The sequence below is a fragment of the Camelus dromedarius genome, chromosome 11 (genome assembly GCF_036321535.1).
Source record: "Camelus dromedarius isolate mCamDro1 chromosome 11, mCamDro1.pat, whole genome shotgun sequence".
Lineage (NCBI taxonomy): Eukaryota > Metazoa > Chordata > Mammalia > Artiodactyla > Camelidae > Camelus > Camelus dromedarius.
Genome location: NC_087446.1, coordinates 55,819,403 through 55,888,401, shown reverse-complemented (window position 1 = coordinate 55,888,401; position 68,999 = coordinate 55,819,403). Strand labels below are relative to the sequence as shown.

The following is a 68,999-nucleotide window of genomic DNA, read 5'->3' as shown; positions in this document are numbered from 1 at the left end:
CCCGGAGGCATCCAGGAAGTGACCATCAACCAGAATCTGCTGACTCCACTGAAGATTGAGATCGACCCCCAGTTCCAGGTGGTACGAACTCAGGAGACCCAGCAGATCAGAACCCTCAACAATCAGTTTGCTTCTTTCATTGACAAGGTGAGGGTCAACTCAGCTAAGCTTCTGTCTCTGCGCCTCCCTTGGAAGAGCTGTTCTCGATGGACTTGGGAATGGGGGAGTCTGATCTCCTACCACTTTTCTGATCACTTCTGCAGCAAGGAAGTCCCTCCTGTGGTCTAACTGGACTCCCTCTGGTTATGCCAAGGCCCTATTTAATTATTTTGAAATTCCTTTTTAAATTTATTTTTTATTTTTATTGATTTTTAATTGAAATAGAGTCAGTTTAGAATGTTGTGTCAATGTCTGGTGTGTAGCATAATGTTTCAATCATACCTGTAGCTACATATATTCGTTTTCATATTCTTTTTCATTGTAAGTTACTACAAGATATTGAATATAGTTCCCTGTGCTATTTGAAATTCCCTTTATACAAACGTTATTCTAATTCACTTAGTGTGGTTGCAAATATTTATTAAAGGCCTAAAAGGCTCCAGGCTGGCTGGAGGGTTGCTGAGGATTTGCTTCCCAGAGGCTGTGCCCAGGGAGCCCGGCGGGAACCTCAGGGCCCCTCTGTCTGTGCTGCAGGTGCGGTTCCTGGAGCAGCAGAACAAGGTCCTGGACACCAAGTGGCACTTGCTGCAGCAGCAGCGGGTGAGTGACAGCCCCCAGGGCCTGGAGTCTTTCTTCGAGGCCTATGTGGCCCGGCTCAGGAAGTGGCTGGAGCAGCTGCAGAGAGACCGAGAGGCTCTGGACGCCGAGCTGAAGTCCTGCCAGGACCAGGAGGAGGAGTATAAGGCCAAGTAGGCAAACCATCACGTCCCCGCGGGCCTGGGTGGGGTCCGGGAAGGCTTGGATCAGGCTGTCAGCCAGAGGGTCTCCCACTGCTTGGCTCCCAGAGACACAGGCCTGGCCTCCCTGCCAGCCCCTGTGCATCCCCTCTGAGTCTGGGCGCCCACCTGCTGCAGGTGAGACGCCCCGCAGGCCCTGGTTCCCGGCCAGAGAGCCTTGGTTCTAGCAGGCCCCAGCTGCGAGGGCCACAACTCTGGTCAAGGCTGGGAGGAGCTTACTGAAACAATGCCTCTGTGGGTTTTTTCTTGAGAAATTCCTGTTGAGCAGGCTGTGGGCTACAGTGACTCAGATATTCTCTGGTCAGAGGTGGAAGGGAATCCACTTAGTGGGACCATCCCCTGGTCTGTGGCGTGATTCACAGCTGGGCTGTGGTTCTGGGCTCCCCTTCCAGGTCACCTGGTGGTATAGAGAGAGCCCTGGACCAACAGGAGGGTTGGGTTTGGCGACCGTGAGCACAGAATAGCTGTGTGGCCTTGGGCAGGGATTTCTACCTTTCCCAGCTTCAGTTTCCATATCTGTAGACCAGGAAAATGTCACCTGCCTTTCTTACCTCCCAGAGCCATTGGGAGGATGCGATGTGAGGTGGAGCAGGCCCTCGGAAGAGCCCAGGATTGGGGCTGGGACACCTGGGTTTTAGATCTGCTTGGGCCACCTCGTTATCTATGACTTGGGCACATCATGTGATCTCTCTGATACAATCCAAAATACCTGCTTCAGATGATGATTGTGAGTGGGAAGTGAGAAGTGTTTGAATACGCCTTATAAATGTGACGTAGGGTGGCCTTATGTCATTAAGGGGACGTGGGCTGAAAGAGTAAGGGACATAAGACATGATAAAACTTCCAGATGGAAAAGAAGCAGGCTGGTCGTGTGTCCTGCCTTAGAGCATCTAAAGGCAGACTGGCATTTTCAGGGAGGTCATGCTTGGAGGAGGGGCACGGGCTCCGATCTCGGGACCTCAGGCAGGACTCTTCTATGCTTACTTGGCAGATATGAACGGGAGGCTCACAAGCACGCTATGGTGGAGAATGACTTTGTGGTCCTCAAAAAGGTGAGGGTGGGGTCAGCTACTCTGCCTGAATCCTGAGCATCCACAGTTCATGGAGCCGGTTCTGGGCTGGGAGGGCCGTGGGTGGGAATCCTCATGCACAACATGCTATTACACTGCCTTCAGGGACCCCCTGGGGAAATGGGACATCTGTGTAGACACAGAGACCCCAGGACAAGATCTGATTGAGGGGTTGTGTGACAAGCTCTGGATGTCATTGCGGTAGAGGGTGGGGAGGTAGTGGAAGAAGTAGAACTGGTTGGGATGAATCAGGGAAGGCTTCCTGAAGGTGGTGTGGGCCAGTGTCAGGCTAAAAAGGGGGCAGGGCAGGTCAGGGGTGGAGGAGGAAGAAATAGGTCTTCAGAGATGAGTGTGGGGGTGGATGTTGGGCGGTGTGTAAACTGAACTCCTGAACCAGAATAGGACCCTGAAAGAAGTAGGGGTATATGATTTCTGTCTTCTTGTCCCCAGGATGTGGACGAGGTTTTCCTGAGCAAGATGGAGTTGGAGGGCAAGCTGAAGGCTTTGAGCGAGTACATCTGCTTCTTGAGGCGTCTATATGAAGAAGTGAGCATTCTTCAAGGGCAGAAGTGATGGTCTGCCAAGAACTGGAGGGAGCGAGGGACAGGAACAGGGTGGGCAGGCTCCCGGTGGCTACAGTGGGAGTGGCCAAGAGGTGAAGCCCGGTTAATGTGACTTAGATCCCGGTCATTCAGTCATTTGACAAAGAATTACTGAGAATTTACCATGTGAATTGCTAGGTATTGGGATGTAGCAGCTAATAACCAGACAAAATTGTGAAGCTTGCTTTCTACTGGGAGACAGACAATAAAAAATAGACTTAGTGAATAAGTAAATTACATAGTATGTTAGAAGGTGACAAATGCAATGGAAAAGAGGAAAATTAGAACAGAAAATGAGGATTGGAAATGTAAGGGGTAGGGCAGGTGGCAATTTCAAGTAGGGTGGTCAGGGTGGTCTTATTTAGAAGATAAAATTTGAACAAAGATCTGAAGGAGGTGAGAAAGCCACACAGCAGGGAAATGGAGATTCCAGGTAAAGGGAGCCAGGAGCCTGCTGGTGTCTTTGAGAAAATGTAAGGAGGCCACTGTGGCTGGAGCAGTGGGAGTGAGAGGGAGGGGAGTGTGATCAGAGAGTGATGGGGACCAGGTGACTTTGGGCCCTGCAGGACATATTCCTTTATTGTCCGGGAGTCATTGGACAGTTCCTACTTTCAGATAAGGACACAGCCCTGCAGAGGGCAAGGCATGCTCAGTGCCACCCTGCGTGAGTGAGGGCTGCCCCCAGAGGAGGGGGCAGGATGTCAGGCACTCTGCCCACCTGCCTGGGGGAAAGGGGAAAGGAAGCGGTGGGGTGGCGGACACTGAGTCAGTCTTTCTGGCAGGAGCTAAGCCAGCTCCAGACCCAGGCTGGTGACCTGTCCGTGGTGCTGTCCATGGACAACAGTCGCTGCCTAGACTTCAGAGACATCATCGCCGAGGTCCGAGCCCGGTATGAGGAGATTGCCCAGACCAGCAAAGCCGAGGCCGAGATGCTGTACCAGACCAAGGTGCCAGGGCTATGGGCAAGCACCGTGCTGGGGAAGGCTGGGTCTCCCTCCCGTCCGCAGGGTGGTCATCCACCTCAGCCCCACTGGGCTGTTCTGATAACCTCCCTGCAGCTCCAGGGCTGGGTGGGCACTATGCTTCCCTTCTCCAGGAGGGAGGCAATGCAGGGAAACCACAGGCGACAAGCCCGGACTTCCTCAAGCATATCCCACCATGTTCTGGTCTCAGCATTTAACCCACAGCCCAAATGTGAGGAGGCTGAGAACTGGGGCCATGTTGTTTCTTATTGTCTTGGGGTCAAAGGTGAGGGTCCTCCCCAGTGATGGTATCACCTCTGTCCCCCCTCAGTACCAGGAGCTTCAGGCGTCTGCCCAGCTTCACGGGGACAACATGAAGGAAATCAAAGCCCAGATCACTCAGCTACAGCAGACGATTCAGAAGCTGCAGAGTCAGATTGAGAACCTCAAGAAGCAGGTGAGGGTCCCAGAGCCCCCAAGGCCTCCGTCTCACTGCTTCATGCCAGGGTCACTGCTGGGTTTGTGTGAAACCTTGATAACTGGCTGGAACTTTGGCTAATTTGGTGGGGAGAGAACGTCAAGCCCCACTTAAGAGGAGTCCAGCCCTCCTCCTGTGGACTCCAGCTGCACTGGCTCCGCACCGCCAGCCCCGGCCCCAGCCCTCATGCCGCATTCTGTGTACATGTGTCCTGGTGTGCTTCTTGCTTTCGGCAACTTGGGGAACAGTGTTAATTTCTCTCTTTTTTCATCTCTTCTTTTGACACTTACTCCTTAAGCCCAGCAGGGATTCTAAGGCTGTGTGCTGAAATTCCTGGTCCCCTGCTGGGGAGGGTGAGAGCCAGGACCTCAGGGAGCAGGAGACACGGGCAGTACGGTGGGGCACCGAGGCCCCCTTGGGTCGGGGTGGAGGTGATGCTGTGGTGCCTGCGTGGGAGGAGCAGGGAGAGGTGGAGGAAGAGGACGGCAAGGCAGCGAGGGGGTTTCCAGCTCCTCCTGGAGAACCTACTTTAGATGTGAAGATTATGATTTTTAAGTTTTCAAGTGCCTTTATGCTTACTTTCCCAAAAGCCAAAGAATCGTTTTTTTGGGATCAACAGAGGGTCGAGAGCTGAGACCACAGAGTCAGGTGGTTTCCTCAAGCACTTCGGCCTGACCCCCAAGCCACTCCCAAGCAGGGCCCCCCAGGGAAAGTTCTCGGAGCACAGAGAACTTTCATTCAAAGGCCAGACTCCGTCCCTGTCCAACCTGACCTGCTCTTCTTTGGAGTATGAGGCAGCACCTGAGATGAAGGTGACCAGGTCCTATTACTCAATTTGCTGCCACAGTGTTTTGCTCATAAATTTAGATTTTTTCCTTCGGAATTTTCTGGGGTGTCTGATAAGATGCAGATTCCTGGGTTTCCTGGCAGAAAGAGGGAATCTGTCTCTAAGTGTGGAGCCCAGAAACCTGTTCTCTCAACCAAGTTCATCCCGGTGATGGTGAAGAGTGTGGAGTCTCAGAGCCCAGCGGCCAGTACCTAGGAGAGTCGCTATGTCCCCACGACTGGGAACCACAGTCCCCCCACATAGCAGGGTGCCTTTCCTGGGAGAATCCCTCTTGGGGACCCAGCCCCGACCTACTCCTCCTTTTCGTGCTCAAGCCTGTTGAACTGGGGCTACGGTAAGAACGGTGGACTGGACGTCAGCTGCTCTGGGTTAAGGTCCCAGCTCTGTCACTTACCTCCTTTCTTAGTCACAGTTTCTTCATCTGTAGAATGGAGACCGTGTTCCCATTCATAGGGTGCTGGCATGGGAAGTGAGTAATGAGAGCTTATTTTTAAAAATTTTTATTTAAAAAATTTTAATTGAAATTTATACATATGTATGGCTGAATCACTACGCCGTACACCAGAAACTGACGCAACATTGTAAACCGACTACACCTCAGTGTGAGCCTTTAGGGGACGCCTTCTCTCCTGAACCCAACATGAGGCTGAATCAGCTCAGCGGCGGATTAGACAGGGATGTTGTCCTTCCTCTGGGAGTTTTCTATCAGATTGGAGACGTGCGCAGAGGATGGATTTTTCAAATCTAAAACTGAGGTCCACGGTTTGATAGACTCTGACAACAGCAGGACAAAGTATGTGATGAGGGGCTGTTCAACATCAAGGACCTCGTGGCCCTCGAGAGGAGACTTGTAGCTAATGACCCATACAGGACAGGAGGAGCTTCAAGAACCCTGGGAGAGAGAAGGTGCCTCAGGGAAGGTGCTGAGGTTGGGGATGGAAAGAAACAGGGACGATCACGGGAGGAAGTGGCAAAGGAGGTGGCCTCGTTTCCTGTGACTACTGTCACGAAGTACCATAAACGCGGCGGCTTGAAACGACAGAAATTATTCTCTCAGTTCTGGAGGCTAGAAGTCTGAACTCAGGTATAGGTGGGCCATGCTCGCTCTGAGGGAACTGGGGGGCTTTCTTCCGCGTATGGTCACTGTGTCACTCCAATCTCTGCCTCCATCTTTTTTTTTTTAATTGAAGTATAGTCAGTTTACAATGTTATGTCAGTTTCCGGTGCTCAGCATAATGTTTCAGTCATACATATACAAACATATGTTCTTTTTCATTTTTATTTTTCATTATAGGGTACTACAAGGTATTGAATATAGTTCCCTGTGCTATACTGTATCAACTTGCTGTTTATCGATTTTGTACATGGTAGCTAGTATCTGCAAATCTCCAGCTCCCAATTTATCCCTTCCCACCCCGTCTGCCTCCATCTTCATACAGCATCGTCTCTGTGTCTGTCTCTGCGTCCTCTCATCGTTTTCTGGGACACCAGTCACTGGATTGAGGGCTCACTGTGAATGCAGGATGGTATCATCTTGAGAGCTGTAACCAATTACGTCTGCAAAGACCCTCTTTCCAAATAAGATCAGGCGCTGAAGTTCTAGATGAACATGACAATTTTGGGGACACTATTCAACCCACTCCAGGCGTTTAGGAAGCAGGAGAGGCAGTATCTTCCCTCAGACCTAGAGGAGCTAGAGGTGGCCAGGAATAATTCTGAGCTCATGAGATTATGGTTCATCTCAGCCTTGGAGTTAGATCCACAGTAGGTGCTTTGGGAGGCTGCGCGGGCTTACAGCCGCTTTCAGCCTCGCTGCTACACCCCATCCAGAATGCCAACCTGGAGGCTGCCGTCGCCGATGCTGAGCAGCTTGGGGAGCTGGCCGTCAAGGATGCTCAGGCCAAGGTGGCCGAGATGGAGGCTGCTCTGAGAACCGCCAAGCAGGACATGGCGCGGCTGCTGCGCGAGTACCAGGAGCTGATGAGCTCGAAGCTGGCCCTGGACATCGAGATCGCCACCTACCGCAAGCTGCTGGAGGGCGAGGAGAGCCGGTGAGGGCCAGTCAGAGGGCCCCTGGGGATGTCACCGAGGTGGGGGAGGAGGATGCAAGGTCAACAAGCACTCTCCTTGCTGCAGGGGATGCTGAAAGATTTCCCGACGCTCGGAGCCCCTGAGGGGCACCTATTTTGTTCGGAGGGATTTTAAATTGGGGACTGGGGGTTTTATCTGCTCCGAGGGTAGTGAACTGCTCTAGAGGCTTAAAACAACTGGGGACGCATTCCCTGCAGCCCTTCTTAGTGTTTCTTCCTCTCGTTCTTTTTCTCCCAGGATGTCTGGGGAGTGCACCAGTCAGGTCATTATCTGTGAGTATCGGGGAACTTCAGGAGAGGGGTCCCCACAAGGAGTCGAGGACTCTGCTATGACTTTGGTGTCTTTCTTGGCAGCCATTGGAGGAGGCAGCACTGCTGTGTCTGGAGGAGCAGGTGGTGGCCTGGCGGGCACTTGTGGACTCGGAGGTGGGAAAGGCAGCTTTGGGTCCAGCTGCTCCAGTGTCGTGACCGGAGGCTCTAGCATCGTGACTGGAGGCTCCAGCATTGTGACTGGAGGCTCCAGCATCATGACTGGAGGCTCCAATGTTATCCTGGACTCTGGGCAGGGCCCTGTTTTTGGCTCCTGCTCTGTGTCTGGCTCTGGCTCCGGCTCCGGCTCCACCTGCCACACCATCCTGAAGAAGACGGTTGAGTCAAGTCTGAAGACATCCATCACCTACTGAGTGGCTCAGAGGTCCCTTGCTCCCCCTGGCCTCCCCCATCCTCATCAGCCCCATCCCTGCAGGGCTGGCTCTGTGTCCACTGCCCATAGCCCGAGCCAGCCCACAGGGGACTCTGCAGAAGTCAGCCGGGTTCCACCTGCCTGCTGTTCCAGCCTTGCTCTGCATACTGATTTGATAGCGCCCGGTCCTCCAGTCAGCCAGCCTCGTCCTCTCCTCTCTCCACAGCCTTCCACTGGGCTGGGAAAGCTCCTGGTTGGGTTGGTCAGACTGCATCCCCATCCCAAGGGAGAGGCCTGAGGCCCACTGACCAGAGCCTGGGGGCTGGAACCGAGGGGTACTGCCCTCATCCTCTTGACCTGCCTCTGAGCCTCCATTTATGTATTTCTGTCCATTTATTTCCTGTGAAATAAAAGCAGCATCCAGTTATCCCTGCACTGGGTCTTCCTTTCTCCTTGCCACCCCTCCTTCCCCTCCTGTAAATTTTACTGAGTGCAAACCATACCCCAGACACTGTGCCAGGACTGGGTCTACTCTGACAAACAAGACCAAACCCATCGTGCCCTCCTCCTGGGTTCGGTGCCTCGGTCACCCTTTCTGTTTCTTGTGTCTCTGGCGTAACCTCTTCCATGCATGAGAGCCAGCTCTTCCTTTCTGAAGCTCTTGGTTTCCAGGGCCAGAGGCTGGCCTCCTGCAGCTAATTCAGTCACCCTGGGTTGGGAGATGGGGATTTGTGGAGAGGTCCTTTTGTGCTCTGACCCTTCTTCCGATGATGCTCTGGCTCCAGCTCTACCCAGGGTGGTAAGCCTCCATCTCTCACTTCTGAGCTTTAAACTGGCCTTCTGCCGGGCAGGTTAATTATTCAGCACTGACGTTAAGCCGTAGCCTTAAATATGTGTTCAAAGGGCATTTAGAGGACAGGCTGAAGGGCAGAGACGAAGGTTCCCCATGACAACGTGCAGCTTCTCTGCCACTGCTTCTAGCAATTCAGCTCTGCCCAGGCTTGCATGGCTCACCCAGCAAAGCAAAAGCTGTGCAGCTGCCCAGCTCACTCTCCTCAGGAGGCCATCTGTGGAATATCTATGGCTGTTTGGGTACCTCCTGTGGGCATCTCACTCCTCACCCCAGTCAGCTCATCAAGGGATCCCCTTTGCCTTCCTCTATACTCCCTGGGATGCCCTCCAACTCCTCCAACCCCACCGAACTTCTAGTATCTCTCGTAGCTTCCTCCTGGTTAACTGCCCACAGCATGCTCTATTCTTGACCCAGGACAGCCTCCTCCATCCACTCTTCCTTCTTCCCAAGTCTGCACCAGATTTTCCTCTCCCTGGAAAACTTCCCCAATTCCCCGTGTCAGAAGGTACCAGAGCCTCCCCGTCCCTGGAACAGCCTGGCTGCACCTGTTGCTATCCCTGGCTCTGCTTCTGTCCGGTTCTGGTCTCGAACTCAACTTCCCTATTAGCCTGGGACCTCTGGGCAGGTTATTCTCCTGCATCCAGGATGGGGCTCAGCAGCTCAGCTTGTGCCCGGGGGCTCTGATGGGGACTTGGGATCGGAACTATGTCCCATCCCCCTGCCCCTTCGCTCTCATCCTATCACTGGTCCCGTCTGAACATGACCGTGGAAACTCCTCCTCCTTCTGTCTTCTGCAGGAAGCTCTACTGAAAGCCAGGACTGTGGGCTGGGTCACCTTCTCCCCCTCCCTCGCAGCAGCCCATCGGCTCCTGCACTGCTCCGTCCCTCTTCCCCTCTCCACCGGGTCCACCCCCAGCACCAGGACCTGAGCTGCAGGAGGTCACGCCATTGCCCCCTGCTTTAGGGGGAGGCCAGCCCTTTTCTCAGACCCATGGGTCTCTCCATCAAAAGTATCCAAGGAGAAGCTTTTCAGCCTTTGCCTTCTGTGAGGGAGACATAAGTGGGTCAGCACACGGCCCTGGAGTAGACTTCCTGGGCTTGAATTCCAGCTCTGCCATTTGCTGGTGGTGTGACTCTGACCGAGTACTTGACCTCTCCATGCTTCAGTTCTCTTGTCTGTGAAAAGATACTAATAATGATAACACCCACCTCACAGGGCCATGTGGGGGTGAGACCATTCAGGGTCCTGGAAGGAAACCAGTTCACCCAAGACAGTTCAGCTAGATGGACTTCAATGAAAGGACCCCTTACAGAGGTGTGGGTGTGTCTAAGGGACGGAACACAGGCCAGGGGCGGCCAGCAGTGGGAAGCCATGGCCACCCCAGAACCCGGGGCGGCCAACCTCCGTTTTATCCAGGGCTGAGGGTTTTTCCAGGGTGTGAGACTTTCAGGGCTAAAGTGGGACAGTCCTGGGAAAATCAGGACGAGGTAGTGGCTCTGTGTAGAGCTGAAGAGACAGAGGAAGAGTGGTGACTGACTAGGTGATAGAGGCGTGGGGACTGGAAGAAGCTGTAATCATGGAGGAAGGCTGCCACCCCTCGAGTAGGGAGGGCATAGAGGAGAAATGCCCCCCTCCAGATCTCCTGCTAGTGTCTCCCCCTTGGCCAAACTCACCCCATCTCTCCAGAAGCCAAAGAGCCAGGGAGCAGCCCACAGGGGTCAAGGAGGTCGGTGAATGGGTCTGGGGTGGGAAAGAGGCAAAAGGAGCACCCTTAGTGTGGAGACTGGTTGCAATATTTGCATGGAAAGCATCTGTCGTATAGTAAGTGCTTAATAAACGCCGACTCTAACAGTCATTCCTATTGGGTGAGAAAGCCCTGCACTGGGTGGTTCCTCAAGCGCATTGGCTGTTTTCTTCACCGCTGCATCTTTTCTGTCTTGGGCTCAGCACCCAGCCTGATCCGTACTGGGTGCTTGGTTGATGCCATCAGCCATCTCACCCCATCCCTTCTATAGCAGCAGCAACGCTCTATCCTCTCTGTCCTTGTGCCCTGTGCAGGGAGGGACCCTGGGCAGAGGAACGTCTGTCCAGAGATGGAGCCCTTGGTCCAGGCAGCAGCAGGGGAGGGAAGCGTGCCTGCTTGGCTATAGAAAGGTATGAGTTTGGGTGGCCGGTATGAAGGTGGATTAGAGAGTCGGGCCCGAGAAGGCACAGTGGCTCCTGCGCTGTCTGGGCTCGGGGGGGACAGAGGCTGTCTCTAAGCAGTAAACGTGAGAGCCGGTCCTGGGCTGCCTGCGCGGCTATCACCAGCTCCTGGCTCAAAGCCTGGCACAGAGCACCAGGTAAATACAGGAGGGTATCAGTCTCTGGGGAGGAGTGGAGTGTGTGTTTGCAGCCGACTCAACTCCCACCAAGCTGGCTATGCCTGACTCAGATGGCTGACATCACCCCCTTCCCCAGGGGGACCCCACTCACCACTGTCTCTCCCTCGCACGCCATGTGGGGAGAGATAAGGGAGGCTGAGAAAGTGATTACAGCCTCAGGGACCGGAGACAAAAGTCAGTGGGAAGTGACGGCTCAGTCCTGGGATCTTGGGCCAGTGTTTTTTGAAAGGGCTTCTCTGGATGGCCTTGCTTGTAGGCAGAGGCGAGGAGGCCCAGAGAGGCTGAGTGTTGCCCTTGGACACACAGCTCAGTGGGAATTCATCTCCCAGCCCGGCTCCCCCAATGTCTGGTGTCCTAACTCCAAGCAGGGAGGAAAATCCCTATGGGCATTAAGGGACTAGTTCTGTTGAGTGCCCTCAACTCCATCACGTAAAGGGAGGTGGGGTTCAACTTCTTCAGGCAACTGGGAGCCACTTACGTCCTCCCAGGGGCCCTAGGAGAGGGTCCCACAGGTTCCTCTGGGCCTGGAGCGGGCGTGCTCTCTGCCGGCCTTCCTTGGGCGGTGGGGATGGCCCCATGTCCTCTCCTTTGGGATCCTGGGGAGACAGTCGATGTGAGTCCCAGTTCTAGCCTGGCAGCTGTGTGAGGACCACAGCGAGCGCTGTTTCTGCTCCTTCCCTCAGGCACGTGTCTCCGCTCTGGGCCCATCTGCTTGCTGAAAGCTGAGGACAGTGAGGAGGGACAACTGCTAAAGTCACCTCCTCAACACGACCTTGTTCTAACACTTGACTAGCATTGACCCTCGGGCTCCGTGGGCTGAGAAGATGGAAATGTTTTGGGGCCTCTCTGGGCTTCTGTTGAACACATGCTTCTTGGATCTGTTCGTACGTCCAGCCAGGATGGGGTGTGTCCTCCGCCCACTTCCAGCTCCCTCCAGAGTGGCTGGGCCCTTCTAGGGTGGCCCTGCCATGGGGCAGAGGGTTGGGGTCTCAGGCGATGGTCGAGGCCCTCCTCCCTGTCTCTCTTCAGGGCCCCAAAAAGTGTGTTTTGCCTCCTCCTCTCCTGGCTTTGGGGCACTGCCTGGGCACCCAGGCCCTTCTACCCGCTTATTAAGTGCCCAGGTCCCAAGGTTGGGCAGGGACCCTCTTTCTATCCTGGTATCCACTTTGCCCAGCACAGGATCTCCGCCGAGCAGTCTGCCAGCGTATGACAAAAGAACAGACTACCCCCACCTTACGCTGTCACCTGTGCCCCCCCCACCCTGGACCTGTCAGGAGGCAACGAGGCTGTGGGCTGGGGAGGTAGGACGGGAGCAGGTCTGGGCACTCTCACCACCATCCATTGCCCAACACTTCCTCCCTTACCACCTGCACAGCCCCGGGCCCTGGGGCCTTGGCTTACGACCGGGGCCGTGAACAAACCCCACAGAACAGAGCCCCATTGATGGCGGCCACCAGGGCTGGATGGGAGGAGAGTAACCAGCCACTGGGCGGTGGGGGTGGCTGTAGGAGACTGTGTCATCCTGTTCCAAGTCAGGAGTGCCCCAGGGGGGAGCAGAAGGTGACATCCCCCCCATCAGTCTCGGCTTAGCCGCAGTGCCGGAGCACAGGTGATAACCGGGAGCAGCCGGCCCTCCCCCGGCCCGCAGGGCCCCTCCCTCTCTTCCTGGGGTGATGGGGCAGGAGTGTCTGCAGAGCCCAGGAGCCAGCCCAGCTGGGAAAAGATAAAAAGCCCATCAGTGGCCCAGCAGCTCACTGCAAGCCCTCCCAGCTCTGCTGGTCTGCGTTCCTGCCCCTCTGCAACCATGAAGTCCTCCGTGTCTCGGCGGATGTTCTCCACCAACGGGGGCTTCAGCTCCAGCTCTGCCAGTGGTGGGGGCAGGTCCCAGGCCCACACGAGCTTTAGCTCAGTGACGGTGTCCCAGAGCAGTGGCAGCAGTGAGGGGGCCCGCTGTGGCCCCAGAACGGGTGGCTTTGGCAGCCGGAGCCTCCATAACTTGGGGGGCAGCAAGAGCATCTCTGTCAGTGTGGCTGGAGGGGCCTCGTCAGGGCGGGGCCCGGGAGGCTTTGGCCTTGGTGGTGGGGCCTATATGGGCCTGGGGGCTGGGAGGCAGACATTCAGGCCTGCCTGTCCTCCGGGTGGCATCCAGCAGGTCACTGTCAACCAGAGCCTGCTGACCCCCCTCAACGTGGAGATAGACCCGGAGATCCAGCGGGTGCGCACCCAGGAGCGGGAGCAGATCAAAGTGCTGAACAACAAGTTTGCTTCCTTCATCGACAAGGTGGGCTGAGGTGGAAGGAGGCGGGGGGGGGGCTGTGGAGGAGGAGCCGGGCCCCCAAGAGACGATGGGCCGGGTGGACGCTGTTGCGGCACATGTGCCCTCGGAATGACTTTTGGAACAATTCTGGCCTGAGCCTGGGATGCCTGGATGTGGATGGCTGGACAGTCTTTACTGTAGTTGACGGTGAATTTCTGATCCACTCATGAGGCTTGTTGGCTCCGCCCTGCTTGACCGGGTTGCAGCCTTTCCTTCGGTCATCATTAGCGCAGTTACACAGCAGCTTTACTGCACAATTAAATCAAGCAGATTGTCCTCATTGCTTCTCTGGGTTGGGTGGCCCTTACTGCCTCTTGTCATTTTACAGCTGGGGAAACAGGCTTGAGTGTCAAGTCCCCAGGGAGCCCCATCTGCTCCCGGTTCTCTCAGTCTTGGAGGAGGTCTAAGGACAAAGATGTGATCAGGACGCAGTGGTGGTGGTGGGGCGGTCCTAGGGAAATCTCCTTTTTGCTTCTTTGATTCCTCTTCACTGTTCCAGCCATGAAGCTCCGTTTGGCGTGGACAATTAGGATGGCGGTCACCGGGTCACTCTGACCCCGGGGTAGGGAGTTCGATCTATTCCGTATTGGGCGTGTCCTGATTCTTTCTCTGGCCTCCAGGCCAACTGGGCCAGCTCTTGTACTAGTCTCTGGCATTTCCAGGTCCATTTTGCTGCAATGTCTACCTCCACCCCAAGCTCCCAGGCAGCGGGGACCATGATGAGGAAAATCCCGGTGGATGACTATACATTGGTTCAATGGGTTTCCAGAGGGCATTCATGTCCCCATTCTCATGTGACACCCACAGTGTCCCAGGGGAAATTAGACTAGGTGATGGTGTGTCCATTTTTGAGAAGAGAAAATTGAGGTCTGGAGGGGGCAAGTGATTTGTCCAGAATCATACAGGTACTTAGAAGCAGAGGTGAGTCTGGGACTCAAGTTTGTGGCTCTAAGACGTCTTGTCACTGCTCCTGGCTGGTGCACCTGCTGCATGGTGCCCCGGGGCCATGTGACTGTGATCCTGGGGTGCTGTGGAGGTGGGATCTGGAGAAACTGGATGGCAAAGGGTGAAGCAAATTGTTCCACCCACCTCCTTACCTTCTCCCTAGTGACTTTTGGTTCTTCTGTGAGACTGTCCCAGAGGTCACACAAGCAAAGCCCTCTTTCAGCCTCTCAGAATCAGGGCCTGGGAGCTGGGGGCCTGACAGGTTGTCCATGTCTTGTGTCTTGGAACCCTGGCTGGGCAGAGAACCCACTGGGGTCTGTTAAACTTACACCATGAGCATCCTTCTGAGTCTACAGAGATAGGGCTGCACATTCATATTTTAAAAATAAAAAAATGTCAGATTTACAGAAACGTTGCAATAATAATACAACATATTCCTGTATATCGTTCCTCCCAGGTTCACCAGTTTTTAGCGTTTTGCCACATTTGCTTTCTTTTTCTCTGTATGTATATTTGCCTGTATATATGTGTATTTATATTCACATATATTTTATATGCACCTGCATTTTTAAAAATTGATTTTGGTGCAGAATTAAGGTTCAGAAACATTGATCTCATTCAGTTTACCCAGGACACATGAGAGTGGGAGACCCAGAGAGGTGACTGGACTGTCACTAACTAGTACATGACAGGGCTGGGGCTTTTATATTTATTAACTCTTGAGTCCTTGTCATCGGATTGGACTGTCTTTCCCGGCAACGATGGCTCTCTCAGAAACTCATCCCTACAGCAGGGGGGCTGCGCTGCCCCGTGATGTTCTGGTCGGGAATGGATGCTGATGGTGGGCCCGCTCCTTGGTCTCTCCTGGGGCTGGGATGGCGCCGGCCCACCCTTCTTGCTCTGGCTCAGGTGCGGTTCCTGGAGCAGCAGAACAAGGTGCTGGAGACCAAGTGGGCGCTGCTGCAGGAGCAGGGCCAGAACTCAGGTGTCATCAGGAACAATCTGGAGCCCCTCTTTGAGAATTACATCAGAAACCTGCAGAGGAACCTGGACAGCCTCCTGAGTGAGCGGGGGAGGCTGGACTCAGAGCTGAGGAATGTGCGGGATGTCATCGAGGACTTCAAGAACAAGTGAGGAGGGCTGGACGGTGTGGGGCCATGTGGGGATGTGGAGGGGGCAGCGCAGGAAATCTCCCGAGAGGGGGCCCCCATTCCCACATCCTGGGACCCACCTGGGGGCGTGCCCAGATACAGCTGCCTCCTTTTGGGGCTCAGGCCCTGGCCCATTGCTTCCTGGAAGATTGTCGCACTGTGTATTTTTTGTAATTTACAAAACTATCGTAAGGTAGGGAGAACTGTGTAATGAACCTCTATGTTCTCATTACCTAGCTTTAATAATCATCAGCTCACAGCCATCTATACCCTTACTCATTTGTTTCATCTGTACCCTTACTCACTTTTCTTCCCTTATTGTCTTGAAGCAAATCTCAGCCATTTTGTCATTTCATTCACAAATATCTTAGTGGATATATTCACATTGTTCATCTGCGTAACTTAATAACACAGAAACACAATGTCATAAGAACACCTAAATCTTTTAAAACAATAATCCTCAATATCGTCAACTATCCAATCAACAACTGAATTTCTAATTGTTCCATGGTGCCATAAGTTTTAAAAATATGGTTTTCTTGAATCAAGATGCAAATAAGTTTCACATATTATGACTGGTTGATACATGTATTTATATGTTTAAGGTCGAAACTTTCATAACTTTTCCAGTTGCTTGACACTGGCAAATACCAACCTTACAGTCTACACAAAAGCAGCTGGAGAGAAGTTAATTATTTTCAATGACATCCTGTTATCGAAAGTGAATGCAAAGGTTAACCATGGTTGACACATCTTCACCTGTTCCTGCAAAGCCTCCCAAGGGCTCTGAGCTGAAGGGATGGCTGCTCTCAATTGCCATATTATTGCACAAATTCTGTGCCCATTTCCTCAGAGTGGGTGGGAGACATATTTAAAGACTGTACCCGCAGTTTCTTCATTGGTTGGCTGCATTGCAGAACTGCTCCCCAAAGGTGTTCTTGGCCTGTGTGAAACCAATCAGGGATTTCTTAAAGCCAAGTGGGTTCAGCGTCTTAAAAGGCAGAACTGGGCTGAGCCTAGGCTGAGTCTTCCCTGTGTAACAGGTATGAGGATGAAATCAACAAGCGCACTGGTGCGGAGAATGAGTTTGTGGTGCTCAAGAAGGTGAGCAGGGTGCAGGGGGTGGGGGCAGGTGGTTTGGCTGTGAGGGTGCTGGGCTGACTCAGACAGAGGCAAGAGCCCTGGGGGCTGAGCCAACTGCCCCCTCCCTCACCCCCAGGATGTGGATGCCGCATACATGGGCCGAATGGATTTGCACGGCAGAGTGGGCCTCCTGACCAAGGAGATTGACTTCCTGAGTCACCTCTATGAGATGGTGAGATAGCCAATGCACAGGGACACTTACATTTACAGACAGCGTTGGGGATCCCGTCTGGAAGTCTGATCTGAATTCACCAGTGCAACTTACTTGATAGAAGAGAGCGCCTGCACTTTTAACCAATGCTAGCTTCCATGTATTAAGTGCTTTTAATGGCCAGGCACCGGGCTAAGCTTTTGACATAATCCTCTCAACCACTCCGTAATATAGATACTCTTATTGCCTGTATTTCATAGTCAGGGCCCCTGAGGCTTCAAGTAACTTGCCCACAGTCACCGAGCTAGTAAGAGGCAGCACTGGAATTAAAGCCTGATCCTTGGGCTTCAAGGTCTGACTCTTGCTACCGTGATACACTCTTCCCTTTCTTGCCCAGTTTGCAATGGAGTGAGGGATGGAGGAACAGAGATGGGCAGAGAGTGGGGACTGAGATTCCAGGTTGAATAGGAGGTGAGGAGTGGGTAGTGGGTACATCATGGACTCCAAGAGGGGTCCCAGGAAACAAGGGGGCTTTGAAGACTAGGGCGAGGAGTTGAACTTGACGTGACTTGATCATAGAATCATAGACTCTTAAACTTGGTAGGGACCTCAAGGCCAACCTTCCACTCAGTGTAAGAGCCCTTTCTCTAACATCCAAGACAGGGGGGCGTGCAGCCTCGACTTGAATACTTCTGGTGAGAGGGAGCTCACTATTTTTCAGTGCAGGCACTTCCATTGTTGAACAACTTTATTGCAAAACTGACTTCTTCCCGTGACTTCTTCTCTTGTTGGCCCTGATTCTGCCGTCTGGGCTGCACATGTCCAACTGTCTTCCAAGTAACATGTGTCCTTCGTACGACAACAATTTAGAGGTTAGGATGATTAGGGAACTGACATCTGTGGCATGTGAGGAAGTTGAGGAAGTAGGGTTCCTAGTGCAGAATTCAGAAGGCAGAGAGATGGGGAGGAAGGGTACAGATACAGGCTTCTGTTCATGCAGACTAGTATTGTACTAGTTTATGTGCTATTTTTAGAAGCCATTTCGCAATGTTTGGCCCTTAAAAGTCCTCTGGATTTTTTCTCATGAATGCTTTCAAGTGCCTCCACTGTCTTCCAGCTTCCTATGTTTGGGCAGCTGAATTTTTGAAACTGAATACAAGAGTTAATGATTTCCCTTTTTCCTATGAAATATTATGGTTTCATCCCATCATTTTAGGTCATTGTGGGTGCTTTGCTTGTTTTTTTGGGGGGGGCATAATTAGGTTTGTTTGTTTGTTTGTTTGTTTATTTATTTAATGGAGGGACTGGGGATTGAACCCAGGACCCTGTGCATGCCAAGCATGCACTCTACCACTGAGCTATACCCTACCCCGTGTGGATGCTTTGAAACTTGATTGTCTATCCATAGATTGGAGATGCCCAATTGGATAAGTGGGTGTATTAGTGGTGCTCAAACTTTGAGATATCCGCAGAACTGGTAAGCTTTCCGTTTAGTTATTTGATAACATTTCAGGGTAAAACACTGATAAACACATGAAGGCATACAGAGCCAAGAAAAGGGCCTTAGTCCAAGAACTAGATTTTTTTCTTTAAACAGAGATTCTGGGAATTGAACCCAGGATCTCATGCATGCTAAGCATGTGCTCTACTGCTGAGCTATACCCACTGCCCCAAGAACTAGATCTTCACTGGTACCTTCCCACCAGGCTGATCTCATCCCCCCTGGTAGATAATTTGGGTTTCAAGTGGCTCAGCTATTTTAAAATCCAGTGAACTGTGGCATCACCTGGCCCACATTTTCTCTCTTATTTTTAAGAATGCCAGAAAAAAAGCAATTTCAAAAAGAGGGAATAAAAAGGACTTCCCCAAAAAAGACTTGGTCAGATAACATCTGTGACATCCTTTAGTAGTTGGATAACACAGCCACAGAAGAAAATCTATTTGGTTTGACTTTTCCTTAAGGAAGTCTGGCTGGCTCCATGCCTCTCACACACATTTTAGAGTTCATTCTAGTGGTTCATAGGAGATTGATATCAAGTTTAACTTGGGTATCTTTGTCCCCTTGTCCTAGACAGAAGATGCTCATCCACTCTTGGTGATGTCTGGTAGACAGTATTTGCCTCTTTGTCTTAGAAATTCCGAGTTAGTTTTGCTCAGGATCATGCTCTGGCACAGGACTATAGAGGGACCCTGAGTTGGGGAGATGAGGGGTGACGCTGCAAGATGATGCTGGCAGTGCAGGGCTGTGACAAAATGGTTTTATCTGTGGCACCTGCCTCTGGACCGACCTGCAGAGAAGTCTAGGCAAATAATGCATTTTATTGAGCACCCGCCATGGGACGTGTACGAATCTGAACCTCAGATCAACTGCGTGAGGAAGGTATTATCCTGGCCATTTTATGGAAAAGAAGGCTGAGGCCTCGTGTGGCTCATCCCCTTGGTCCTTCAGCTGGTGAATGTCACCCTGGGGAATTGAACTTAGCTTTGCCTGCTTTCAGAGCTCGTGTCTTTTCACTAAACCACAGATGTTTTAGTGATTGGGTTTCTACCATCACTGCTGTCCTCCCAACTCATTCCGCCTTTTAAGAGACAACTTAATTTGAGAATTTAACTCTATGTCAGTAGGCTATCAGTTTTGGCTTTGGTAGTTCTTTTTTTAAATTTTATTTTTTATTGGAGTATTGTTGATTTACAATACTATGTTAGTTTCAAGTGTGCAGCAAAGTGATTTAGTACACATATATATGTGTATGCCTCTGTACTCTTTTTTCCCAATTCTTTTCCATTATAGTTTATTACAAGAGGTAATTCTTTCTCTCTTTATTTCTATCTCCACTTGAGTCCTTTTCAGCTTAAGTTCTGGTGTCAGTCTCCCTAGATTTGAGACTGGGCTCCCTGCTTAATAGTTTGTGATTTTGGGTGAGTTACTCTCTGTGCCGTTGGGAAAGGGCAGGTAAGAGTTGGTCCTGCCAAGTGCCCAGCCCAGTGCCTGACCACAGGAAACAGCCCTACGTGAGGGTTGTTGCTGCTACTATTCTATCTGTATCTGCTGTAATCCCGCTGGCAGCAGTGAGCAAAGCTGTGGACAAGACCGCAACGTGCTGGAAGGTGTTGACTTAGGAGGAAGATTCTCTTCCCTTTGGGAGCCACTGAGGAGCACTGAGTGAATGAGGGGTTCGACTGGAGCTGGGGTTTAGGGCTGTTAGTCTGCAGCCCAGGGCAGGAAGGACCATGGGAGAGAGATGGAGGCAGAGCCCAACTGGGAAGCAATGCATTCGTGACCGAGTGATGGAGTTGGTCTCAAAGCCAGTCTCAAAGCCAGAACACTTAAACCCAACCTGCTGTTCATGGCATCTTTAAACACCTGTTTAGGTGTGAAAGCTGATGTTCCCAGAAACACAGGGAGTGTCTGAGAACATGACCATGGTCTATAAACACCAATGTCTTGTAGAAGAATTCACTTGGGCTTTGGCTCAGCTGGCTGGTCCCAGTCTGGGCCCCACTCAGTCAGACTGGATGACCTTGAATCTGGTGATGTGTCACTACTCCAAGCCTCGTTCCTCACCTACCTACGTCAGGACCACTGTAAATGGTGGTGCAGGTTGTTAATGGCTGAGTGGAGAGTGGGGTTTGAATCAGACCCATGCTAGGCTCTCCAGGACCTCCCAGCTGCCTCCTCCCAGCTGCCTCCGCCCAGAGGAGAGTTGTTTCCCAATTTGCACAGAAGCATTCCGTGGGCTGGCTGCAGCCCTGCAAACCTCACAGGGTGTTCTCAGGATTAAAGAGTTGGTAAAAGTGCTGGTTCAGGGCCCAGCGCCAGCTTGAGTGCACCTTCCTTTTCCTCTTCTTTAATGTCTCACAAATCCACACAAAGAAAGATGTCTATCACCCTGGGAGTCCCTTTTCCAGGAGAGACTTAAAGCTTTCCTGGGAGTTGTAGTTTCCTTTGAGGGTGGAAACTGGGAAGACACGGGCCTCCTGATGCCACCTGGGGCTCTGGTCCTTCATCCTTGGGCTGCCTCCTGGGAGCCCTGGGGCAGGGGCGCTGGTGACAGCAGCGACTTCTGTTTCTGCAGGAGCTGAGCCAAGTGCAGACTCACGTGTCTGACACCAATGTCGTCCTCTCCATGGACAATAACCGCAGCCTGGATCTGGACAGCATCATCGCCGAGGTCAAGGCCCAGTACGAACTGATCGCCCAGAAGAGCAGGGCTGAGGCCGAGGCCTTGTACCAGATCAAGGTGGCTGGCTCCGGGATGTGGGCGGGGACCGGACAGAGACCTTCCCCCGTTGTGAGAGGCCTGGGCCTCTGGGCTCCTTGGAGGCCTGGGGCCAGACACACCCAGCCTCCAGTTGTGAGGGTTGGGCCCAGGGGCCAGTGTTTACCCACGTGGGCCTATAACTATTTGATAGCTCACTACCACTTCTTTGGCCTCCAGTACGAGGAGTTGCAGGTGACAGCTGGGAAACATGGGGACAACCTGCGGGACACCAAGAATGAGATCTCTGAGCTCACCCGCACTGTCCAGAGGCTGCAGGGGGAGGTGGATGCAGCCAAGAAGCAGGTGAGCCTCTGGAAGTGGGCCTGAGAGTCAGGTCTGGGTGTTGGCAGAGGTGAGAGGCCTTCTCATTGTCATGTTGAGGGTGAGACCTGTTCTTCTCATAGACAGGGCACACTCAAATGCTGGGCCATCAAGATCAACATGCTCCTTTTACAGGGGGGAAACTGAGGCCCAGAGAGGGAAGGGGACTTGCCCAAGATCACACAGCATATTAGTGGTGAAGCAGGTGGGGCAACCTCCCCAGGGAGATTGAGCCCGTCTCTAAGAGGTCAGAGCAGGAGGCTGAGGGTTCAGGAGTCCAGGTCACAGTTGCTGACTCCATCCAAGGCATAACTAAAAAGCCTGGGCTCCTCCCGAAATCAGAGTAAAGCATTTGGTTAATGGCAAATTTATATTATTTATTTTATCTTTTTGAGGCAGTGGTTTGAGCTACAGGAGGGACTAAGATTAGACTTCAGTAAGGACTTTCCCAGCGGTGCTACGTGATCTTGTTTGTGTAATAACATTTCTTCTCTCAGATGAATGTTTCTCTTTTCCTTCTTTCCCAGTTTGTTGGGGTGGGGGAAGTGGAAGGGGGTATGGTGATGCCTGGCTTAAGGGTAGAGAGATGAAGGTAATGGCCCTGGAGAGTGTTCCCCAAATCTCTCATCCCCTGAGCAGTGCCAGCAGCTGCAGACTGCCATTGTGGAAGCGGAGCGGTGTGGGGACCTGGCATTAAAGGATGCTCAGAAAAAGCTTGGGGACCTGGACACAGCCCTGCACCAGGCCAAGGAGGACCTGGCCCGGCTACTGCGCGACTACCAGGCTCTCATGAACATCAAGCTGGCTCTGGACGTGGAGATCGCCACTTACCGCAAGCTGCTGGAGAGCGAGGAGAGCCGGTGGGTGCCCCTCCTGCCCGGATTCAGAGGGCTCTCCTGTCCTGTGGGAGATCCCGTGTAGTCTGCTCTGGTGCTGGTACAAGGGGACAAGGGAGGAACCGGGGAGCTGGGCTTCTAATTCGTCACCTGTGGGAGACTTTCCCACTTGTGTTCGCTGCCTCTGCTATGTGGCCCCTGGGCTGGCATGACCATCAGTAATCCTGCTGGTGTCTGGCAGGCCTATAGGAGCAAGACTCTCTCTTCCAACATCAGACTCCACCATCAGTGGAAGCTTTGAAAAAAATTCATCATCTCTGTCTTTGGGAAGGCGCGAGATGTAAAGGATGTCACCTTAGCCAGAAAACGGCCAGCTCTGTTTTGGCATGAGTTTTGTTTCCCATTCCACCTGAGCAAGGATGAACCCTATGGTCCATGTGTGGAGGAAAGGGGCAGGGGGATGGGGCTGCACGACCTGCTGCGGCTCTGTTTTCTCTGCTGCACTGGCTTTAGGACCTGGTGAAAGGGCCCCTTGGCCCAGGGTGGCCACATGCACAAACTTCGCGTGTCTCCTGGTCTTGTCATGCGGGCTCTGGCTCCCGAGAGTCTCAAGGCCCACCGAATTGATCTACTGTAAAGGCAGAGGGAGGGGGAGGGAGGGTTTTTACTTGGGCTTCTGGGACCACTGACCCTTCTCCTGGCCTTTCTCTTTCCCCCAGGATGTCTGGAGAATGTCCCAGTGCCGTTAGCATCTGTGAGTATTTTGTTGCCTCAGGCCCAGCCCCAGTTATGCTCAGTCCACCCAATCTGTCCTTGGCCAGAGCACACATTCCTCCCACTTGAGTCCTGGGGACAGGTTCAGAGGGTCCCAGAGAATGAGCTCCCTGCCCCCATTTTTCCAAGGCTCCCCTGTCTGATTTTGTTCTCATCCCTCACCGATTTCTGGAAGCCCCCGCCCTCTCCCAGCATGGCTGCCCCACCTCACCCAGATCCTTTCCCTTCCAGCGGTGACGGGCAACTCCACCACTGTGTGCGGAGGCGGCGCAGCTGGCTTTGGGGGTGGCATCTCCCTGGGTGGGAGTCGGGGAGCCAGTAAGGCTGGATTCAGCACCAATGTGGGCTATAGCACTGCCAAGGGAGGGCCCGCCCCTGGGGGCACCTCCATCCTGCAGAAGACCACCACGGTCAAGACGTCCAGCCGGAGGTATTAGCTGCTGTCTTGCAAGCCAAGGCCCCTTTAGTCCCCACTCCCTTACCCGACCTCTGCTGTCCTCCTCACCTACCTCTTTAGGAGCAGGAATAGCCCTGGGACCACAGATTCAGAGTATTTGCATATAATCTGCATTTTGGGGAGGTCTCAAATCTACCCAGCTTCTCTGGTTATACAATAGGATGGGAGTGGAGGTTAAGGCCACCAGCTTGAGTGATGTGTTTGGGTGATTTGGGGGTGATTTTCTGACCACTGAGAGGAAGTTGGATTTCCCAGCTTCCCGCACCTCTTCTACTCATCTACTCTGGGCTCAGATCAGGCTGAGGGAGGAGGGAGAGAAGTCACGAGTGGTACCCAGAGGCACTTCAACCTCCCCAGTCTCCTACCAGACCCACCCAATTCCTGAATCTACCTACACCCACCTCCCCTGTCTGTACCTGTGATGTGTCTCAATAAATGGCAACTGCAGCTAGCTGTCGGTGTCTCCAGTCTGTCCTGCCCAGGGAACTGAAAACTGTCCTTGTTTAGCTCCCCAATGGTTGAGGCAGCAGCAACCATGCACTCATTATGCCTCAGTCATGCTGAAAGCACACTAGATGGAGACCATCACCATTCTAGGCCTTGGCTGTTCTCTCCCCTTTGCAGAGTTCAAAGGAGAAGGCTGGAGGGAATATGTAAATTGCTCATGGTAGGACCCAGCAACTGAGCAGCTGCCTGTGAGTCAGCCCGTCCCCTGATGTTATTGAGCCCTCTGTTAATTCTGTGGGCGGGCAGGATGAGTGTTCAGTGGAGAGATCTTGTGCTTCAGAACTAGATAGACCTTGGTTTAAATCCCAGCTCTACCACTTACTAGCTTTGTGAACTTGGGCCAATTACTTAACCTCTTTGAGCCCCAGTTTCTTCCTTTGTAAAAGCAGGGTGTGATGAGAATATGCATAAAGCATCTGACTTAGAAGGGCCTTAACAAGAATTACTTCCCTTTGTTTCCCTTCCTCCTGGATTCTGGTTTCCCAGCTCATCACCTTGGAGTCAGATGATTTCTCTCTCAGCCCTCACATCCAGTCATCAATAAAAATCCACATTTCCCTGACAATAACAGAATACACATTCTTCTCAAGTGCACAGGGCACATTTTCTAGGATAGATCCTATGTTAGGCCACAAAACAAGTCTTAGCAAATTCAAGAAGGTTGAAATCATATCAAGTATCTTTGCTGACCACAATAGTATGAAACTAGAACTCAATAATAGGAGGAAACCTGGAAAAGTCATGAATACATGGAAATTAAATGACACTCTCTTGAACCAGTGGATCAAAGAACAAATTAAAAGGAAAATAAAAAAGTATCTTGAGACAAAAGAAAATAGAAACACAACATACCAAAACTTAAGGGATGCAGCAAAAGCAGTTCTATGAGGGAAGTTGATAGCTATGAACACATTTATCAAGAAAACAGAATGATCCCAAATAAACAACTTAATTTTACACCTCAAGGAACTAGAAAAAGGAGAAAAAATTAAGCCCAAATTTAGCAAAGGGAAGGAAATAATAAAGATTAAAGCAGAAATAAATTAAATAGGGAACAGAAAAATCATAGAAAAGATAAAAAACTCTACATGTTGGTTCTTTGAAAAGATAAACAAAATTGACAAATCTTTAGCTAGACTAACTGTGGAAAAAAGAGAGAAGGCCCAAATCAATAAAATCATAAATGAAAGAGGAGACATTACAACTGATTCCAGAGAAATATAGAGGATCAAAAGAGGCTACCCTGAACAACCATCTGCCAATAAATGGACAACCTAGAAGAAATGGATAAATTCCTAGAAACACACAACCTACCAAGAGTGAATCAGGAAGAAATTAGAAATCTGAAAGATCAATTCCCAATAAGGAGATGGAATCAATAATCAAAAATCTCCCAACAAAGAAAATCTGGGGACCAGATGGCTTCACTAGTAAATTTTCACCAACCATTTAAAGAAGAATTAATGCCAATCCTTCTTGAACTCTTCCAAAACCCAAAGTGGAGGGAAAACTCCCTAACTCATTTTATGGGGTCAGCATCAAAGCCAAATAAGGACACTACAAGAAAAGAAAACTATAGGCCAATATCCCCAGTGAATACAGATGCAAAAAATTCCCTCCAAAATGCTAGAAAGTTGAATTCAGCAGCACGTTCAAAGGACCATACACCATGATCTAGTGGGATTCATCCCTGGAATGCAAGGGTAGTTCAACATACACAAATCAATCAGTGTGATACATCACAGTAGTAGAATGAAAGATAAAAAAAAAAAAAATCAAACAATATCTCAATAGATGCAGAAAAAGCATCTGACAAAATTCAACATCCATTCATCATAAAAACTATCAACAAACTATGTATAGAAAGAATACACCTCAACATAATAAAGGCCATATATGACAAGCCCACAGCTAGCATTGTACTAAATGGTAAAAGGTCACAAGCTTTCCCTCCAAAATCAGGAACAAGACAAAGATGCCCAATTTCACAGCTCCTACTCACTAGTACTGGAAGCCCTAGCCAGAGCAATCAGGCAAGAAAAAAAAAAAAAAAAAAAGGCATCAGAATTGGAAAGGAAAAAATAAAACTGTTTCCATTTGTAAGTAACATGATCGTGAATCCTAAAGACTCCACCAAAAACCTGTTAGATCTAATCAGTGAATTCAGTAAAGTGACAGGATACAAAAGTAACATACAAAAATCTATAGTGTTTCTATACACTAACAAGAAACAAAGAAAATGATCTCATCTACAATAGCATCAAAAACAATAAAATACTTAGGAATAAACATAACCAAGGAGGTGAAGGAGCTCTACATTGAAAACTATAAGACATTCATGAAAGAAATTGAAGAAGATTTCTTCAATAAATGTATAAATGGAAAGATACACTGTCCTCATAGATTGGAAGAATTAATATTGTTAAAATATCTATGCTACCCAAAACCACTTATAGGTTCAATGCAATCCTTATCAAGATTCCAATACAGAAATAGAAAAACAGTCCTAAAATTATTGTGGAAGCACAAAAGTACCAAAATAGCCAAAGAAATCTTGAGAAAGAAGAAGAAAGCTGGAGGCACCACAATTCCTGATTTCAAACTACATTATAAAGCTATAATCATCAAAACAGTATGGTCCTGTCATTAAAAACAGATACATTGACCAATGCAGTAGAGCTCAGAAATACGCCCAATCATATACAGTCAACTAATATTTGACAAGAGAGTCAAGCTTTCTGTTGATGGACATTTAGGTTGCTTCCATGTCTTGGCTATTGTAAATAGTGCTGCTATGAACATTGGGGTGCATGTATCTTTTTGAATTAGAGTTTTTTCCCCAGATATATAACCAGGAGTAGGATTGCTGGGTCATAGGGTAACTATATTTAGTTTTTTAAGGAATCTCCATAGTGCTTTCCACAGTGGCAGCACTAAGTTACATTCCCACCAACAGTGTAAGAAGGTTCCCTTTTCTCCACAGCCTCTCCAGCATTTATTGTTTGTGGACTTTTTAATGATGGCCATTCTGACTGGTGTGAGGCAATAACTCATCGAAGTTTTGATTTGTGGAATAGACCCTTTTTGATGTCCTCTCCACTCTGAGCCTGGTTACTCAGTCTCCCTCAAAGAGCTCAGACAAGCCCCACGAAACTTCCACTAGTGTTGTGGGAATGCCAGCAGAGGGATTTTGAACCCTAAACCACAGCTTAGAAATCCAAAGGCCTAGCACTTATCAAAATCAGCTCCACCTCAGTAACTGGGGTGACCCTTGGCTTTGGGAGGCAGTCATAGCTTCAGAATGATGCTTCTCGTCCTGTAGGGATGGAGTGCAGAGCATGCCTGGTGCACAACACCTTATAGGAATAACAGCTAGCATTTACTGAGTGCTCACTTTGCACTGCACTGCTGTCCACCCTCTAACTGATCGCTCTTCACAGCAGCCTGTGGGAGAAGTGCTATTATCATCCCCATCTTTCAGATGAGGAAACTGAGGCACAGAGTGATTAAGTAACTTCTCTAAGGTCACACAGCTAGTAAATAGCAGAGTTGGGTGTGGACTCCAAGCCGTTTGGTTCCAGAGCCCAAGTTCTTAACAACTGGGTTATGCTGCCTTCATAGAAAAAGAAATTGAGAAGTAAGAGTGTTGGAGCTGAAGAGACATTGGAGGCAATTTACTCCAAACATTTCATTTTATAGGTGAGAAAATGAGCTGAGAGAGCACAAAAAATTGCTGATGTCAGAGTAAAACAAAGATGCAATTTTATTGGAATTATATTTCAATATATATTTCAATTTATATACTATATAAAAACTAAATAGACACAGTTTTAATGATCATGTCACAAAACTCAAAGACTGTATCATAGGTCAGGAAGATTCACTAACAACGTGTTAATTAGAAATACTTGTGTAACGCTGGGCATTCCCACAGGGGTTTCCACGTTGAATTCCTGGAGCCTCAGGACCCAGGGGCTGCTCTCAGGGGGTCCAGGGAGAGGCTAGCAGGTGAGAAGGCTCATGGTGCCCTCCTCTGCACCAATCAGAGCATCTCCCCTGTTACCTGTTTCACAAATGGAGCTGTGCATATATTTTTCGTCAATTTATAGAATGTTTAACTAAGTTACAAATTACAATAACACACAATCGGAATAAACACATTTGATATCAAGCACAACCAACTCTGGGTAAAGCAGTGGCAAGGAGGCATCCTTCCCTTTCCCGGGGGGAGAACTGCACAGCATTCTAGAATGTACTCACTTCCTAGGTTTGAATTTGCAGCTTCACTTACTAGTTGTGGGACCGGAGTGGCAAACATTTTTCGTTGACAAGAATGGCTTTGCTGCCAAAACATGTTGGGTCCACCCTGCTCGCACAGGCCCACGGTAGGAGACCAGGAGTGCTCTCCACCCCTGGGAAAGGGGGGACCCTGGGCACAGACCTCCTTGCCATTCTAAGGGCTCCCCACCCTCCCTCTGCCCTCACTGTCCCCTTCCCGACATGCTGACTGATCCTTTTCTGCAGAATCTCTGATCCCCAAGTTGGCTCTGGCTCCCCATGGAGTGACTCAAGGGTGGCGAAGGCCGGAGAGAGGGCATGGATGGGGTCAGGGCGGGGGGGGGGGTGCTTTCCCACAGCACACACAGGTTTGGGGCTGAGAGCGAGAGAGGACTTGGGCTCCCCGTAATCCCAAGGCTGAATGCAAGGGCTTGCCGCCCTCACCCAGCAAGCCCCAAGCAAACACACCCTCCGCCCCACTCCACACCCTCGTCAGGTGGTTCATCCCTCTTTGACAAGATGGGGGAACGGCTGCCAGTGGAGGGAGGAAGGGTCATAGAGGACGAGAGCTGAGGCTGTGGGGGTGGGGCGGGATCCAGCTTTTAGCTGTCGCTGCTGCCAGGCAGAGTCACCTCGTCCAATCCCCTGCCTCTGGCCCGGTGCTGCAGGAGGCGTCCTCCCCTTTCCTGGGGAAGGAAACCCTTGTTGGCCTCTCTCACTCGGCGGCGGTCAACGCTCTCTTGCACACTGAGAACCTGCCTCCCTTCACTTTCTCAGGCTACAGTTAATTTGAGCATTTTGTGAACTTCTGGCAATTCTCACTTCATAACAGGGTCCTAGAACATGGCTCTAGTCCAGAGCTTTATTCCTGTTTTGCTTTGGGTTTATTGTAGGATTTGTAATTTAGTTAGTTTGGATTTAGGGAGTTGGAGGCCACAGAACTGGCCCCTCAGGGTGGTGTCACATCTTACTGGGTACTTGTAAGGCCAGGGTCACTTGAGCCAGACAACCAGTCACGTGACAAAAGCAAGGCCAGAGCATGCAGCGTGCCGGCCGAGACCCCTTTGCTGCTCTCGTGGGCCAGAAGCTGCGGGGTCTAAGTGGCTGTGTAATTCCGCCCCTGCAGATTCTGACATAAAGCCTTGTGGTGCAGAGCTTAAGGTCACAAGCTGTGAAGTCAGGCAGGACTGGCCACCTACCTCCACTGCTTCCCAGCTGTGTGATCTCAGGCAAGTTACAAAACCTCTCTGAGCCTCAGGGTCTATGGCTCTAAACTGAGCAGAGCAGCCCTTCTTTGGCAGGGTTGTTGTGAGGAAGGGACCTTTTACAAGAAAAGCACCCAGAGTCCGGCATGTAACGGCAGCTCTACACGAGAGCCCTGCTACCTGGAGAGCAAAGTAGCCTTTCCTACTTCTTTTTTTCTTTATAATTTTTAAAATTTTTATGGGGGGGATAATTAGGTTTCTTTATTTAGTTTTAATTAATTTATTATTATTTTTAAAATGGAGATACTGAGGGCTGAACCAGGACCTCGTGCCGCTGAGCTACACCCTCCCCCTTCCCTTTCCTTCATCTTACTTTTTGTCTCAGGCATCTGGGGCGTCTCCCTCAGCTTAGAGTTAACTTGATGAGAAGTACCTCAACACACCGTTTTCTCCTCATGTTGGAGTGTCACAGCTGCAGATTACAAGACACAATGGGCACATCATGAGACTCCTTGGAGCTGTGGATGCGAACCCTCCTCCCAGCCCATGAAAGTCCTCATCAACCCCCGGGGCAGCCAGGAGAATGGAGCTGTGAGTGAGAGGTGCAGAGACCCAGGTGAGGTAGCCAGGGGTCTGCGCTCTGGGCCCCGGCTCAGGCTACGGTCCTGGCCACCCTCCCACCGCCTCTCGGGGCAGCAAAGCAAAGACTCAGCTCCCCCAGGGAGTGGCTCTAGGTGCCCTCTGCTCCTGCAGCTGCTGCACCAGCCGTGCCCATCCCTGTGGTTAGGGTGGAAATTGGTAGATCCCAGAAGTGTGTGCGCTTGGAGCCCACCTGACGAAAACAGTCAGTTCAGTCGGGTTTGTTCAGGTGCCCACTTCTGGACTGGCCACTGCATACGGTAGACAGACTGACTCCATACCAGGCAGGATGGTCTGGGTGAGAGGCCAGGGAGGGCAGAGCCTCTGGGACCAGACTGCTGTGGGTTCAGGCTCCACCACATCCTGCTGTGTGACCCTGGGGGTTACTTTACTTCCTGGGTCTTCCAAGTCATCGTTTGTGAACACGACTACGATACTGACTGCAGAGAGCTTTGGGAAGATTACACGATCACATGTATAAAAAGCATCCAGCACAGTGCCTGGCATGAAGCTGGCACTTGGGAGATACTCACTGAAAGGATGAGAGGATGTTCAACCCTGTCCTTTGCAGGAGATGGTCCTGGCTCTAGAATGCTCGCTTATGACAGGTGGTCGGACCATCCCTCGGGCTTTCTCCCGTGGTCCTTTGATGGAGCCCCGGCGCCTCCTGTCCTCCCTGCCACAGTGCCCCCCACTCTCTGTTTACTTAGAGACCACTTGGGCAGGGGCAAGGAGAGCTCAGCAAAGACCGAGATGGATGGGGACAGGGGGAGGGGTTCAGATCAGAGGTAGAAGGGAGAGGACAGCAGGGAAAGAGGATGCGGGTGGAGGTAGGAAGAGAGGAGATGGCCAGAGGGAGAGCTCCCCGCCAGCTCAGCTTTCCCTGCAGCCCAGTCCCCAAGGCCTGGATCCAATGACCACCCTCTTCTCACCCCAGGGGCCCACCCTGCTCTCTCTCTTTGCATGGAAGGAGCTGCTCATTTTGGCCATGGCCAGCTTTCATTCCGTCAGGGTCAGCTTGGGCCTGTGGGAATTCTGCAGACTCTTATCACTGCTTTCCCCCAGATTGGAACAGCAGTCTCATCAGGGATTGAGAAGAGGAGGAGGGATGCAGAGTCATCCGATTTCTCCTCTAAGTGGCGATGGCAGGGGGGAGGGTATAGCTCAGTGGTGGAGTATGTGCTTAGCGTGCACAAGGTCCTGGGTTCAATCCCCAGTATCTCCATTAAAAAAATCTAATTATTGCCCCCTCCGCAGTCCAAACCAACCAACCAAACAAAAGAATTAAAAAGTGGTGATGGCAAAGGCTTAGAATGCCAGGCACTATAGGAACATCCTCTCATGATCTATTAGGCAGGCGTCCCATATTATAGATGAGAGGAGGGGTTGAATAGGTTCACAGAGGTTAGCTGACCTGCCCAAGACTGCATAGCTAGTTATGGCAGCAGGTGGGATTTGAACACAGAAACACTGCCCTCAGTGGGGAAGAATTTAAGCTAGGGCTTAAAACTAAGAATTTTGCATTTGAAAACCCTGCTTTGAGAAGGGGCTCATTGATTTCACCATTCTGCCAAAGGGGTCCCCAGCACCAAGACATTTACAAGCTTCTGCCCTGATTGCTGGGACCATTATGGGAAAACAGAACATGCTCTGTCCCGGTGGAGCCAAACAAACAGAAGCGGGATGCACACAGTAAGGACCCAGCCTGGGGAACGCGGACCTGGAATCCTGCACACACAGACGGGGTTCCTCAGAGAAGGAACGTGAGTTTTGAAGGTCTGAGGCCAAGTCACCTCTATTCAGTCTGAAGCTGGCACATGGTAGGTTCTCAATAACTGTGTGCCAAGTTGAAGAGAGTCTTCACCTAGGTTTGGAAGGCTAGAAGGCTGGAATATGGATTTCCCTTTTTGTATGTGTACTTGGGGCCAAGTGCACATGGAGGAGTGAATAGTCATGGTAATAATGACAAATATACGTGCGGCCTCTGACAGTTTACAAAGCACTCATTCATCATAATCTCAGTGCATCTTGAGAGGAGGCAAAGGCAAATATTTGTATTATTTCCAATTTATAGCAACCGAGCCCCAGAGAATGACCTGCTGTAGGTTTGCAGAGCTGGTAAGGGCAGGCTGTGCACTTGAAGCCAGGCCCTGGGTTTCCAAATTCTGCAGAGTGAGAGACAGAGCATTTGTCTGGAGCAGAGAGGCCCCTGGAGGCTGGTGAGATGGAAGTGCAGGTGGTGGGGGGTGGGGTGGGCTGTGACCCAGGAGGCCCTGGGACACCGGTTCAGCTTCTCCCCGGGGGAGAGTGTCCTCCGAATGACTTCTGTAGGTGTGTTTGTGACACGTTCAGCAGGTGCAGGAAGGATGGGCCAGTGCCAAAGGCCAAGCCCAGAGATGTTTCAGATTTTTCCCTTTATGCCCCTGCAACCAAGCCCTGCTCTCCAGCACATATAAGAGACCCAGGCTAGGGCTGCAGCATTCAGTGGCCTGGTCGCTCTCGCTTCTCTGTGACAACTCTGAGCTTGCACTACTCTCTCCAGCCATGATTGCCAGACAGCAGGGTGTCCGAGGCGGGTCCCGAGGCTTTAGCTGTGGCTCGGCCATCGTAGGAGGGGGCAGGAAGGCTGCTTTCAGTTCCATCTCCATGTCTGGGGGTGCGGGCCGCTGCTCCTCCGGGGGCTTCGGCAGCAGAAGCCTCTACAACCTCGGGGGGAACAAGAGCATCTCCATCAGCGTGGCCGGGTCCCGGCAAGGTGTGGGCTTCGGGGCTGCTGGAGGTTTGGGGGCTTATGGCTTTGGTGCTGGTTTTGGCACCGGCGGTTTTGGCACCGGCAGCTTTGGTGGTGGATTCGGGGGCTCCTTCGGTGGACGTGGTGGTGCTGGCTTCCCGGTCTGCCCTGCTGGCGGGATTCAGGAGGTCACCATCAACCAGAGCCTGCTGACCCCACTCCACGTGGAGATCGATCCTGAGATCCAGAAGGTCCGGACTGAGGAGCGGGAGCAGATCAAGACTCTCAACAACAAGTTTGCTGCCTTCATCGACAAGGTGAGGTGGCCCCTTGGCCAGACAAGGTGGTAGAAGCCAGGGCTTCTGGGTCCCAGCATTTCAGACCTGACGCTGCCACAAGCCTTGGGAAAACCAGTGTACTTCTCTGGGTCTCTGTTTTCCACCTAGTTAAGGAGAGTCATCACTCTTTCTCTTTTGTCCCATGGCTGGTGGGAAAACGGCTTGCTCAAAGCAGTTCAATATTTGGATTTCCTAGATGTGCTGTGTGTTACTGGGCAAATCATTCAACTTTTCTGGTTCCAGTCACCCCAGCTACAAAGTGGGTTCATTGTTTCCCTGCTTTTTTTCAGATTTTGATTTCAGAAATAATGTGGTTACTAATCTAATAGTTAACTTAGAGTTAATATAATAATTTAATTGTTGGCACTTCCATTGCTGGAGCAGAAGAAAACCAGGTTGGTTTTCCAAATGAGAAAGGGACCAATTCCAATGGCCGATTCTAGGTCCCAACAGGATCTCCACAGGTCATCGTGTTCATCCTCATGACTCTGGGCAAAATTGCTTATTTCTGGGTCTGGTTGAAGAGAGGAAGGGATGGGTCTCTCCTTCTCTTTTTTGTAGTCCATTTCCTTCTCCATGCAAGTCATTTGTGCTGTATTCTGTGCTTATATGTGATGGATGACAGTAACCAGATCTGTCATAAATCCATAGATGAATGACTGAATGGAGGAGTCCAGCACATTTGGCCAAGGACGCTCTGGTTCTCTGTGCATGAAAATCTGAGTCTTCTTAGATGAATGGGGCAAGAATGAACAACCTTGGAGTAGATGAGTGGGAATATTTTCTCTTCTTGCTAGTCTGATTAAACCCATAGAAGCTTAAAGGGGCTTTATTGTGACTCTAGGACCTATAGATGTAAAAGCAAGATCAAGGGTTTGGTGATTCCTTGTTTCACCTCCCCTCATCTCCTCTTTTAAGTTCAATCTGTGATCGGTCACCCTTATCTGCTTTCCTTCCAATTCTGAAGCACTTACAGTGAAAATGTCATGCTAAGCTGCTACCTTGGTTTATCTGGCTAAATCCCTTCCTAGAAGGAAAGTTCAGGGAAGTCCCCTTGCAGGAGTGAGTCTAGTGAGACTCAGAATATGTCTAGGGTTTGATCTTAAATATACTCAGTTGTGCACAGGTTCGCAGGGACATACTAGGTCCATTTATAAGTATGCTTGTTTAAAAAATCTTCAGTGAATTTATCATTCCTTTGCCTTGGGTCAGGATCACTTTGAAGTAGCCCCCGGAATGTGGTTGTATCTCCCAATTTTGTTTTCTTTTATTATTTGATAGAAGTTCAGTATTCTCAGCAACTCATCCCAGGGCCTCTGGATCCCTGTGGTTGGGAAGTTGTTCTTGCTGCACAGTTGGGTCCCGCTGCTCCCGCCATGCTCTGTTCTTTACAACACACGTGGCCCATTTGCTGCTATGGAGTGGGGCCACCGTGTTGACTCCAGTGGATGGCGCCTGGAGTTGTAACATGGTAGCCCTACTCAGATGGCTCTTGGGCTGCCTGATTGGCTTGGAATGACTGGGTTGGTGTTGGCCAGCCCTCCTGCCAAAGCTTCAGGTTCTCATCAGTTGGTCGGTGCCTTTGTTAAACACAGGTGCGGTTCTTAGAGCAGCAGAATAAGGTGCTGGAGACCAAGTGGAAACTCCTTCAGCAGCAGACGACCACCACGTCCAGCAAAAACCTCGAGCCCTTCTTTGAGACCTACATCAGTGCCCTGAGGAAGCAGTTAGATAGCTTGGCCAATGACAAAGGACGCCTGCAGTCTGAGCTGAAGATCATGCAGGACAGCGTGGAGGACTTCAAGACCAAGTACGTGGGGAGGGGATAGCACCTGACAAATCTGCCCGGCCATGCCCCAGGTCCCCCCGGGCTCCTCTCCAGTCATTTAAAACCCCAGGCTCTGAAGAGATCCTAAAGGGGTCAGGAAGGACCTCCAGTCTGCCCTCTTTATCTACATGGTCACTCTTTAATGGGATGAGGTCTAGTAATCCTAAGTTGCCCCAAACAGAAAACCTGGGCTTTCCACACACAACTCAGATCAGAAACCAAACAGATGAAGAGTAGTTTAGCAGCATCAGAAGAATTCGGGCTGGAGAGTTAGGTGGATCTGGTTTTCAGACCGATTCCTCCACTTACTAGTGTGATCTTCGCTGACTTGCTTACCTCTCTAACCTTAGTTTTCTTCATCTTTAAAATGGGGATAATAGTCCTACCTTATAGGTTGTAAGAATTAAATGAAATTAAATGAGGTAGAGACAGCAGGTAGCATAGGGCTGAACATGTAATGAACCTTGAATACATGGTAGCTCTTACTATGTTTTTCAAACAAAAATACTTCTTTTTTGTTTGTTTTGGAAAGGAGGAGGTAATTAAGCTTTTATTTATTTATTTTAATGGAGGTACTGGGGATTGAAGCCAGGACCTCTTGCACACTAAGCACGTGCTCTACCACGAGCTACACTGTCCCCCCACCAAAATACTTCTGATTTATTATCTTCTCCTTTCTTTTTAATTAGTTAAAAACAAGGGTCTCTTGTTGTTTATCTATTTTATATATAGTAGTTTGTACCTGCTAACACCAAACTAACATAACATTGTAAATGAACTATATTTCAATAAACAAACAAACAAACATAAAGGGGGATCTCGGAGATAAAGCCTTTGTTCACGTATATCTTTTCCCATTATGACATCACATCAAGCCCTAATTTTTACAAGTGAGAATATCAAGGCTCAGAGGGGCATTCATTTGCAGTGTCGTGCATAGCAGTTCTTATTATACTTACTATGGGATGGAGCTGAGAAAAGACCAACCCTCTGTCCCAAGTCACTCTCACACCAAAGGAAGAGAACCGGAGTATTGGCAACCCTCCTGAGAATCTGATGCATCCACTGGCCTAAGGACAGCCCTTCTGTGGAAATAAAATCAACCAGATCACTGCTGGTTTCCTCTTCATGTCTTACCTCTTGAAAACAGTCTTTCTGAAGTTTGGTTTTCACTTCTCTGAGTAAATCAGGACCTAGCTAGTACCTCATATGTGGGACTTACTCAATACATGTAGGTTGAAAGAATATCTGTCTGCACATGGGAAGATGTGGCCAATTAGATGGATTTCTTCCAAATAGACGGAGAGAGCCAAGAAACAGTAGTTCACTGCAGGGATTTTGTCTTTTCTTCTCACCCCTACCCCCAGGTATGAAGATGAGATCAACAAACGCACAGCTGCTGAAAATGACTTTGTGGTCCTCAAGAAGGTAAGGGCTGAAGGAGGGTAGGGCTCTGCTGTGAGCACACCGCTTCCCCAGGAGTGGTCTTGTGCTTGAATCATGGGTTTGGTCTATCTGTGTCTCATCTCCACCCAACTGGGTACTGCCTAGATCTAACCGAACCAGGAATTAAGGCTGTGAAAATAGCTCACTTGGATAATTAACTTCCATGTTTGCGGGTGGCTTTAGGGACAGACTAGGCCAAATGATTAGTCCCTGACCACCTCATCTGGTGCTACCTTTGAGTGTCCCATCACACCCCCTGCTCCCTATTGTAATGCCTGGACCTTGTCTCTTATCCTCCCCCCTCGTCTGCAGGATGTGGACGCCGCCTACATGAGCAAAGTGGAGTTGGACGCCAAGGTGGACGCCCTTAATGATGAGATCAACTTCCTGAGGGTCCTCTATGCTGCGGTGAGGACTCCATCCCCACATCTCCATTCAGGGAAAGGACTCTTCCATCTGTGAGGCTGCTGGTTGGAATTCGCAGTTCTTTGAAAGGACCCCAGCTCCCTTACTTCAGGGCAGTGGGCTCTTTCAAGGTCATGGATAGAAAGAGTCAAAGTGAGGGATTCAACTGAAAGGTTCTCAAAACCAGAAGCTGTCTTAGAAGATTAGAGCTAAAGAGTGCATGGGATAGAATATAGGGCCATCTAGCATTTCTCTAGTGAATTAGGTCCATTTCTTTTCCTTCCACACAACATACCGAGTGCCCACCAACCTTAAGTGGCTTGTGATTCCCAGGGAGCAGTAAAGACTAGAAGCATTACTTCTCTGTCTAGAGACATCACCAACCACTTGACTTCTATATAGATATTTACCCCTCTCTCTTCTCCCTACACATTGGGAATGACAAGTCTGTTTCCATCTGAGTCTGTGGCATGGCCATTTCCACGATGATAGCAGATTTCTGGTGTCAGAGATTAGAGAAGACTTCAGGAGGCCTGACATGAGACTTTTTTCTTGCAGGAGCTGTCCCAGATGCAGACCCATGTCAGCGACACGTCTGTGGTCCTGTGTATGGACAACAACCGGAACTTGGACCTGGACAGCATCATTGCCGAGGTCCGTGCACAGTATGAGGAGATCGCCCAGAGGAGCAAGGCTGAAGCTGAGGCGCTGTACCAGACCAAGGTGGGTGTCAGGGATGTCTCAGGAGTTGGGAGTGGCTCCTGGGACTTTACTTTTGATGTCTGTGGGCAGACGACCACCAGCTCGAGCCCAAGAGAAGTCAGAGCTCAACTGATTCTTCTGGGCATCAGTGGTCCTGTTTGGCCTTGAGACTACATGACATTTTGTGTTATCCCTGCCACCTGTGGCTATTCTTGCTAAGTTGACTTGAGAATAGACCCCACCCAAACACCCCGACACCTACTTCCTTATATCTCTGGGGTATTAGGTCCAGCAGCTCCAGATCTCAGTTGACCAATATGGGGACAACCTGAAGAACACCAAGAGTGAGATCGCAGAGCTCAACAGGATGATCCAGAGGCTGCGGGCTGAGATCGAGAACATCAAGAAGCAGGTAGGCATCACCTCCCAGTCTCAGTACAGGGCCGGGGCCCAAGACAGCTGTCTCCGCAGTGGACAAACAGATCAGACATCAGGCCAGAAGGGCCTGAGCTTGTCTGCGGGGGATTTGTAGCTCTTTACATAAGCATGCCCAGATCTTTTCAGCGATATCCTAGTTAACATAACATGACACCTCAATAAATAAGGTCTCTTGGCTCTTTTTCATTGGTTTCGCTCATTTTCATCTAATCAGTCTGGTGGGGGCATTGGTGGACGCCAACTGGAGTGAATGAAATGCATGAGTCAGGGGAAAAGGACAGACAGAATCCTGACATCTTAACCCAAGCAAAGTAGCTACAGGAGAGGGGGCAGATTTAGAGGTCTTGAGGACAAGACCCTGATGACTGCCTGACCCATGCTGTTGTCTGCAGTGCCAGACTCTGCAGGCATCCGTGGCCGATGCAGAGCAGCGTGGGGAGGTGGCCCTGAAAGATGCCTACAGCAAGCGCACAGAGCTGGAAACCGCCCTGCAGAAGGCCAAGGAGGAGCTGGCCCGGATGCTGCGTGAATACCAGGAGCTCATGAGCGTGAAGTTGGCCTTGGACATTGAGATTGCCACCTATCGCAAGCTGCTGGAGGGCGAGGAGTGCCGGTGAGGGGGAGGAGGCAGGGCGGGGACAGGAGGAATGAAGTTCAGGGCCACAGGAGGTCCAAGGCGCCTCAGCCAGACCGCTTGCTTCGGGGCTGGGCTGGTGCATTACGAGCCAGGACAGTGTTAGAAAAAAAGTGCACATTCAGGCCTTAAAAGGGGCTGCTGAAGGATGGCAAAGTGCTTGCCACCTGCTTATTGAATGAAGCATGGCTCCAGGCTGGCTGTGACTCATTGCTCTTTCTGTCCCCCACAGAATGTCTGGAGAATGCCAGAGTGCCGTGAGCATCTGTAAGTACCATCTGCCCCTGCTGTGGACATTCGTTCACCCTGGTTTGGGGTGAGACTCCCAGTTGCCAGCACTGTTGGAATAACCTTGTCCTTGCCTTTCTCCCGCAGCTGTGGTCGGTGGTGCTGCCGGTGCAGGAGGCATCGGTGGAGGGCTAGGAAGCGGCTCTGGATTTGGCCTGGGCAGCGGCTTTGGCTCTGGCTCCGGAAGTGGCTTTGGATTTGGTGGTGGTGTCTGTGGCAGTTCCGGCGGCAAGATCATCTCTACCAGCACCCTGAGCAAGAGATCCTACCGATAGAGGAGACGAGGTCTCTGCCGCCCCTGAGGCCAGCCCGGCCCAGCCCTGGTGTCTCTGCTTCCTTCACCCCCACCTCCATCCTCCCTTCCTGGGGCTCATCTTACCAGTGTCTCCTCAGTACCAGGGTGTGGACTCTGCCTTCTTAGAGTTTGGTAGCTTCTTCCCGACTGGGGCTTGGGGACCCAGCTGGAACAGGAGAGGTGTCAGCTGACTCTTCACCTCCCATGGACAGAGGAGAATATAACCAGGAGCTTCATCTCCAGAATCATCAGGGTCACACATGCCCCCGCCCAGTCCAATGCCGTCTCCTACCAGACCCCGGATATCCCTCTCCATCAGGACCAAACTCCATCACTTGGCAGCAACTGGCCCTATCAGGTCAGGACAAGAACCACTCAGTGTCCCGTCCAACTCTTTCCCTTCCCTCGCTCCATCTTCGGGTGAATCTTCAATAAACGCTTTTGTCATTCACTTTGAGCAATTGTGTTTGTTCCCTGGGGAGAAGTCTCCAGAATTCAGGTGGCAGTGAAGGAGGCTGGGGCCTGAGGGATCTGTCTGTCCAGATCACGGTCATTGGCTATTTTCTCAGGTCTCTACTTCTAAGTTGCCCAGATTATTGGGAAAGAAGGGCTGTGTGCGGAGCCTGAGGCTGTCTATAGAACAGAAACATGTAACCAACAATTACACAAAGATGGCCCAGTGCAGGCGATCAGCGCGGGGCCATCTCAGCGCTGAGGCTGCAGCGCACCTGGTGGGGAGGGGTGCAAGTCTGGAGGGGCGGGTGCAGGGTAGCTACCGGAGAGGCAGTCAGGGGTCTCTACTGAATACAGAGCAAGAGGTTACTGAGCTTACGGAGCGGAGCATTTATACACAGGGTCGAGCAAGGCCTCCCTGTCTTCACAGAACTCCAGGCATGGGTTTTCCCACCAGACCGCAAGCTTTTCAGGAATTGTTCACAGAATCACCAAGGTCAGGAATATTGGATGGAGAAGTGAAAGCACATCGTTCTCATGGAGCTTTCGTGCTGTGCTCACTAGTTCATGTCCTCAGGTGATTCTCTCAGGGGTGACATCTGAGCTGCTGCCCCTGAGTGGTGGGAGAGTCAGGGAGCGAGCAGGTCTTTGGGGCAGTGGAGGGTGTGGCTGCCTGACTGGGCCAGCCCTGCAGATTCTGGTTGGACAGTCAGAGCTGGGGGTCTGGGTATAGCCTTTGTAAACAGCCTGTTCCTGTACTGGGCTTATTCCAAGATACCTGGAGCAGTGTGATCTTTCCTTGTTCAGAGGAAGTCTGCACAGCTCCCTTCATGCAGTCTGACCTAAATCCCTCCTCCTGCGGGTGCAGACTACCCTGGCTTCTCTGGCATCAGTTGGTGCCTCCCACCCCCGACTGCCCAGGGAGTTCATTCAGACTTCAGTTCCCCCCAAGGCAGTGCCCACGGGCCCTGATTGTGTGTAGACTGAAGGATACCTGGTTTGCCCAAGGCCAGTCCCTGCCCACCGGGCCTTCGTACAGGCAGTCTCCTACAGGCAGCAGGGCAAAGCAGCGAAGGGTTAATCTCAGGGGTTTGTGCTCCTGGCAGGGGGCCTTCTGCCAGGAGCAGCCTCCCTGGGCCTTCACAAGCCCCAGCGCTAATCTCCCCATTGTCCTGGGGCTCACCCTGTGTGTCAGAGCAGGAAATCTTTGACTTCCCACCACTGCACCCCTTCCCTGGGAAAATGCTGAACGGGCTCTTTTCTGAGTTTCTAGGGTGGAGAGGAGGAGTCAAGGGCTGGAAGCTGGGGAGGGGTTTCTCAAGTTCACCCACCAGGAAGTTGCAGCTTGGGATGGGCCACACCGAGAAGCCAAGAGGGCGGGGCAGGTTAATGCCTTTCTCAGGCCCTCTGAGCAGGCGGCTGCGGGAGGGGCCAGCCCAAGTGTCACTGCCAGGTCTCTTAGAGCCTCCTCAGTTGAATTTAATGATTTACACACAAAGCTAGATTGTAGATTATATACATGCGCGTGTGTCTTAGAATAAATGTGTTTGGATTTGTAGGCAAGTGGCTTCGTGAATGTGTTTGCTTTTTGTTTAGATAGGAGGACTCTTGTTTTACGTAAAAAGAGGGAAAACCATCATGTTGGCCTCAGTTTCCAGAACAGTCCAGGGGAGTGGATCCTGGCCATTGTCCATGGGTTTGGAGTTGGCTGGCCTGTCAAAGGGGACTTATGAGGCTTGAGAAGGAGTCAGCCAGGTGAAAAGGGCGTGGACCTGGAGTTGGGGCGAGGGGTGCAGGGGCACAGATGAGAAGGGTGCTCTTGGCAGCAAGAGTACCAGAGCAGGGAAGTGTGGCACCACGCAGCGTGTATACGAAGCCACAGTAGCTGGGCATCACGCTAGGTTAAGAGCAGGGAGTGGTGGAAAGGAGGCTGGAGATGGGGGTTGAGGTGAGACCGTGGCTTCTCCCATCATCCAATTTGTGCGGGGCTTGGGTTTTGTGTTCCGAAACTAGACAATCTCAGAACGAGGTGTGTCTGAGAGAACAGGTCTGAAACAGATGAAGAGGAAACTCTGGGCCACCTGCCTTCAGGGAGTGGCCTTTAGGTCCATGATGTGCTTTGGCCTGGTGTCTGGGAACCGCCACATCTGCACCTCACTGCCCTTCCAGGTGGCTGTCATGCTAAGGCTTATTGCAATGCTATGCCTCCTTTCCCAGTCTTGTTCACCAGGAGGAAATGGTCCAGGGACTAAGAGGTTTGCTGTCATTCTTTCGTTTCCTGGCAGGATCATCTTCTCCACAGTAATACTCATTCTTTTAATATTTGTTGAGTACCTGCCTTATGCTAGGGGCTATGAAACATCGGTTCTAAATCTCCTTAGGTTACTTACACGATATCTCATGGTCACCCTGTTCCCTCCCACGATCACATTTTCTGCTTTAGGTCCAGCTGGACCCTCTTACATTCTGTAGTGCAGAGAAAGCCATGCTTTTAAAAATCATTGCACTAAAAAATAAATTTGAATTTCCTCTTAACTTTCTCTTCCCCAGGTTGAATAATTGCTTAACAACTTTTGCTCCTCCCCTTTTACCTTTTGTTTCTAGCGACTTATTTAATAGCTTCCTGTTTTTTTTTTAAATTATAAATTTCTCAGCAAGGACAATATGTGATTTCTAGCACAAATATGGTGGAGAACTCCTGTAGCGCAGAAGAATCTTTTATAATAAAAGGTTACTCAGGGCAAACTTCGTGTTCAGTTTTATTGTCTAGTTTATCTTTATCTTCTCTGGAATGCTCTGTGGTTGCTGTTCCTTCAGTTTATTCTTTCAGCAGGAGGTAGAATTGAGTTATTTAAAACCAGAAGGTAAGTTTCTGTCCTGGAAGCTAAGAACAGTGGATTGGGTCTCACATGTTTCCCCCTTGACTCCTAGGATCCATCCTCACACCGTAGCCAGACTCATATGCCTATAGGTCAGCTGGTAGCTCGCCTTTGCTGAAACCCTTCAATGGCTTTGTCTCTCAGAGTAAAAGCCAGCCTTAGTCAGTGTCACAAAGTCCCGTGTGATCAGTCTCCCAGCTACCTCATCTCTGACACCTGTCTCCCTCCCTCAATCTGCTTCAGCTCTGCTGTCCCCATGCTGCTCCCCAAACACACCTCATCTGTCAGCCTCAGGGCCTTTGCACTTCTGGTTTCCTCTGCTCAGCACTCCCTTTACTCAGATGTCTGCATACCTTGCTCCCTCACTGCATTCAGGTATCTGCTCAGGTCCGCTCAGACCACCATCAATGAAACAGCACCCTTGTTGTGTCTGCCTCCATTTTCCTGCTGCATTTATTTTATAGCGCCTTTCACAGCCTGGCATAACATGTATTTATTTCTTTATTGTCTGTTCCCCACTGTGAGATGTGAGCACTAGAAGAGCAGGAACTTCATCGCTGCATTCCTGGGGCCTGAAACAGTGATCGGTAAACAGTAAGCACTCAATAACTATTCATTGCATACATAGAGAGAAAGCAGGGCAGACTGATCGGGGCCGATGTTTTGCATCTGAGGAAGAAGGACATTAAGAATATGATAGAGAAAATGAAGCGCTTGGGTCAACACAGGAGCAATGAATTCATTAAATTAAACTGTGGTTTGTCCAGAGCAACAGAAGAGGCTCTATTGTCACGTTAGGACATAAGCACATCCCAAAGCGACACAAAATGACAAATACAAAATAATAGCTAGTATGTGAACCACATACGAAGTTTATAAATTTCTCTTCTTCAGGTCCGTTGAAGCCACATGGCAAAAGGTAGAGGAAACAGGTGAATTTAACTTAATATATTATATTTAACTAATATATCAAAATATTATTTCAATATGTAATAAAAACAAAAATTATTAGTGAGATAAAAAAATGGTAACTTGTGTTTCCTGAGTACTGATTATGTCTAGGTACCATTCCTAGTGTCAGCCATGCATAATTTAACTCAGTTCTCACTATGAAAGGTTACTCTGCTATTGTTTCCATTTTACAGAGTAGGGAACTTAGGCTTGGAGAGGTTTAGCAACTGCCCCAAACCACACAGTAAGTAAGAGGCAGAGCCGAGATTCAAACCCGGGACTGCCGGGCTTACAGGGGTAAAGCCCACGTCTAGCCTTCCCACCCCCTCTGCCCTCTGGGTTGTTGTGAGCCAACAGGTAAAGAAGGGGAGAGAATCTCCCCTGCATTGGAAGAAGCACAGTGTCCACACCAAAGGCAGTAAGGGTCCTCCTAGTTTTGGTGGACATTACACCACCTCTGATCATTTTATTTTAATTAGGCACTGTGATTTTAAGAGGTATATTAACAAAATGGAGTGAAGAGAAGCCATGTGTACTGAAGGCTGGGAGAAGCAACTGGGTATGTTTCACCCAGAGAACAGCTCCTGGAAATTCAACGGTATTTTCTAATGTCAGAAGAGTTGCCACACAGAAGCCAGGGAAGTTGGTGTGTGTTACTCCGAAAGGCCAGACAAGAGCAAGTCCACTTGGGTTCAGGTCACGTCCACTGACGGCCTGCCAAGACCAGATGCTAATGGACACAGAGGCAAGAAGACTGGCGGTGACAGCACTCACAGGGTAGTGGTCCAGCAGGGAATCTCAGCTGGGGACAGCGAGCCCTGTCTAAGGGACAGTGCTGCCCAGCAGTGGAAGAGGCCGGCTGGCAGGAGTTTGAGACCTGAGGCTGACAGGCCTCAGTGAGGGTGGCTGCTGTGTTATGTGAGGGTTCTAAGTGTCCAAACGTGTACAAATGTCTGGGGACTGAATAAACGGCATGTCTTTCATGTATATTTATTACCATTTACAAATGGTTGTGATTATAAGATAGTTCTATTTAAAAGTACTGCTGAAGTCATAGTAAAGATATCTTCTCAAAAGACACTGAAAGTATAGGTTCTGACTTATGTAAAGAACAATATAATTTTCTGGTGTTAGAAGGGGTCTCCAGATCCAGAGAGGGTTGGGTGCCATGGTGATGTGTGGACAGGTCAACTCAACTTCTCTGATCCCATGAAGAGAAGTCCGGCTCCCACTGGAGCATATGCATTAAAACTAGGTCCCAGAGGATCTTACTAGGGGTCAGGGTGGTGCCTTGCTGGCCTGGGCAAGCCAGAAGTTTTGATGAATTGCCTTCCATGAGGATCCTGAAAAATAGGAGAGGCTTTGTGTGTGTATGTATGTGTTTGTGTGTGTGTAACTTCCTTGAAGCTGAATAGGCTGGCTAGCCTCTTGGCTCCAGCGCCCTATGAGGCTCTGATTGTACACACTGCAACACAGTGACTCACTCTTTTCTCTAAGGAGAAGGTACTTAGGTTATTTAATTAAGCTTCAAATAATCCAGGTGTTGAAAGTGAGTGTAAGCAAGCTATGTTTTCTCAAAATATCTACTGGGTCCCCCAAGCCTGGAGGGCTGGGCTCAACTATCAAGGATTTCAACTCACGGATTGCTTCCTCCTCTTCCATCATTTGCACCCCTAGTGACTCTCCAATCAGAATTGACACTCTAGTCCTGCTAATGCACTCCCAATCCCTATTTTGCTTCCTATCCCCTAGTGGACAATGTCTTCTCTGCAATCTGGCTTCAGAATAAGAATAGATTAAGCACTTTCTCCCCCCAACTCCTTCCACCACCTGCTGGGAAGGTCCCAGATCTAGGTTCAGCTGATGACAACAATGGTTGTGACTTTGCTTTTCAAAGATTTCTCTCCAAGTAAATTCCCTCTAAAAGAATGACAAGTGTGGCTCAGGATCTGTGGGCTTTGGCAGTGGCTGGGCTCTGCCCCAGTGTGGGGCAGAAATGTATCTTGCTTTACTATGTGTTTAACAATTCTTAGAGACGAGGGTGGAGGGTGGGAGTGCAAGGGTATAGCTCATGGTAGAGTGCATGCCTAGCAGGGTCCTAGGTTCAATTCCCAGTACCTCCATCAAATAAATAAACCTAATTACCCCCACCCCCCAACAACAACAAAATCCCAGAGACCCACTGCCCTGGACCTCAGGCCCCTCAAGTGGCCATGCAGCAGCCTCATTCCATCTGGCACAAAAGGCAGGCCCTCCATCCTGTTCTCACCCACTTCTCCAGCGTCTTCTCCTACAATTCCTTTCTGCTCTAGCCAGGCCCACCTCATCACTGCATCACTGCATGGATCCCCATCACTGCATGGATCAGCGCCCATACTTGCAAATATGAACACCCATTCTGTCTGATGTAAACAGAAAATAATTGAGTAAACACATTGTTGCTCATGGCATCTCTGGGGGCTGTGCAGCTTGGAAGCACCCCCAGCCACCCCTGGGGGCTGCTCTGGTAGTGACCATGGCTGCTGTGATGTGATGCTTGGGGCGAAATGACAGAACTCCACCTCTACCCGTGGCGACCCAAAGTTACGCTCTCTAGAAAGATCGAATGTCGTCTCTGTGGCCATCTTACATCGTCTCCATCAGAATCCAGGTCTCACAAGGGTCTCTCTTATTGGAAGATTCTTGGTCACGGGCCTGGCTTCTCACTGTAAAGGAGTCTGGGAAGGTGTTTTCTGGATTTTACCCTAGAAACGTGGGGATCTCAATGTGGGAAATAACCAAAAGGAAGGAGAGGTGTTCAAAGATGTGGTGCCACCACAGATGACAGAAGCCTTCCCCGGTCTCCATGTCCTGAACCCAACTGTGCCTGTTTATGCTGAGCCTTTTAATTTTTTTTTTAATTTTTGAATTTAAAGGAGGTGCTGCTGACTGAAACCAGGACCTTGTGCATGCTAAGCACACGCTCTACCACTGAGCTATACCCTCCCCTATGCTGAGCCTTGGCTGAAATGCCTTTTCTTCTAAATATCCAAATTCTGCTCTTCTTAAAAGTTTGGCTCATTCTTCACGAAGCCTCCACGTGTGATTCCCCTCTCTCATGGCTTTTCTAACTCGGCACTTAGTTTTACAAACTCTTGTACTGTTTGGCTTGTCTGCATGTGAGCGCCTTGAAAACCATTCTCTCCACCACATAGCGACAGATTACATCCACGCAAGGTAAATACTCCTTATATTTGTTTGTGGATTTCTCTTCGATGGGCCGGAAGCTGAGGCTTGCTTCTCCTCATCCCAAGTCGTGGAGCTGACAAGATTTCCCTCTATCCAGCACCCCGCTGCATTCACTTTCTCTGGGAGGCCTCAGTGGCTAATTTCTCAGTAGAATCATCACTTGATTGCATCCATTCTTTTGACAGATATGAAAGCTGAAATTCTCCATGTGATTTGTAAATAAAAATAGTGAAAAATAATAGTGAACACTGAACACTTACACTGTGCTGGGTGCTTTCTGGGCACGACCGTGACTCTCTGACAGAGGTATCTTTAATAACTTAATTTTGCAGATGAGGAAAGTGAGGCACAGAGAGGTTAAAGAACTCCCTCATGGACATGCAGTGACAAAGCTGAGATGTAAAAGCTGGGTCTGTTTGGCTCCAAAGTGCACAAACTTAAATACCAGGAGAAAAAAATATGACCTAATTTCTGGGATATGTTTCTTGAAACACTTGACAGAGATTTCACTCATCCAGCTATGCTTCTGTGAGAACCAGAGGAGCAGAGATGACTGACCATCTTCAATGGTTAATGAGGCTGAAACCCAGAGTATTTAAACAGACTTGGTGATAGGGAGTTAGTCACGGGGAGGGGCTGGTCCGGCTCTGGGTTTGGTTCATTCTTTAAACTCTGGTTCCTCTGAGGGAGAAAAGCTGAGGAAGGTGTCTGTGTATAGCCAGCCTCTGGGCCTTGGGCTAAGTTCACATGCCAATAATCTCTGGGTAGCAGTTGTGGAAGATCAGAGGTATTAGTCAGACGTGCTAGAGAGGGGATCCCAGTACTGGTCAGTGGCTGATTTTGTGACCTCAAATGCCCAGTCAGCTTCAAGTTGATTCTGTGATTGATTGACGCTTTTTTTTTTTTTTAATGGAGATACTGGGGATGGAACCCAGGACCTTGCAAATGCTTAGCATGTGCTCTAACACTGATCTATACCCCACCCCTCAACTGATTGATTCTTGACTGATTCTTTTTTTTTTTAAATTGAAGTATAGTCAGTTTACAATGTTGTGTCAATTTCTGGTGTACATCATAATGTTTCAGTCATACATATATATACATATATTCATTTTCATATTCTTTTTTGTTATAGGTTACTACAAGATATTGGATATAGTTCCCTGTGCCATACAGTATGAACTCGTTGCTTATCTATATTATATGTAGTAGTTAGTATCTGCTAATCCCAAACTCCAAATTTATCCCTTCTTATCCCATTTCCCCCCGATAAGCATAAGTTTGTTTTCTATGTCTGTGAATCTGTTTCTGTTTTGTAAATAAATTCATTTGTGTCGTTTTTTTTTTTAAGATTCCACATATGCATATCACATGGTATTTTTCTTTCTCTTTCTGGCTTACTTCACTTAGAACGACAATCTCCAGGTCCATCCGTGTTGTAGCAAATGATATTATTTTATTCTTTTTTTATGGCTCAGTAGCATTCCATTGTATATATATATACTACAACTTTTTATCCAGTCATCTGTCGATGGACATTTAGATTGCTCCCATGGATTCTTGAATGATTCTTGATACTGTGATCCTACATTTTTTCCATTGGAGAGGAGATGACACTCACTTTGCATGGATATTTTCTTAAATCTGAACACAAAGTTTGAGAGGTCTGGATTCCTTATGTTGAGATAACCTCACGACCTTGACTACCTTATGTCACAGGATTTGAATTAGCTTTTGCCTAGTTTTATTTGGTTGTCATCTAATAGAAAGACTAAATTCATTCATTAATTTATTAATTGATTGATTGATCAATTCGTGCCTTCAGTCTTTACGGGCATCTATTATTGGCAAAGGCTGTGCTAAGGACCAAGGGATCCAGTATATTAACAAAACTGTAAACTTCTGGAAAGTTGATGGTTTTATTCTGGGGAAGGGACTGTGATGTGGCAGAGCTTCGGGGTAACAACTAGGGGAGGGGGCACAATGTGAGAACCAGGGCACTGAACAGAATTTCACTTCCTCCGTGCTGGGTCATCCCCAGCTTTGTCCAGTGAGCACCGAAGAATCCACTGTCCTTCCCTCCTGTTCCCCTACTCTGAGGAGGTCACACAGGCCACGCCCTTGGCAGGGGCTACTGTGCATCAGACAGAAGGAGAAAGCCTTGTCCTGGAGAGGTAAGTGACTGACTCGGCGGCTCCAGAGCAGCGCAGAAAGGCTTTCTTCTTGGACAAGCCAAGCCCAGTCCCTAAGCCTCTGAAAAAACTTCAGACTGGCAGATTCTCAGGCTTTCAGAGTTAGACACGTGCAGCAGTGCGGCCGGCCCTACCACGTCTGCCTCCTGAGGCTGAGGGGTGGGGGTGGGGGTGGGGGTGGGGTGGTGTCTGGAAATCGAGGCCACAGACCCCCCTGGGGAGCATGCATTCTCCTCCAACAGAGGATGGTCCCACAGGCACCCTCCCCCACCGTGTCTTGTTCACAGCCGAGTCTCCAGTGCCTCCTACACACTCCAGGCCTGGCCTGAGTGAGGTGACCTGCAAATATTCACTGCACTGGAGGTAGAATTGGCGTTTGGATTTGCAGCACCCTAGGCTGAAACCAGAGAGGTGCCAAAAATGGGCGGAACAAGGAAGGAAGCTGGAGAGATGTCTCAAAGTTGAGAATAGTGTATAATTTCTCTGGGAATTTTAAAAAACAAACAAATCATTTGGTGTGTTGAACTTTGCCATTGTCTCATTAAAGCTCAGAGTGTTCGCTCCTCTTTTCTCAGAACATAGTCATGAACCTGAGTACTTGCAGCCTCCTGAACTCCACCTGGGGAGAGAGGGAGGATGCCAGCAGGCAGCTGTGTGATGGTTCGGGGCTTTGTTTCCAGGAAAGGAGAAAGAGGGGTCATCACCTTATCCTTGCACCCAGCACAGAGCTGGGCACACAGTGGGCGCTCAGTGGCCAGGTGTGGGCTTTTGGAGTGAAATGTACCACCCCTCCTACTGAGATACTTCCCTGAGTCCATCACTCTGACAACCAGAACCCCCTCTCCCCCCACCTTCCCCTCTATCCTTTCTAGAGCCGAGCCCAGCTCTGACGGGGCTGGGGACAGCTGACCTGCGGACAGGTGCGCATGCTTCCTGGATCCTGGCAGACAAAGCTAGGAGGTGGCCGTGCCCAACACGGGGCCATGCCAGGCACCACCCCTGCCAGGTAAGCCTGCCACCTTAGCACTTTTACTATTTCAGATTATTTTTAAGGTGTGTTTAGTAGCTTGGAATAAACTTATTGCCTTGAAGGCAAACCCAACCCATGACTACTTGAGATTAATTATCTCTCCTTTGTTTAAGCCCAGCAGCCTCCTATGTGTATATAAAGGGATTTATTCTGCACAGGTCTTCAGTTCGCCTCTCTCTTCCTCTGGCTCTCAGGGCCCTGCTTAACTCTTGCATTTTCCCTTCGCCAAGCTCTCTCACCATGAATAGACAAGTCAGCAAGACATCTGGCGGCGGGAGCCAGGGCTTCTCTGGCCGCTCCGCCGTGGTCTCCGGCAGCAGCAGGCTGAGCTGTGTGGCCCGCACGGCGGGAGCCGGAGGAGGGGCCTTTGGGTTCCGGAGCGGAGCCGGCGGCTTTGGCAGTCGCAGCCTCTACAACCTGGGTGGCAGCAAGAGCATCTCCATCAGTGTGGCTGGTGGATCCCGGGCTGGTGGCTTTGGGGGAGGGCGCAGCAGCTGTGTCAGTGGCTTTGGAGGTGGCTACGGAGGTGGATTTGGTGGTGGCTTTGGTGGTGGCAGAGGACTGGGAGGTGGCTTTGGAGGGGCTGGTGGCTTTGGAGGAGTAGGTGGCTTTGGAGGGGCTGGTGGCTTTGGAGGAGCAGGTGGTTTTGGTGGGCCTGGTGGTTTTGGTGGGCCTGGTGGCTTTGGCCCTGGTGGATTCCCTGGGGGAATCCAGGAAGTGACTGTCAACCAGAGCCTCCTGCAGCCCCTCAATGTGGAGATCGACCCCCAGATTGGGCAAGTAAAGGCCCAGGAGCGGGAGCAGATCAAGACCCTCAACAACAAGTTCGCCTCCTTCATCGACAAGGTGAGGGAACTTGACTTGTGCCTCCCATTTCTAGGCAGGGGCCTTTGAGATTTAGATGTGCAAGATCACTCTTGAGTGGGCCAGCCTGGAGGGGCAGGGGTTAGGCAGCATTCTGGGGTCTGTGAAGATGCTCAGGGCTGACGAGCTTGTCCACCTGGCTATGTGAGTGGGAAAGACAGCGGTTTCCTATTTGGACCTGGACACTCTCAAGTTCCGCTTTTCTGATGCTCTGCTCAAGTTTCCCACCTGCTGCCTCACTGAGCCTGTGCAGGCAGCGCTGGCAGCACAGGGCGAGGGCCGTAACCTCTGGCAGGGAAGGGTCTGACCTAGATCTAGGGGCTTTTCAAACACAAGCTGCCCTCTGGGGCTTTCCAAAAAGCATGTTCTCTCTATGTCGCCGTGCCCATCAAAAGAGGTGGGCACCCTAGAGAAGAGATTAAAGAGGGTCAGGGGACTGCAGAGGAGCTGGCAACTCTATCTGTATCCCCAGTCAACCTCGTCAGCAAGGGAAGGGTGCTTGTGAGCTCCAGACCAGGATAGCTCACACCAGCAGCCTCTCCCGTTGTGACAATGACAGCATTTCAACAGTATCAGTTCCCAGTGATTCCCATCCTTTGAGGGGCTGGAGTGTCAGGGGTGCCTTAGATGGAAACGATGCCTTGAGGTTTAAGCACCTTTCTGCAGCAAGTACTGTATTTTTGGAAGTTGGGGTAGAGTCATGAAATCCCCAGAAACACCAAGGGGTCACCTTTACAATTCCTCTGCTTTCAGGCAGGGGTGATTTCCAATTTCCCCGTCCATTTCTCCTTCTTCTGTAACTTTCCAAGCCATGCTGCATCTTTAGTGGTCTGCCTGATGTGACTGTCTAACCGTACCCTCTCCAGCTACAGTAGAAGCTTTCTAGGTCTTTGAGCCGGAGGATGGGGAGAGACTGACACCCAGTCCGGCCTGAGTCAAGGCCCCTCCGCACCTCCACTTCAAGTGTTACCTGATGTTGCTTCCCTCAACGCATTGCAGGTGCGGTTCCTGGAGCAACAGAACAAGGTCCTGGAAACCAAATGGAGCCTGCTCCAGCAGCAGGGCACAAATTCCATCACAGGCACCAACAACCTTGACCCCATTTTTGAGAACTATATCAACTCTCAGCGGAACTACCTGGACAGCATCCTGGCAGAGAGAGGCCGCCTGGACTCAGAGCTGAGGAACATGCAGGACCTGGTGGAGGACTTCAAGAAGAAGTGAGTGACAGGGGCATGGGTAGAAAAATGCCGTGGGCTACCCTGTCTGGGAGTCCCAGCCCTCACTGCCTTCCTCCTGCCCACTGGGCAGTGCTGTCACTGAGTCTGCTTTCCTCTCTTTATCTTCATGGAGGACGGCTTCATTCATTGGATTTCCCCTTCCCCTTCCTTCCTGAAGCATAGTCCTTTACAAATACAATTGCAAGTTTAGAGTTGAAGAAGCACTTCCTCAGAGCCAGGCTGGGGAATGTCCAGGTTCTGGGATCTGAAGGATGCTGGGACAACTCAAGGTGTCGTGACCGAGCATCTCAGTTTGCCCAGGACTGAGGGGTTTCCTAGGACTCGGGATTTTTAGTACTAAAACTGGACCATGTGCCTGAATATATGGGAATGGTCAGTCCTCTTAACTAACAGGAAGATGGTGAAAGGATGAGTTCATCTAAGAGGGATAGGAGAGGGACAGAAGATGGATGAGAAGCAGTTTCAGAGTTTCAAAGAACAGTGGTGTTTACGACTACCTCATGCCCCAAACTCAGCGGTTTCTTTTTAACATACAGATATGAGGATGAAATCAACAAGCGTACGGCTGCTGAGAATGATTTTGTGACCCTGAAGAAGGTAAGGGCTGTGTGTGAGGTTCCCGGGGCTTGCCGGCACAGACTTCCATCTGGGTTGGGGTAATCTTCTTATTGCACTGTCATGGTGCTGCCAAGTTCAGGTACTTGGAGCAAAAAAACTGAAGCCAGGCGCATTTAAGTCTGGAGAGATCTCTAAGGGAGCCAGATCATTCATTACTAGTTTTGGAGTAGGACTGAACTTCTACCATCCCAGTGAGACGTGAATCATTCCTTTACATGGAGACTCGCCTCGGAAAAGGACTGAGCCATCGCAGCCCTGGTCCTCCTGACTCTTTGTTGCTGCGGTTGCAGTGTGTTATTTGTTATTTGGGGGAATAAGGCCTTTATGCTTTTGTCTTTCTCAGGACGTGGATGCTGCCTACATGAACAAGGTGGAGCTTCAGGCCAAGGTGGATGCCTTAATGGACGAGATCAATTTCTTGACGACCCTCTATGATATGGTGAGGATGTTTCCTGCTAAGAAGGGGAGAGAGGGAGGGTGAGATGTTTTTAGAGTGGATATGTAGATCCCAGGAAGACTGAGCCGAGAGAGAAGGCCCCTTGTCGGGGTTCTACAGGAGGAACTACAAACATGGGGTTCTCTGAGGGGCTGGGAAGAGGGACAAGGTGAGGCAGACGCACATTCAGAGCCAAATCAGTGCATGGGTCTGTTGATCAGGAGCCTCTCTGGGCCTCTGTGTGCTTGTTGCCGAGGGCCTGAGAATGAACAGTCCCCTCTGTGTTGGCAGGAACTGTCCCAGATGCAGAGCCACGTCAGTGACACGTCCGTGGTCCTGTCCATGGACAACAACCGCTCCCTGGACCTGGACAGCATCATCGCCGAGGTCAAGGCCCAGTATGAGGAGATCGCCAACCGCAGCCGGGCCGAGGCCGAGGCCTGGTACCAGACCAAGGTGGGAGTTAGCCACCTCTCAGAGGACCCACTGAGGGTCTTGGGGAGGCTGTGGCCCATGGGACGGCTGGGTGGTGGCCATTGGGTGGATCCCTCTTGGTTGTCCTTTCTGGAGACATCTAGAAACATCTGCAGCATCAGTTGCAGAAAGTGCTGTCCCCTGGGGGAGGTGGCTCCACTGTCCCCTGCCAGACCACATGGGACCAACTCCAGCTTGCTCAGAGACTAGAAGGGAGAGAATCTTCTGCCACCACAACCCTGCTGCCTCAGAGGTGTCCCTGCAGAAACATCACTTGATGTCATTTAAACAAGTGCTTGCTAAGTACCTCGAGGCAGGGTAGATGTTAGGGACAGAGAAACAAGTCAGGCAAAGCTGCATTAACATCTCACCCTCCTTCTATTCTCCAGTTGGGTGAGCTGCAGACCACGGCTGGCAGGCATGGGGATGATCTGAAGAACACCAAGAGTGAGATCTCGGAGCTCAACAGGCTGATCCAGCGGCTGCGGGCAGAGATTGAGAACATCAAGAAGCAGGTGGGCTGACCAGGGATGCTGGTGCTTAGGCTGATTGTGAGGGGTAGGGGCTAGGATTTCAGAACTCCTGGTCTGGAGGGGACTTTTGGGTCCTCTCAGGTAGCATTGGCCTCCAAGGAGTTCAAAGACCAAGCTAGTCTAGATGGCTGGTAATCCCCAGGGGAAATATCTCCCTGGATGAAGACAGAGGTGCTAGGAGGAGGTAAGGTTGCCTGACTTGCTTTGGGATAATCTGTTCGAAGACCCAGAGACCCTGGGACCCTTCCACTGAGCTCACCCCTCCTCTCCCACCTCCCTCTGCTCCAGAATGCTAAACTGCAGTCCGCCATTGCCGAAGCTGAGCAGCGTGGGGAGCTGGCCCTCAAGGATGCCAATGCCAAACTCCAAGAGCTGCAGGCTGCCCTACAGCAGGCCAAGGATGACCTGGCCCGGCTGCTGCGTGACTACCAGGAGCTGATGAACGTCAAGCTGGCCCTGGACGTGGAGATCGCCACCTACCGCAAGCTGCTGGAGGGCGAGGAGTGCCGGTGAGCCTCCGCGTCCATCTCCCCACCTTCCCTGATCCAAGTCACATGCTGAGGGCCAGATAAGTGACCAAGTGAATGGAGCAGAGGCCTGCTGTATGAAAGGGGCCCCCGCCTTGCACGGGCCTTGCTGGGAAGCACTTGCCTTGGCCAGTTCTTTCCCTCCATGGGCGGCCAAAGCGCACATGGAACCTGTGTGCACAGGAGCTCTGTTCCGGCCAGTGGAAGGGTAGAGAGAGGGTACTGATTTGCCAGGCCAGAGAATCCTACTTTGGTTGCTATATGTCACCGTCATCAATGGGCTTGTTGGAAATTTGCTTTGTGATGGAGCTATCCTTCTCTCTCACACAGGATGTCTGGAGAGTGCCAGAGTGCTGTCAGCATCTGTAAGTAGCCAAAGCAACCATGACCGTGAGAACTGAGTCTGAAATATCTGTCCTAACACAGGGTGAAAGCAACTAATTAAAAAAATTTTCTGTAGAGGTTGGAGGGGGTTTTCTGGGGTTGGAAAGGGCAGTAGACATGCTTTTGTAATTGTTCTGGGTTCAGGGCACTGTTAATAGGTCTATATGGTGGATGGAGAATACTGAATAGGGAGCCTGTTAATCAGAAGAGAAATCCTGGATAATCTCCTAGGGGGTCATCAAGTGTTGACCGTACGTAGAAGGAACCATTGGAAAATTCATAATGACTTAACACTGTGGGGGGGAACACCTTATGACGTCAGAGCGTATCACAATGATCATCAGGTGCAAAGTTGCCTTGATCGCCTTCCAATCGTCCTGGGCCCGGGGATCGTTAACTACAACACAGGGAGGTGGGCGCGGGTGCTGACGCTGCGCTGTTCTCTCCTCCGCAGCCGTGGTCACCGGCAGCAGCACGGCGGCGGCCTCGGCGGGGGGTTACGGAGGCGGTTATGGCGGTGGCCTCAGCTTGGGAGGCGGCGCAGGCAGCGGTTTCGGCCGGGCTGGTGGCAGCGGATTTGGCGGCGGCAGCGGCCTTGGCGGCGGCAGCGGCGGCTTCGGCGGCGGCAGCGGCTTCGGCGGCGGCAGCGGCTTTGGCTCTGGCTCCGGGGTTCGCGGAGGGGTCAGTGGTGGAGGCTTCAGCTCTGGCAGCACCCGTGGAGGCAGCGTCACGATCTCCCAGCGCTCGCAGCTCAGCTCCAGATAAATACCGCGCATGGGCAAGGCAGCCACGCCGGCATCTCGCATCCACATCCGCATCCGCTTCTCCGCTCCGACATCAGCGACACCCTCAGCACCTTTCTCCATCCCCGCTCCAGCCCCCTCCAGGCCCGCTCTTTGGGGCTAGAAGACCGTGGCCTCTCGCTTCTCCATCAGGATCCCCGGCCAAAATCAGCCACGAGAATTTCAGGCTCTCGCTCTGGCTCCAGCCTGTTCCCTGTGATTGTCCATGTGTGGCCACAGCTACCACCTTCTGCTGCTCTTGGGGTCCCCTCCCTGGGTGGAATGGTCACCACTGTTCTGATGTACACAACACACAGGCCCCTCTGCCCATCTGTTCTGTTGCCAATAAAGTGCATTGTGTTTCACATCAGGCCTCTGAGTCTCTCTGGAGCCTTTCTCCCCACTAGACTGCCTTCCTCTGTCCTGTCCCACGTGGGCTGTGCGGCCCACAGGAAAACTGAGGGCTAGTCCTCTGAAACTGAGGCGGTTACTCTCTACTGTCCATTGTATGGGGTCTAAGTGGGCAAGCAAGCTCTGGTTGTTCATTTATTCCGTGAGCACTGGGGGGAGGGCGGGGGGCACACTCCAGGAGCCGGGGCGGGGGCAGTTCTTAGTGGGGAAAGCGGGACCACTCAGACATCCCTTTCCTTGATTTTTCTTATTTGGGGGAAACTCAGAGGGGCCCTTGAGGTGCCGAGGGGTTGGGGACAGAGGATTTCTTGCCCTGGTGCTGGTCCCCACTCCTGCTGACATCTTGAAAGCTCTTCCCTCATCAAGGTTTTCCTGGGAAAGTGTGAACTGACGGAACCCTAGAGCTGCAGGGATTTCTCAATAGTCACCTGTCTCAAAGTCTGACCCACAAGCCCCGGTCTGCTAGGGAACTCTGCAAAAAGGGGTTCCGTGTTCATTGAATCTTCCCTCTGTGGAGAACATATTAGAGGTTCTGAGAAGCCTTGTAGGAAAGATTACCTGTTAGCTATCTGTATGTAACCTAACATTTTCCACAGAGGCTCCTTGTTTCTGGTCAACAATTATTTTTTTTGAGGGGGGGAGGTAATTAGGTTTGTTTGTTTATTTACTTTTAAACAGAGGTACTGGGGATTGAACCCAGGACCTTATGCATGCTAAGCCAGCGCTCTGCCACTGAGCTGTACCTTCCTGGCCTCCCCACATCGGCAAGGATTAACATCCTTCAGGAAACATCCTGCTCCTGAGCACTGTCTGCATGCAGTCTGGGCCCCTGGGTGTGTGTGGCAGCCATGGAAGCTCCCAGCATCTGCCCTGCACCAGGACGCCCAAGTGTTATTTGGCCTTGGGAGTGCTGTCCAGATGGTCATGTCTGGAAGGGACTCAGGCACAGGAAGCCAAGAACTTCATCTGCCAATGAGAAGACTGAGCTTAGAGAGGTGGAGTGGCCTGCCTAGGGCTGTAGAGCATCTGAGGGTCTGAGCCAGGAGCACATCTGAGGATCCCAGGCCTGGAGCTCCTCCGCTTACCCACACTGTCCCTGAGGCTGCAGCCACGCCCTCCAGGCATGGCGGGCTGCCTGCGTACCCAGGAAACACAGACATGATGGAGAAGGGTTGGCCAGGCCAGGCCAGGCCAGGGAGGCAGTATTTTCATCTTAGGCCAAAGCTGAATTTATTTCAGAGAAGGGAAATAACAGTTAAATAAACAAAGAAAACCAGCTACTGGGGCTTGAAGAGATTTGTATGGAAATCCCACATCCAGGCTTGGTCGAGCAATACTGTGGTGGTCCTACTCTGATCTCCCAGGAAGGCTCTTTGAAGGAGGTGGGACTTAGCAGTTGTTGCTTCATTTTGGGGGCAGGAAGGTACCTTTCCTGGTTGGTACCCCACTGTGAAAAAGGAAGAGAGACAGGTGAGGATGCTCAGTGCCTGCCCCAGCTCAGAGGGCTGGCCATCTGGGAATGTGTCAGGCCAGTAACGAGATAGATGCTTCACCCCGGATGAAATCATTAATAATGAATTCTTTCCTTCCTTCATTCAATCTTTGTTCATTAAGTGTTTACTCTCCTGCGCTGGGCTAAATGTTGGAGATGCACTGGTGAGTGAATATTATTTCTCGTGTTCATAGAAAGCCCAACACCAACGAAGAAGTAAACAGACAAACAAATAACTTAAAGTTGTGATAAGAATATGAAGAGAAGAAACTGGGGGCTGAGCTGGAGAAACCACAGGACCTGTGAATGGATGAGATCTGGAGGTAAAGGAGAGGGGAGTTTCAACCAAGGTGCCTGGTTTTCTAGCCTGAGCTATTGGGGGGCTGGTGATGCCACCTACTGAGGTGGGGGGTGGGGGGTGAGGGGTGGGATGGGTCTGAGGAGGAACTTCGGGAGCTCTGCTTTAGATGATTTTGAGTTACTCACAAGACAGCCGAGGGGAGCTATCCATGCTACACTTGGAGTTGTGAGTGTGGATTCAGAGGGAGGTCTGTCAGGGCTGGGGACTCACATTTGGACGGCGTCAGCATAAGGTCAGTTAGGGTGGTTTCTAAGCCATGGGAGCTGATGAAAGGGGGCCCAGAAGGGCTCCCAGGAAGCCCGGCATTCAGAATCAGGGAGGGGAAGGCAGCGAGCCAGGCTACAGAGCCTGGTCCAGGTTTTCCAAAATCTCTCCACCACGGGCCCTGAACAGGCTCAGTCTTCTTTGGGATACTGTCCAGGGGTCTCAAGGCTCATATTCAGACAGTGGATGCTTGCGTTTGCTGCTACTCCCCGGCCTCTGGCTTATACCTGAAGGTCTTTGTTTGTGGCGGAGATCACCACCTCACCCCACCCCACTACCTACAGGCAGGGGGGGATCCATACAGATCCTTTAAAAAATATATATTATTGAAGTATAATTGGTTTACAATGCTGTGTTAATTTCTGGCGTACAGCATACTGATTCAGTTATACATATATATTCCTTTTCATATTCTTTTTCATTATAGGCTATTACAAGATATTGTATATAGTTCCTTGTGCTATATAGTAGGAACTTGCTGTTTATTTTATACGTAGTAGTTAGTTTCTGCAAATCCTGAACTCCCAGTTTATCCCCCTCACCCCACTTTCCCCTCTGATAACCAGTTTGTTTTCTATGTTTGTGAGTCTATTTCAGTTTCGTAAATAAGTTCATTTGTCTCATTTTTTAGATCCCACATATAAGTGATATCATATGGTATTTGTCTTTCTCTGTCTGACTTACTTCACTTAGTATGACAATCTCCAGGTCCATCTATTTTGCTGCAAATGGCATTATTTTATTTTTTTTATGGCTGAGTAGTATTCCATTGTATATCTATACCACCACTTCTTTATCCAATCATCTGTCAATTGGCATTTAGGTTGCTTCCATGCCTTGGCTCATGCAGCTTCTTAGAGGAGAGGGTAACCTGGCTCAGGAGGAAGGGCACCATGGAGAGGGCTATTTCTCTGCTGGGTGGTTGTGGAGGAACAGCCAGGCAGGTGAGCTTGAGGCCAGGACCTGAGCTTAAGGAGTTAATCCCACGCTTGGCTGGATATTCTCAGCCCGGCCCTAACTGCTTCTAATCCAGACTGACAGCACCTCTAGGGAACTTCACCCCATCCTGCCTGCTCTCCCGCTTCCTGCCCCCTCAGCAATTACATAACTTCTTTGCGGAGTTCTCTGTTGGTTTTTGAGCGCTCCTAAGTTGCTGGGCTTGGGCTTGCTTGCACTTGACTTTTTATTTTTCGAGTAGACAGCCAGTTGGTGCTGTGTTGTCCATTCTTTTCCTATTCTCTAAGGCATTTTCTTTTTCTGCCCATAGGGGAGCTCATAGAGATTGTTGAATAATACAGACTTGTGTGCCTGAACCCTAAACTGAGATGTGGGGCCATGAATCAATGGTCAAATATTTCTTTTGCTTGCTCTGCTTTGCTCAGCGTCTCTTGTCCTGGGTGTGGAGTGGTACATCCTCCTGTGATGACACAGAGGACTTACTTCTATCCCCCCACCACAATCCTGTCCCCATCCATTCCTCTCTGCCTGTTCCCCTTATGTCTCAATTGGAAAGAATGCTCAAAACAGCACCTTCCTGTTCTCAGAGCCTGTTGACTCACCCCTTGATGTTAAAGAGACCAAGATGTGTTTTTAGATTTCAGATGATTTCCTTCTGTCTCCTCCTGGGATGGAGGCTACACACCAGAGAAAGTATCAACAGCTGCAAAAAAATGCTCAGCTAAGGAAATCAGGGGATTGTTTCCCAGAAAAATCTGCCTGTGGATAATCCAGACTCGATTTCTGATGATCAAGTTTGCATATAAAATGTGGGTACTTTGTGGGTAAAACTCTGTAGGACTCTTCCTGTTTTGACTTTGAGCTGGGTGGGGTTTCTGTTAGCCAATCACCAGAGATCTCATCTTTTGGGATTTGGACTGCCCCTTCCCTCTGCCTTCTTAGCACCTTAGCCCAGGTACATACTCTGCTGCCAAGACCAGAAATGTGGACATCTTGCGATAATCTCTGGATGACGGAGAAAAACTCATTTGGGTTCCAAAAATACTTCTTCACATATTTTATCTCCATCTCTCCTTGCAGTTCTGGCCTGCAAACTGCACAAATGCACATCTCTGCTGTGGCTAAAGTTAAACTCATCTCCACCAACACTTCCAGCCCAGCCCAGGTTGAACGCTGAAGGCTAGTTTGTTCTCCTAGGAAACCACTGATGAAGTTATGGTGGGAGCAATCTGTACCCTTGGAATCCATGGTGGCATCACTAAATGGTGGCAGCTTTATCAACTCCTGGAGAAGATGGGTGGCAGGAAAGGAGGGTTCTAGGTGTCAGTAAAGCAGTGATTCTCAATGGGGGCAATCCCATCCCTCCCCTTGCCCCCCTAGAACATTTGGCAACGTCTGATAACATTGTTAGCTGTCACAACTGGAGGAGATGCTACTGGCATCTAGTGGGTAGAAGCCTGGTGGCTACTAGACATCCTAAAATGCACAGGACAGGTCCCATAACAAAGAATTATCCAACCTAAATATCAGTAGAACTGGCATTAAGAAACCCTGTGCCCAAGCGAGAGGCCATCTCGTTCAGCCCTCTCCTTGGGAAAGGCTGCTTGGCTAGAGTCATATTGGTAGTTGCTGAGCCAGACAGAGATCATTCTGAATTTCAGGAAAGCACATATTTTTAGAAGTTCATTTGATTTTGAAATGCCCTTTAATTTTGGGCAAAGACACAGGAAACAAGCCAGGCAAATGGTGTAGCCTTATGTGGGGACTTTCAAGACCCGCGCCGATGGTCTGTGGGGTGCGGGCAGTTCCATTGCAAGCCTATTGCTTCAGGCCTCTGTGCCTTTGATAATCTGTCTTCCTTGCCAGGAATGCTCATTTCACCTTCAATTACTTGGCTAGGCCTTCTCATCATAGATCTCTCAGGCACTGCCCCCTGAAAGCTCTCCCGGACTGCCACATGGCACTGAATGTCTGTTTCGGCTCCCATAGGACCCTGTTAACCCGTTTTCATCACTTGTCCTGTTTTCAGCACTCGTTTCAGCACCTGCGCTCCGCACGAGAATGGAAATTCCCTGGAGGGACAAATGTGCCGCCTTCTTCTCTGTGCCTCTCCTTGCTGGGCACGTACGAGGCACTGTGACTTTCAGTGAGCTAGTGGCTCACCTGAAGAGGACAGGGTGGACTCTGAAATGCAGCTGCTGTCCTGACATACTAACAAAAACAACACGATTAAACAATTAGCTTTTGTTCCGTACTTACTGGTGCGAGTCATACGCTGGGCATTTTGTACCTGTTGTTTCATGTAATCCTTCTAACTACCACGGGAGGCAGGTGGTAATTATCCTCACTTTCCTGATGAGGAAGCGGGGGTTAGAGAGGCAGAGGAACATGCCTGCGTTAGCCATGGAAGCAGCAGATCTGGGCCTCAGATCCAAAGTCTGCACTCGTGACCCCCGTGCTGTGCTGCCGGCCGGGGCCGGCTGACTTGCTCTCGGTCTCCTGTTTGCCCTCCCTTGCCCCCACTCTGGCATGTGCTGCTAACAGCTCTCTGGAGTCTTGAGGAGCCAGAAACCAAACCTGAAGCTCCTGTATTAGTAAGAGAGGTTTCTTTAGGTTTCCGACATGGGTGGGCCCACCTTCAGCTCTGGAGAGTTCTGATCTCCAGCGGAAGAGTCAGGGAGACTGACTAGGGGAAGTATGTTGATAATGATGTGTGTTTCCCTTTGATGCCAAAGAGAACTTCCCAAGATTGAAAGCAACTTTCATTAACACAGGTTGCTGCATTATCTATTGTGGGATTGACCCATTCAGTCATTCAACAACTGGACTGAGTGATTACTGTTTTCCAGACACGGTACCAGGCCCAGAAATAGAGTGGAAAACACATTTAGCCTCCGCTCTCACAGAATTTAGTTTAGCTGGGAAGAAATTTACCAAATAACATCTTTCCATACAACAAATATAGATGGAGATCATTATTTTCTTTTACAGTGCAGATTTTAATTTTTAAATGAAAAAAATCAAACGTACACATTGGGAATTAAAATATTATTTTTTCTTCTATCTACAGGTGTCATATTCATGTTTTTTGGTCTGTAATGTTCTACCAAACATTTTCCTAGACCAGAGCCAGACAAGATCATCATTACCAAACCTCTCTGCTCCCCCTCCGTCCTCAGGCTGAGGTAGAGCAGTGCGGCACCATTTTGACAGGACGAAGAATAGAGTTGGAAGTACAGAGCTTGAAGAATCACATATTAACCAAACTCACCCCCACCCCAGTCCAGAAATAACCAACTAATCTATCCAGAAAGGATTTTAAACAAACTTGCACAAATACACTTAATATGCCATAAGAAAAGGGTACCTTTTAGTCTTCTTACAGTATATAAAGCATATATTCACTGTGCCCAGTAAACTAGTAACTTCAGTGAAGTATTTTTGCCACCATAGCACTAACAACTAAAAATTACAGCCCTTTAATACTTAGATTTTAAAGTGGTTAATCATAGAAATTCTAAGATTAAATCTACTAGATGCATTAGAGTATTCATTTACAATTTTTTTTTTCAAAAATGATACTAAAAAAGAAATAGGCTTCTTTCAAAAGACTAGGGTCAGGAGTAGAAGACAGATAAGACCTGCAAACCCAAGACGAGGAGTTGATTTTCACACATAGCTTTTGGGTTAAGGACATCTTTTCTCGTCTATTCCCATAGACAAGACTAGTTCTGACTTTCCCATAATGGTGTGCAGTAAGTAGGAGTTTCAGAAATCTGAAGACAGGAGCAGCTGTTTTAACACCCTAGGTAAGTGCTCCCCAAATCGTAAAAAACTCCACATGGGTCGGCTGCTGTGTTTGAAGGACCGAAGTTCTTGCCCAGGAGAAGGAGCTGTGAGCGCACGGAAGATTCAGGCAAAGCCGCCTGTGGCATTTGGGACAGGGAGGGCTTGTGAGGGTGTTATTCCATCACACAGAACATAGATGCTGGGGTAGGGGCCTTCCAGGTGGAATTCTTGACACAGTCTTGCCCCAGAGCAGCCAGACTCTCAGAAGCACCTTGGAGAGGTGTTTACTTCGGCAGGGATTATTGAATAGAAGAAGGTGTTTCAGAAAAAAGCAGAAGTCCTGGGAGGGTCAAGTAAATTATCTTTTTGACCCATCAATGCTTAACACTAATAAAAAGCTGCACGACAGAGCCAGTCTTCCCAAGGTGTATTCTCTCATCATCAGGAGCAGAAGCCTCTTCCCAACTACAGGGCCCATGACATCAGAGGGCTTCCCTTGCCTGGACGTGGGAGCTAGTGCCCCAGATTGTTCTGGGAAGCTGGTACAGGTGATTTGCACAAGGAAGTCACCACTAAACCACTGCTGAAGTCCAGTCCTCAGCCTTTTGTTTTCTGCTCAGTACTCTAGAAACATCTCTTTAAAGGCCAGGAAGTCCGTAAATGTGAGCAGCACATTGAATATGTCATGAGTCACTTCATCTTGATGATGCTTTAACGTTGTTGTGAAAGCTGCCGTGTTGAATGCGGGTATCTGCTCCACTATCTGTTCTTCAATATACTTTTCTCTCAGTGAAAGGTATTCATTAAAAATTACCGTGTAGGTGAGTTTATTCTCTTCTGAGTCTTCAAACTCCTGGTAGTATTTGTCCATGAAATTTCTCTGCAGTTCTTGGAACTCGGCATCCATGATAATGTCCTCCAGAGATCCAACCACAACATCAAACTCAGCTTCCATGGCAGACAGCGCGAAGCTCTCCTCGGAGACTTCCGTCACCTCTGCAGCATCCATCCTGCCACCTGGGGCCCAGCGGAGTCTGCCGCTCTGCATCGGGCTCCCACTATTGACCTCCAGGAGCCGCACCCTGCCTCCTGTCACCATGGCTGAGCTCATCATTCTTAACGACTACACAGTATTTCGTTATATGGACGTAGCATAGTGTTTTGATGCAAATGTTATTTCTGTTTTTCTCCAGTCTAATAAGCACTGCTGCAGTCAAAACATATCTCTGAACACTTGTCCTGTTCATTCTTTACGATGACTTTTCAGATGTGGAATTGCAAGGCCACTTTGCAATTTTGATTTACCTCATCAAACTGCTATCCAGAGAGATTGTACCAATTGATACTTTTCCAAGTGATGTATGACCTTCTGTTTTTCTCATCTTATGAACACATTGTGTTGTTTTTTTTGAATTTTTGACAATTTTTAAGGTTTTATTTGTATTTCTTTGATTCCTAATGATGTTGATCATTGTAAATATGCTTATTAGCGATTTAATTTTCATTTTCTGGAAATTGTTTCTTCATTTGTTTAGTCCATCTTCTCTTCGGGTGGGCATTTTGTTTTTCTTATTAATCTGCTTGTCTGAGGCAAGGATTCCAATAGTACTTGAGCTCCTTAGGAGTCCAGAATCCCAGAAACATTCATCATTGGACCAGAATCAGTGTCCTGTAGGGATGCTATGAATAGCTGGGGTGGGGAGTAACACAGAATTTAGCCCAGGGTGAAGGGGGCCAGAGGGAGCTAACAGCATTGAAGGAAAATCGGGCCAAGCTGGGGGAGAACCCACCTCCAGAATCATGCCTGCAGTTGTAGATGCGATGATGGAGCGGGGCGAGGCTAAGAGCAATAAGCAGGATCAGTCTTGCGGGGATTAGGGGTGTCTAGTGGATGGCCCTCCACCCCAATCCTGCTTTATTCACTCCCTCATAGCTTTGATCCTAAGAGCACTTCCTCATACATTTTCTGCCCACAAATCTCCATCTCACAGTCTGTTTCCCAGGAATCTGACCTGAGATGGGCAGAGGGATTGGCCAGCTGTCTGCTTGACTGGGATTTGGATGGAGAGGATGCCTCTCTTCCAGTAAGAGCTAATGCCTTGGGGAGAGTAGGGAAGACCTTGAAACCCTTGAAGACCTTGAGACCCTTGAAGACCCTGGAAAGGAAAGACCAGGGCAGTGGGTAGCCCATGGCATATACTGAAGATTTCTTTAGAAAATTCTGCAGGGATTCAGAGGGGAGTGGGTTTCCTTGGCTTGCTGCCGTCTGATTAGCTGTAAACTCTTTCCTGGGACATTCAGAAAAGCTGGACTGTGGTGGGGGCCAGGGGTTGATGTGCTAATTGGGCCAGTCTCTCCATCCCCTTTCCTGCCTTCTCTGTCTCTTCTAGACATTCTTTCTCCCACTGGCTGAGTTTCTGAGCACCACACTCTGGTGCCTAAGATCACTGAAATAATGACTCCTGTTAGCTGCCTAAACGTTTTCTCCGCCTCCAGGCTGCTAGGCTGACCTCTCCCGATCCACTCTCACCAGCAACAGGGGAGAGCAATTGGCAAATGCATGTGTTAGAGCTCCTTACCAACTTTCACTGTTAAGACTAGTTATTTGGTTGTTTCAAGCCAGGACTTCTGCCTTATTAAAGATGTGGTTACTCACAGTCAAGGTCAATGCAGTCTGTATTTGGATACCTATAAATTTATTTCATGTACCTTTTCCCCTGAAAAACTGGTAATTAAGACGCAGGGTCTTAGCCAGCCAATAGTAATCCTTTACGATGGATGTATAAAGGAAACCTAGGGCTTGAGGCTAGGTTTCTGTCAGTTCTTTCCAGCTTTGCATAATTATTGCTGTTCAGTTAGAATTAAATACAATTTATAATATAGGGCTGAATCAGTCTGCCCAGTTTTCCCATCTGCACATGCCCGATGGCCCTGCCTCACCAACCACATAGCTAGACACACACACATGCACTCCCCCTACCTCCCCACTAACACATATCACAGGAACTTTGGAGAATGAAGACCGTGGTGATAAGAGGGCACATTGTTTAGTTGATGTGAGAGATGAGTTTCTGCCATTGTACTTAAGGATGACCCTATTAGCTGAGCGCTAATGTGTCCTGAGTGCTTGTTAGGCACCAAGACCTGTTGTAAAATAACATAATCCTCACAACAAGCCTATGAGATAGATAATATTATTATCTTCATCCTATTGATGGAAATCAAGACACAGTATGTTAAACGGTTTGCCAAAGATCATGTCACTAGGAGTTGGAGGACCAGGGTTTGAACTCAGGCCTCCAGGAGGTAACTGTCATTCAGAGACTCCTGCAGCCCTTGAACACGGGGATTGATCCCTAGATTTGGGAGGTGAAGACCCAAGCCAAGGAACAGACCCAGATTCTTTTCTTCACTAAACTGCAGTATGTAACAATGCATTTGGCTCCATGAGTTTCATGGAATAACAGGGACCCACGGTGCTTGCTGAATCAGAGGGCAGCACGCTGGAAATGGGGCCTGCAGGGAGTTATCTTCGCAGGCAGGTGTGAAGTGGGTGAGAGGTGAGCACAGAATGGAGTGCTGAGGGGACCTCTGGGGTTAAGCCAACTGTGTCAGACTTTATAATCTGCCCAACTGCCATGATATGCTTCACTCTTTCTGGATCTGTCCCAGGGCAGGCCACACCCTGGGGCTGGCACACTGGCTTCAGGGGTCCTTGCCAAGAATTCCAAATGGCTCAGTGATAGCTAGTTGGCTAACTACAGTGCCCAGCCTGGCTCATCTCCGAGGCAGCTTTCCCTTACCTCCCCTATTGGGTCTTTGGGCCACAGTGGTGAGAGAATGTGGTCAAAAGCTGCCTCTATATCCTTATTCCTTGTGATTCAATGACAGCCAACTCTCCCCCGCAAGACTTTGTCTATAGCACTCCACTTCCCTTTTCCCCTCATATCCTGAGATGTCAAGGTTCTGGGAAATCAATAAATGAAGCAAAGTTTTTTTTTTTTTATTCTTTTAAAAATTATTATTTGAAGCAAAGTTTTATTTAGTAATCACCACCTGCCCAGACATTGTTTTGAGAATTTCACATGTAACTCATTTAGTCTTCACAATGATCCTATAAATTAGGTATGATTATCCCCATTTTACATAGAGGAAAATAGGGCACAGAGAGGTAAAGATCACACTGTGGCAAAGGTCACAGCACGTGGTGGAGACAGGGTTTGGATAAGGGTAGTTGGACCCCAGAATCCCTGCTTATAACCTCCATATTTTGCTAATAACACACGTGTAGTTTTGCTAGGGGGTAAGGTATTTGATGGCGGAGGACTACTTTTATTCCGAGCCCATCCCTGTCCTTGGTGCTGCAGTCTGGATGTCTGTGGGACTCTTCTGTTTCAGGAGACTGATTCTCACCATTGCTCCCTCTAAGCTGGATTTCTCCCCGTTCCTCCTCTGGCTCTGATTTGTTCAAAGGTTTCCTGCTTCAGATCAAGTAAACATTTGTTCCAAAGCTCAACTTTAAAATAGGACCAGACTTTGTCCATCTTATTGTGTTTCCTTGAAAATCAAGACCAAAAAATAAAAAAAATCCCTCTTTCTCTCTCTTAGTCTTTATGGATAATTAAACTTATATAATTTAACACATTTTGTTTTTTGTCTTACCTGGTGGGGAGTATTTATTATTGGATGACTAGAATATTTGCTTCCTTTTAGAAAACATGGGTTATTATTTTAAATTTAACTCATTATTGGGACAAGAGGGGCATAGAAACAAAGAAAATTAAAAAGCTAGTCTTGAAATTAACACAATATTATAAATCAGCTATACTTCAATCAAAAAGCTAGTCTTCTCTTGGTTGAGGCTAGGCTTATACTGAACAACACTGGAAACTGGACACTCACAGAGGAAGAGAGTGATTTAAAATATGAGCTATTAGTATTCATTAATGTAATAAAAATAATATCTGCCTCTCAGGGATGTTTCAAGGAATACATGAAATAATATACATGAAAAGTGCTTTATAAAATGAAAACTATTCATACAGATATTGCACTATATGTTTGAAAATTTTGATTAGCAACTAGATGACAAATTCTTTAAAGAGAGGGATTATGTCATGTGCTGTTTGTATGTTGCACAATACTGGACAGAGAATGTGCCCTCCATAGCACTTGTTGACCGATGGACTGATTAAATAATATATTGCATAGCAGAGCTTAGCACAGCTCCCAGAACAAGATAAGTACTCAATAAATGAAAGATATTTCTGTCGTTTCTAGGGTTACCGGTGTTTATTGATTTCTGAGGAGTCAGACTCTTAAGGGTAGAAATGACTTCAGGAGCCACGAAGAGCAGCTCCCGTTTTAGACACTGGAGTCCTCTCTGAAACACCGTTCTACAACTGGCAGTCCCCCCGGGGGACAACCGCTCTCTCTCTCACAGAGGATACTGAGCTGACTGCACTCATTGGTCCAAGTTATTCCTCTCTGTGGCCAAGGGAGCAGCCCTAAGTCCTCTTGTGCTTGAGAGCCTCCAAATGTTTGAGGATGGTTTTCCTTTTATCAAATTCCTTCTCCAGGTTGAACACTTCCATTTCCTTCTCTGCTTTGGCATGCCCCTGCCATCTTGCATGCTCTCTCATAGACATACTCTGGACTTCTGGGACCCAATCCAACCCTCCAAAGGAGGTCTGACTAGCTCAGGAGCAGGGTGGGCATGAGGCTTCTTGGTGTGCATCCTCCAGCCCTGCAGGTGAGTTTGGCAGCCCCTTCCTGCTGCTGACCCATCCTGAGTTGGTGCCATTTTATACAAGCCATTGTGAGTCTGTGTCTCCCCGTGCCGAACTGCAGGGCTTGTTTTGTTTCAACAGAAGTAGAGTTTTGATTTACATTAATCTCTGTTAAATCTTGTTAATTTTGGCTCAGGTGCCAAACCGTCAAATTATTTTTGGATTCTGATCCTGCCACCCAACTTCCTGTTACACTGACTTGGCTCCAGCCACTTAGAAATTTGAGCTATATGCAAAGATATCTTCACTTGGGTGTACTGGAAGGAAAAACTGCTATTTAAAACAAAAACTCCTTATTTATAATAGAGAAGAAAGGTGTCACATTCAG

General features: G+C 49.7%; 5 protein-coding genes across 5 annotated transcripts in view; 4 read left to right on the top strand and 1 right to left on the bottom strand.

Annotated features, from left to right (window-relative positions):
- Positions 1–7,688, top strand: part of KRT78 (keratin 78) — a 7,929-nt gene extending 241 nt beyond the window's left edge. The window contains exons 1-10 of the mRNA XM_064491270.1: positions 1–147; positions 694–908; positions 1,948–2,008; positions 2,477–2,572; positions 3,411–3,575; positions 3,922–4,047; positions 6,746–6,966; positions 7,244–7,278; positions 7,360–7,479; positions 7,543–7,688. The exon at positions 1–147 is cut by the window's left edge and continues 241 nt beyond it. Coding sequence (XP_064347340.1) covers positions 1–147; positions 694–908; positions 1,948–2,008; positions 2,477–2,572; positions 3,411–3,575; positions 3,922–4,047; positions 6,746–6,966; positions 7,244–7,278; positions 7,360–7,479; positions 7,543–7,688 — 1,332 coding nt within the window. The remainder of the gene's footprint in view (positions 148–693; positions 909–1,947; positions 2,009–2,476; positions 2,573–3,410; positions 3,576–3,921; positions 4,048–6,745; positions 6,967–7,243; positions 7,279–7,359; positions 7,480–7,542) is intronic.
- Positions 7,689–12,692: 5,004 nt separating this feature from the next.
- KRT79 (keratin 79) lies at positions 12,693–23,729 on the top strand. Its single transcript, XM_010986651.3, has 9 exons — positions 12,693–13,206; positions 15,097–15,317; positions 16,382–16,442; positions 16,558–16,653; positions 20,709–20,873; positions 21,072–21,197; positions 21,855–22,075; positions 22,771–22,805; positions 23,057–23,729. The coding sequence occupies exons 1-9, from the start codon at positions 12,730–12,732 to the stop codon at positions 23,260–23,262; spliced, it is 1,608 nt and encodes a 535-aa protein (XP_010984953.2). The 5' UTR covers positions 12,693–12,729; the 3' UTR covers positions 23,263–23,729.
- Positions 23,730–32,396: 8,667 nt separating this feature from the next.
- On the top strand, positions 32,397–39,465 carry KRT4 (keratin 4). Its single transcript, XM_010986650.3, has 9 exons — positions 32,397–32,959; positions 34,576–34,790; positions 36,176–36,236; positions 36,567–36,662; positions 37,218–37,382; positions 37,648–37,773; positions 38,192–38,412; positions 38,666–38,700; positions 38,809–39,465. The coding sequence occupies exons 1-9, from the start codon at positions 32,456–32,458 to the stop codon at positions 38,994–38,996; spliced, it is 1,611 nt and encodes a 536-aa protein (XP_010984952.1). The 5' UTR covers positions 32,397–32,455; the 3' UTR covers positions 38,997–39,465.
- Positions 39,466–49,989: 10,524 nt separating this feature from the next.
- Positions 49,990–55,929, top strand: KRT3 (keratin 3). The gene is made up of 9 exons (XM_031462495.2): positions 49,990–50,595; positions 51,613–51,833; positions 52,391–52,451; positions 52,816–52,911; positions 53,200–53,364; positions 53,772–53,897; positions 54,204–54,424; positions 54,773–54,807; positions 55,281–55,929. The coding sequence occupies exons 1-9, from the start codon at positions 49,990–49,992 to the stop codon at positions 55,589–55,591; spliced, it is 1,842 nt and encodes a 613-aa protein (XP_031318355.1). The 3' UTR covers positions 55,592–55,929.
- A 7,466-nt stretch (positions 55,930–63,395) lies between these two features.
- LOC105094603 (ADP-ribosylation factor-like protein 2-binding protein) lies at positions 63,396–63,981 on the bottom strand. The gene is given in 2 exon segments (XM_064491242.1): positions 63,396–63,488; positions 63,490–63,981. Coding segments are annotated over 2 exon segments (585 nt in total).
- Positions 63,982–68,999: the final 5,018 nt, after the last annotated feature.

Coding starts and splice junctions, on each gene's coding strand:
- KRT79 (XM_010986651.3), top strand. CDS start 12,730: ATGAAGTCCTCCGTGTCTCGGCGGATGTTCTCCACCAACGGGGGCTTC. Junction 16,654..20,708: donor TGAGTCACCTCTATGAGATG/GTGAGATAGCCA, acceptor CTGTTTCTGCAG/GAGCTGAGCCAAGTGCAGAC. Junction 22,076..22,770: donor CTGGAGAGCGAGGAGAGCCG/GTGGGTGCCCCT, acceptor TCTTTCCCCCAG/GATGTCTGGAGAATGTCCCA.
- KRT4 (XM_010986650.3), top strand. CDS start 32,456: ATGATTGCCAGACAGCAGGGTGTCCGAGGCGGGTCCCGAGGCTTTAGC. Junction 32,960..34,575: donor TTGCTGCCTTCATCGACAAG/GTGAGGTGGCCC, acceptor TGTTAAACACAG/GTGCGGTTCTTAGAGCAGCA. Junction 38,413..38,665: donor CTGGAGGGCGAGGAGTGCCG/GTGAGGGGGAGG, acceptor TGTCCCCCACAG/AATGTCTGGAGAATGCCAGA.
- KRT3 (XM_031462495.2), top strand. CDS start 49,990: ATGAATAGACAAGTCAGCAAGACATCTGGCGGCGGGAGCCAGGGCTTC. Junction 54,425..54,772: donor CTGGAGGGCGAGGAGTGCCG/GTGAGCCTCCGC, acceptor TCTCTCACACAG/GATGTCTGGAGAGTGCCAGA. Junction 54,808..55,280: donor CCAGAGTGCTGTCAGCATCT/GTAAGTAGCCAA, acceptor TCTCCTCCGCAG/CCGTGGTCACCGGCAGCAGC.